We start from the raw sequence: 71,268 nt of genomic DNA on the forward strand, positions 1-71,268 counted from the left end.
CCCTCCCGGAGAAGCTTTTGCTTCTCTCAAGCCTCATTTGCAGCTTGCCCGGGAGAAGCAGCGTTTACAGTGCGCAGGGAAATGCAGTGGGCAAGCTGTTCTGCACCGGGGGATGCCGGTGTGTTAAGATCCCAGTCAGAGATGGCCCTGGAAAGGAAGAAACGTTACGTATAGCCTTACATCCCTTGGGATGCTGGAGACCTCCACTGTGCGGCCGGGGTCACTGCAGGAGCCGGCGCTGCGACCCCGCGTTGCAGAGCCGCCTCCTGCCGCCAGGTGACGCGCTCCTCCCCCGCCAAGGCTCCAGCCCCCGTCGGCGCCCCCGCCCCACCCACGCTGCGCCGCTCAGCCAATCGCAGCGGGGCCCCGTCTTCCCCTCGTCTTCCGGTGCCTGCTCCGTGTTTGTTTTTGCCGCGGGAAGGGAAGAGGCCGCGTGATGGGCACTTGCGTGGCCCAATGGGGGGGCGGCCTGCTCAGGGAGGGGGACGGACGGGCGGGCCGGGCAAGCGGCGTGCGGCGCGGGCGGCGCGAGCCGTGAGGCCTTTTCGTTCCCCGGCCCCCGGCCGCCTCCCCGCCGCATCGCCGGCTCCTTCCCTTGGGCCCTTCCCCCGGTCCCCGCTCGGTGCCACGGGGGCCCTCTGGTGCCTCTCCCGCCTCCTCTCCCCTCGGAGACCTGTTCGCCGGGACTAGCCGAGCAGCCGGCCTCCCCGCTTCCCGCTTCCCGCCCGCGGGCCCCTGTCGGCACCGATGGCCGGCGTGATCCGGCGGCTGGATGAAGCCGTGGTGAACCGCATCGCGGCCGGGGAGGTCATCCAGCGGCCGGCGAACGCCATCAAGGAGATGATAGAAAACTGGTAACGCGGGGGCCGAGGGAGCCGGGGCGGGGGCCGGGGGGGCTGAGAGGGGCGGGCCGAGGTGCCGGCAGCTCCCGGTGGGGTCCGGGGGTGCGTTGGGCGCTGAGGGGCGGGCAGAGCGCGCCCGGGGCCGCCCGCCGTCACGGAGGCTGCCTGGGGTTGCGCTGGGTTGGTTCTGCAGTTTGACGGGCCTCATTTGCTTTCAGTGTCGAGTGATCATTGGGTTATTTGTTTTGAAGATGAAGCCTGGGATTAAAATTGCTGCCGTTTCACTAGTAGCGACCTGTCGTCAGCTGCGTGAAACCCTGCGGCAGTCTGCAGCAGGTTTCGGTAACGGGAGGGAAGGCCAATTTACTTGTCGGACTGGACACCTACCTAATTGTTAAATTTCTGAAAGTTCTTCATAATTGTTATGGATGGCAGATTTAGAATATCACCGTAGTTAAAAGAAAAGGGAAGGAGACAGTAAAAGCTAATTTGAAACAGAATGGATTCCAGTATCGGTGATGAGTTGAGTAGAAACAATTTATCGCTTGTGTGAGGAAGAACTTTAAATCAGTTGTGTCGTCCTTTATTCTCTAGAATTGTTGTTCTCTAGAATGCTTTCTTTGTTTCTGCAGTTTGGATGCGAAAGCTACGAGTATCCAGGTAGTAGTTAAGGAAGGTGGTCTGAAGCTCATCCAGGTCCAAGATAATGGCTGTGGTATCAGAGTGAGTAAACAAAGCTGACAGCTGTATGCTGATGTTTAATGCTACCTTTTAAAAATGTTTCTGTTCTTGAAAAATGTTGGAAACAGAAAGTGACTATTACTTGTCCCTTTCACATAGAAAGAAGATCTGGACATTGTGTGTGAGAGATTTACTACAAGTAAACTGCAAAAATTTGAAGACTTGGCTAGTATTTCTACGTATGGTTTTAGGGGTGAGGTAAGCCCTTCATCAGGGTTTTGAAAATGTGCGTTGCTTGTTGTTACCCTGTTGTAGAGGAGTTTGCATACTGTCTCCTTCCCAATACTCTTTTCAGAAACTTCTGTTTTCTGAAAGAGCTTGCCATGTAAATACAGGTCAAAATACATTCCTATGTCTTTCAAGATTAGGAAGAGGTATATATTCTTTTTGCTTTCTGGAGGAAGTTTATTTCTTTTTTTAAAGTAAAACAAGGCCTGTCTTCTCAAATGCTGCTTAAGGAACCTACAGGTAAAAGACAAAGATTTTAGTGGAAAGTGAATCTTTGATGTCAGACGTTTGTCTAAATACCGTACTTAAAACTAAATGTTTGAAATGCACATTTGTTTTCCTTTGCTTTTGCTTTTAGTCAAGAGTTAGTATCTCTGACCCCTCAGATAGAGCCTGTGAGAACATGGAGAACTACTGTATGTAAGCTTGTCTGAAAGAACAGTCTAGGATGAGTTCTACTTTGCCCTCCAGATGGACAGCAAGATATATAAGTACGTTGCCTGTGCTCAGGTACATAGAGCCTTGCATTACTCCACAGAGTAGACCGAGGCCTCTCCTCGCACACTTTCAATTTAATCAGCTCCATGGCCAGTGGAGTTTGGTCCCGAGGATGGTTTCAGTAGGCATTGAGTTTTCCATGAAAAACATTGTGACCTAACTTTGTAAGAGAAGAACTTGGGCAGGGATGAGAAAGTAATGTCTAAAACTTTCCAGCTGCTTTTTGTTAATGTGAAAGAAAGAAAAAGGCACAGGTGTAATAGATTTGCAAATTTCTTTTAGTTAATGTTACATGGTTAGCTGCTTGCATTGTCAGAGATAATGAAGTGTTAGAAAAGCTAAAAGATGATCCTGAATAGAAGTCAGTGTTATAGGTACTAAAATTTATTAAAGCTTTATTGACCTGCAGTTTTCTTGTGAGGGTTTTTTTTACTTGCAAGTGCTCTATCAAAATTTAGTGATGCTTTTTAAAGTGTGGACACTCCTCAGTGGTCTCCAGAGCAAGGTTTACAAAGATGCTTTCTCTTTCTCTAGGCATTGGCTAGCATCAGTCATGTTGCCCATGTTACAGTAACGACTAAAACAGCTGACGGGAAGTGTGCATACAGGTATGCAGCCTGTTATCCAAGTGACTTCTGCTGCATGTAATAATGAACAGATGTATTTAATGCTCTTTGCTGTGCTCTTATTAAGGAGGAGGGTGGGGTAAGGAGTTAAGTGTTTCTGGGGTAGTTAACAAGAATGACCCAGAATGTAAGAAAACATAGTTGGAATGATTTTTAATTCCAGATTGTAAAGGTAAGCTTTAGCTAAACAATGTGTTTTAGAAGTTGGGGGGAGGGGAATGGGGAATCTTAAAGGGAATTCTACTTCCAACAGCCAGTGTAGGATAAACTTTTGCCTTTTTCTCCATTTCAGGATAAAATGATGTATGTACACAGCCAGCATGTCTTGCAAATTTTGTAAGACTCTTGAGCACAGGAACTTAGAACTTTGTTTGCTTTCTGCATGGTTCCTAATCTTATGCAAAAAAGGTTTTGAATATTCTTCTGAAAACTTAAAACTTTAAATATAAGCAAGCCTATCCATTAAATTTCTCCACTACTTTTAAGAGAAAGGGGGAGGGAAGAAGCTTTGCATCTTGGTTTTTCCAAAGACTCTATGAATATGGTCTATCTTGCATTAATTATGTGGGCTATGTGAGAGGGCAAAAAACGTATGCCCTTTGAAATTATGCATCTGTGTAACTTGCTGAAAGACCTACGTGGGTCAGAAATCTCTTATGCTCAAAATCTTGTTACAATCAAAAAGGAAACGCCTTACATGTAAAGTCATTAATTTCTTGCTAGTATAACTGAAGCATAAAGTCTAGTGGAAGAATGATTATCAGTCTAGGTCTAGCTATTAAAGAAAGGTAAAATACAATAATGCAGCCTTTACAGGAAATGTCTCAGTAATACAGTTTCAAAACACATATCCTGTTGTTTTTCCCCGTTTTCTCTGCTGTTATTCCCACTCTCCCATTGCCCCTCTGGGTCCTAGGGTCAGTTAAGGCAGTTTTCCTCTAGTAGAAAGGTCGTGTGTGTGTGTTGCAGCTAGTTGTCAGTGTTCCAGGTTCTTTGTTGGGAGGAATGTGGTGATGATACGGAATTGCTTTTGTCTCCTCCCTTTTGTCATCATCTGTCTGTCTGCACCCCTGTAAATCTAGATATCTAGTAACTTTTTTATTTTCTGCCTAGAGCTACTTACAGTGATGGAAAAATTAAAGCCCCTCCTAAACCCTGTGCTGGAAACCAAGGAACTCAGATCACGGTAGGTTTTTGTGCTTGTTCTCTCTTGTCCCTTTTCTGTTCCCTGGTCGTTATGCTCGCACCACTTATTGATGTGTATTAACATTGTAAGGTACATGACAGTATCACCTTGTAGAATATATTCCAAACGATGATGATGTGTGGGTTTGTTGGCTTCTTTTGTTGGTTGAGTGTGGTTTTTTTCCCTTCCTTCTGAGGATAGCACAGTCATTTACTATCAGAAATATTTCAGAATCCTTTTGGACTGCGGAAGGTATCAATGGACAGGATTACAAGAAGCTCAGAATATGGAGGAGTGGTCTACACTATAGGAGCTAGAGTGGGAGGATGAGGCCTGGCACAGGAAACTGCAGAACTGCTGTTTGTTTTTCAGTCATATCTTTTATATATCATACCAAGATTCAGATCTGGGTTGGGATTGGGACTGGCATTAGGATTATGAAGAATAAGGAGCTCACAGTGGGAAGGCGTGTGCATGTTGCACAGTGTAGGATGGAAAGTGGAAGCCTGGCCTAGGAGGCTGCAGGTGTGCGTTTGTCTTGCTGTGGGAGCATACACCCTGCAAGCTTCCCATGTCGGTGTTTAAGATAATGTGTCCTAAAAAAGAAGCTGAACTTTAAATTTCTGCCTTTCTCAATATAACAGAAAAATAATTTGCATATTGTTTAAATAGTGAAAATGAAGTTTAAGATGCCGTTTTAATTACATTAACAGCCTTGATTGCAGCAACTGGTTTAACGTTTATTTGCTTTGCATTCAAACAGTGTAATCGGCGAATCCACTGTCATCTGCAGTGGAAGGTACATAACTTGCACTGAAAAGTGAGCTGTAGAGTTTTTGTTATTATTGGTAAAAATACTGATGTAAAATTATTGGTAAAAATACCAATTTTTACCTATTGGTAAAAATACTGGTACTTGAAAACACACATTTCTCTGGAGTTCAATTTGTTAGGTGAACCTAAGCAGGTAAAGAATAAATTGAATGTTGATCTTTCATAAGCTAAAGTATTCTCAGAAATTTTTGTAGTACCTATTAAGATGCATTTAGATTAACTATATAGTAAGAGGAGATTTTAAAAATTACTTTTAATTTTGAACCTTTTCTCTATAGGTTGAAGATCTCTTTTACAATGTAAACACAAGGAGGAAAGCTTTAAAAAATCCAAATGAAGAATATGCAAAAATACTAGAAGTCGTTAGCAGGTAGACTGAAATAGGAGGCTCCAATTTCTTATACTGCCATGAGGATTACTGTTTTTTTTCAGAGCAACCGGCATGTGTGTGTTTGGTGTCATTCTTTTTGTTATTGCTTTTGGGTTTTTTAACTATTTGTCAGTGTACTGACAAATCATTTGTCCAGCTTGATAAGGAAAATCCAGAGGGGAAACAGTGTATTCAGTCTGACAACTATTAGTAAGAATTGCAGCAAACAAATGCTGATAGACTTGAATGAGTAAACTCTCAATGCACTTGGGCTGGATGGAATCAAAGTAAAAACTGTGCAGGAGCATTGAGATTTGGCTGAATATGAAAAAGCTGAATAGTGATTTCAAGTCCTTGGGAGGGGGAAATAAATCCCTTTAGTTACCAGATGTTCCCTTCCAGGATCCCTTTGTTGCATCTTGTGCGATGTGCAGAGCCTTTGCAAGCAGGATCTACACAGTTTAACCAAAATAACTGCTTTACGCTTTCAGTAAACACAAAAACTAGCAAAGAGTAGCAAGACTGTATGCTAAGTGTTAGTCTGCCCCCAAAACGAGCTACTTAAGGGTCTTTACTGGCCAAGCAGACTTCAGCCAGGACGTGAAGGGTCAGGTCCCCCTGCTCTGTGGAACAGGCTGATCCAAAGTCTCAACAAGTTACAGGCTTCCAACACTGGTGTTTGGTTAAACGGCATTAGGATTTTACATATTTTCATTTTGGTTCTTTTTCTTCTTGAATTTTTGAGTTACTAACCGTCCTGGCTACAACAGTCTAACCTCTCTGCATTTTCAAGTTTCTCATCTTGCAAGGTTCTATGGTACGTTCTTTCTCACAACTTAGCAACTTCCCTAGAAGTTTGAGCCAAGATTAAGCAGCTGTAGTGTATCAAACATGGTGCTGGGATCACAGACAGCTGAGCTGTCTGCGCAGGGGGAGTTAAAAGGGAGAGCCAGCTGTTCTTCCGATCCTTCCCCACAGTAGTTGAGACTTTATTCTGTTACACTGAGGAGGTTTTGCTCTTGTTCTAGTTAAACCTATGCAGTGACACAGAACTAACCAGGTCTGCAGAAGCTGATCAGTTGTGGATTTTTTTGAGAAATAAGCTAAGCTGATCCTTGAATTTCATATGGTTACAGGCAAGTTATAAATAGAAATCACTTATTTTTATAGCTGTTTAGTCTACAAAAGCCCAATTTGGCTCAAATCATGTTTTTGTGTAATAGGAAATGAAATTGTTTGCCCCTGTTACTAGCTGCTTTTCAGCATTCAGGGAAAGTAACCTTTTCTTTTACATACTGCAGCCGTATATTTACCTGTTTTTCAGGTATGCCATCCATAATTCAGGCATCAGCTTTTCAGTTAAAAAGGTATGTAAATAAAATTTTTATAACTTCACTGTGTGTCTATATATGTGTGTGTGTATATAATGTGTGTATCTGCAAATGCCAGACGACTTGCGCTGCGCTTTCTGCAGTGGGAATAGTGTATACAGCCTTCCATTGTACTGAAATGTTGAAGGGTACGTTGATGCAGTTTGGACAGAAAACATATTACTTAAAAGTGAGCAAGACAAAAATATATTTGTCGGGAGTTTGGAGTTTTCTGTGGGGTCAATGTTTTATTTTGTTCTAGCTTTATGAGCTGTTGCAGCTTCTTTTGGGAGTCTGGTTACTGCATGAAGGAGGACGGGATAGACCACCTTCGTTCTCTGGCATTCTTGAAAATTTATTGAACTACTTACGTTCCTTACTTTCAAAGATGGATTTACTAGCCTGAATGGGTCTAACGTGATTAGCAAATCTTGTAATCCTGTGCCATTTACTATCTATTGTTTTTCTGAACACAAATAAGTAAATAATAATACAAAACACTGTAATGCTGTTATGTCCCATGCCTTTGTGTTAGAAACGTTAAGCTGAACGTATTGCTAACATTTCAGCCAGAACTGTGAATTGATGAATACTCCTTTCTGCTCTCTTTAGCAAGGTGACACAGTGTCAGATGTTAGAACCTTATCAAATGCCTCAACGGTGGACAACATTAGGTCCATCTTTGGAAATGCTGTTAGCAGGTAGGTTGATGTCAGTTTCCCGTTGACAGGAAGTTTTCCAGTAAATCTCCCTCCCCTTTCTCTTTTAAAGAACACAGGCTGTGCTAACTTTTCCTGCTTCCTTCAAGGTGAATTACAGGGAAGAGGGAGTGTTGCAATAATAGAGCTGTCCCTTGTCTTGCAGAATGTGTGACTTTTTTTTAATATATCAAAGGAAAGAGGGAAGTTGCAGAGCTGTTCCTTTAATGCACTAAAAGGGAACGATCTGCTTGTAACTTTCTCTGTGCTCATTTAAATAGAGCAAGCTGTACCTGTGTTCTCCACGAGTTCCTAGCCTCTTCCTATGGCGTGAAAATCTACCACTTCTTACTGCAGTCTGCTGTCTGATACATTTCGAAGTCTCCTCAAATTCATTTTTCTAAAATCTTATGGTTTAGTATCTGGACAAAAGCTGCGTTAGTTGAGGCTGAGTAAACCAGGCAGGAAAGTTAAACGCAAATAAAACCAATCATTTTTTGAAAATGATCTGCCACTTATAGGAAAAATCTGTCATAAGACATTCAGCTGTAAAGAACTCATTGAATGGAATTGTGAAATGGGTTTGCCCCACCAGTACTTGGGTGTCAATTTGATTCTGTTACTAAAGTCACACTTCACATGTAAGGAGTGTAACTTTTAATACATGGAAACACCTTTATGAATCACAGCGAACTACAGAGGCTTTTTAGTGATAAGGTTTGCAGTCATGTTTGTATTTCTGTAACGCGTTTGGTTTTGTCCACTACTATGCTTGTTTGGTGTTTTTTCCATTGTACAGTTCTGAATAAATTGTCCATTTCAACCTAAATGCTCTGATCATGTTTTTAAGCAAAACTTTTTTTTACCCAATTTAAGATGGTGGTTAGTCTAGCTTGTTATTTTGACTTAAAAAATTAACACAAATAAAAATGGCATTCAGTATATATTGAGGTTGAATTGGAAATAAATAGCCTATAAGCCTTTTCGATGTTAACTTTAGTTGGTGCAATGCCTTGCTAGAGAGCTGTGCTCACAAACTACCAGAGCAGGTTTCCTTGACTAATGGATCATGAAAGTTGTAAAAACTATTACGAAAATTGTTAATCTTAGGATCTGTATGAGTGATCAAAAATTTTTTATATATTTTTATGACTTCATGATAGCCCACCAGTAAATATTAGACTGCAAAAATGGACAGAGTAGTTCAAGAAAAAGAATGTTCATCCCTAGATGCTGACAATTTTGAAGTGTCCTTGTCTATCACCATCAATGACTTAGTGAATGTGTATTAGAATTATCAATAGATGTTTATAATATTATGCATAGTGTGATATGTTAAGGTACTAAAAAGATAATCGTATTATTAGTTTATGCTTACTCAGAAGAAACAATGCAATTCAGGATAAAGAATTTTGTGGTTCAGCAATGAATATTTGAACTCTTAAATAATTCTGATGTTTTAATTAACTGTGTTATAAATAGAACATAGAATAGTATATTGCTACTCGTGGGTACTGTTTGGAATTTGTGTCAACAGAAGAATTCATTTTTTCTCTGTGTTTCTGTCAAACTGTCAATAGGGAACTCATAGAAGTGGGCTGTGAAGAAGCAAGTCTGGCTTTTAAAATGAAAGGCTACATCACAAATGCAAACTACTCTGTGAAGAAATGTATATTTTTACTCTTCATAAACCGTAAGTTTTTTTTTAAAAAGCAGCATTTTGTACAGTCATGTGTTGCTTACATAATCAGAAGAACAGAACTTTCTGAAGAATTAAAAAATGTGTCAGTGTTCTTAAATACATTGAAGAATAAGTATTAAAGTTAATTGTAGAACTTTAAGGTGGTTTTCTATTTGTAATGTGCATTATGCTTTGCACTCTAAATAGTGGAAAGCAGCCAAGACTGGGCCTAAAGAAACTGAACTTGTGCAGCATCAAGGTTGTGATTGTGTCCTGCCAACTTACAGACTGGTCTCTCCATTCTGTAGCAATGTTGGCAACAGACCTTGAGCAGATGAAATAAAGAAAAGTAGTCTAGTTATTTCAGTATCTGTAGAAAAAAATACTTCTAAATACAAAACACACTCTGAAGATATTGCCTGTTCCTGGTTTTATATGGAGAACGAATAGGTCTCGGGGAGGCGGGGTGGGAAACAGGTCTAACAGGTGCCCTTTGAAGATACGAAGCATGAAGGTGTTGGTCTGGAGGAGGAGTTGGGCACTGTGCAGTGTATTCCAGTGGGGCTCTGAAAATTGCGTTTTGTTCTGTTTCAGATCGATTGGTAGAGTCAGCCGCTTTGCGGAAAGCCATAGAAACTGTGTATGCTGCTTATTTGCCAAAAAGTACGCATCCATTCCTATACTTAAGGTAAAGTAATAGGAAGAAGTAGCCTTTTAATACTATCTTGTAGAAAATAGCTAGGGTGAGTAGGTTCAGAAGGACATTTGTGTTCCTTATAGTAGTGTTAAGCATTGCACTGAGGTAATTAATTTCCAGACGGTAGAATTCTTAAGACAGGCCTTATTTTCAGAAGTAGTGAGTGTCTATAATTTCAGCTTAAGTCCTTTCATGTGAACTCAGGAGACACTGCAAGTAAAAGATATTTCTAAAACCTGGTTTCTGTAGTAGTACAGTGGAGCGGTTGGTTTATGTTTATCTATGTAAGCTCATTTTGGCAAGTTTGTAATAGAGTTCTTCAGATGATTTTTTTTTTTTTAATACACCAAACAAATACCAAACCAAAAATAGCAGGTTTCAGGACCATTTGGACTTCTTTGCGTAAAGTAATGGCCCCGAGCCTGACAAATTTTGAACTGAATCAATTTGTGCCTTCTCTTCCATCCCTGGGAAATTTCAGGTTAAATTCTAAATTTTTTTCCAGCCTGGAAATAGCCCCTGAGAACGTAGATGTGAATGTGCACCCTACAAAACATGAGGTCCACTTCCTTCATGAAGACAGTATTCTAGAGCGTGTGCAACAACACATAGAGAGCAAGTTACTGGGCTCCAATTCTTCAAGGATGTATTTCACTCAGGTGAGAACATGTTTGAAGTGACGGCAGCATTTTAACTGTTGTGGATATGTTTACTCCATTCAGTAGTACAATCTGTGCCGTGATGAATAGTCATCGGTGTGTCGCTGGTAGCTTGATCTTTGCTTTATGTTTCAGGGATGAAATTGCTTTAATATGCCAATGTTAACAATGTGGCAAAAGAGACAAAAAGTGTATTGAAGACATTTTAAATACAGTTCTGTCGAGTATCTGATTAGCCTTTTTTGATTTTATAAATATGTTAGCCTTCACACATGGTAAATGTTTTTTTATTCTGCCCCAGTTTATGTGATTGAGGAAACTGTTCTATTTCAGACAACACTCTGGATTTAATCTAACCAGAAAGAGAATCAAGAAGACTTCCTAATCTCTTTTATGTAGAGCATAATGTAAGAATTATAACTAAAAAAAATCTTTAAAAAAACCCCCAAACCCCACGTTTTGTGATTTTTAATTTTTACATTAAAGATTTCCCCTTTGAAACAAAGGAATGCTAAGTAATGATTTTGTTAAGTGCCAAGATGATGACATGGGTGCTATTTGGATAGCAAGTGCAAAGCTGTTTAAGTAGTTGATGCTGTGTTTGTGGAGCTTGAAAATGACTTGCCTCTGAGCAGTAAGATGCTGTGAGAAGTGTGACTGATCTTTGTTTTCTCGCTGAATCTCTTCTCTTTGCTTCCCTACATCTGAATGAAGACATTGCTGCCAGGAGCCGACTGTTCTTCCAATGAGGTGGTAAAATCAGCAGCAAACCCTTCTGTGGCTACCAAAGGAACTGGTGATAAAGTTTATGCGCACCAGATGGTCCGCACTGATTCCCGAGAGCAGAAACTGGATGCTTTTCTTCAGCCAGTGAACAACCGCCCAAGTACAGGCCCCACTGAAGCTGCGACAGAGGTTAACGCAGGACCTGCGGTGGCTGTGGTCAGGTCACAGGATGCTGAAATGGAAGATGTCAGTGATCTAGTTGAAATGGCTGATGTTCAGGAGGGTGCAGCGCTGTGGGGGGGGCCAAGTGAGAGCGGCCATTTGTCTCCCAAGGCAGCGCGTCCTCGGTAAGACTCATCTTTCCTACGGTCATGCAAAGCTACCTATGTATTTCATGGCATGGCCCTGCAACTGAAGATTTTTCAGATCTCTTCTGACTTCCGCTTTTTCAGAAGGAAAAACTTTCCTAGAATAACCTTCCATGGCATTTTTTTGAGAAACTAATTTCGTCTGTGAACTGTATATTACATAACTTGTGGTAAACTGTGTAACTGGAATGGGATTTCCATGCATACTGAAAGGCAGGCAGCAGTATGAAAAATTACATTAGCTTTAGTTTTGGGAGGTCAGGCTGATTTGCCTCTTTGGAGGCCCTCCTTTTGTGGGGGGATAGAAACTACATCACTGAAGTTTGCAGGCATTATGCTGCTAAAGAGAAAAGTGCTATAATCTTTTTATAGCTCCTGCAGGAGCCATTATTAGAGGCCAAAGCCTTCTGAATCCTACCCCCACCCCCTCACCTCCTGCCCAGTATTACAGAAAAAATGGTTATGAAAAAAATACTTAGAAATATCAACATTTTTTGTTGTGTCCTTTACAGCCCGTTGCTTGGTGCTTAAACAACAGATGTCTGATGTGATCGGTATTAGGGAGTTGTAAGTTCTCTTATGAACTACCTTTTCCTAACAAATTAGGCTTCTAGAAGTCAAATAAAACAGCCTGTCTTTCTAGGAAGTTTTGGGAAACTTTCTACATTTCCTGTGTTAACATACAGCATGTGAACTGAGCATCCCATCTGTTGGTGTGTTTTGCCCAAGTATCGAATTTAACGTAATTTCTTTTGGTTTGGTACCGCAGAAAGAGACCACGGGAAGATGCGGACATAGACATGGAGAAGGATGACACCAGGAAGGACATGACTGCTGCCTGCACCCCTAGAAGAAGAATTATCAACTTGACCAGTGTATTGACTCTCCAGGAGGAAATCAGTAACCAGGCCCATGCAAGTAAGCAAGCCTTTTGCTTCTTGAGATTGTTGTTACTCCACCAACTAAATATGATTGTTTGAACTGCTGAGGAAAAAGTGAATTAAAAGGTGGCCCAGTCACAGACACCTCACTGTGCTGTTAAGCGAGTTTTTAACAGAAACATTTGTTAAGTGTCAAGGGCCAAACTTTGACTGGGCAGCTCCTGTACTGAGCCACACTGGAGGACTGTTTTAAACACTTTCCTGTACCTTGTGACTTGATCAACGTTTTATGCATCCTAAATCTCTTGCAAACCTTAACTTGCATCATAATTAATAACATATAAAATCACAGCTTGAAAAGCTACATTATTTTCTAATTTTCAAACAAAAATGGCAGCTACGATGTGGTCATTACAGAAACCTTGCTTAGTCACACGACTGCAAAGTAGACTGGGATAGGCTTGACGGTCATAGTTTTTATTTACTACTTTTGCTTTTCATTTCCATTTCTGTCTGTCCCACTTCACGAAATGATGATGAGCCTGGTAAAATACAATTTTCTCTTCTGGTAAGAGTTGTTTTAGAAAAAGATAAAAGGCTTGCAATTTTTCCTAGGGTTGCTTCCTTCTTAACTTGTATAGTCGACTTTAGTCATACTGAGTCACATGAATTATTCAGTTAGTCTAAATGTTGGGAACCTTGTGTTCTGGGGGTTTTGTTGAATTTATTTCTGTTTTTCTGGTAGTAAGAATTGGGGATGCTCCACAGCTAAAAAGGCTAGAGTAACAGACATCTGTAATAAATAACTTTTATCAATTACTAAAAATCTTGATCTTTAAAAAACATGTGCTTACACTTTACTTGTGCTGCACAAAACGTCCTGCATTAGACTGTTAATTCTGTATCTGACTGTCACCATTTAAATACTAAAATCAGTTGTCCCTGAGCCATAAAATGTCCAAATGTGCCTCAAAAGACACAGTAGAACTTGTGCAGCAGCTTGAGGTTGTGTCTTGTCTTCACGTGTGTAAGAATAAGAAATACATACAAGAGACCTCTGCAAGAAAGAAAAGACTTTTCTCGCGATACTGTGTTCCTTTGGGAAAGGTAACAGTGGAATTTGGGTAGTGTAGTGCTTTGTACGTGTGGTGACTGCAGCTCCAAGCTCCTGTTAAGGAAGCTGCTCCCAAGGACTGCAGCTAGTGACTTTTGTTGTGGAGTGTCTAAAACGAACTCTGATTTTGGAACCTGACTTCCCATACTTTTTAATATACGTAAGTGAGAAAGCCAGAAACTTAGTTTGGGAGAGAAATAAATTACAGGCCTGTTCTATCCCACTTCCAGAATTTAGTCTGACAGTGCTGGGTTTTGGTGCAAAGTTGTTTTACATCTGCAGTTTTCTTTGAAGTGTGTCTGTGCTCCCTTACTAATCTCCTGTGGCTGGAAATGAATTCTGAAAGGCTATTGAGGTCAAAATAGAGGTGACTGTTTGGGTTTGTTTGTTTTTTTTTTTCATTGTTTGCATTTTAACTGTTACATAACTATTCTCACTTCTGGTTTGATATATCTGTATGTGAGCACACAAATGATTGGCATTTCAAAATGTGGGTAAGGAGCAGCATCGGTGTAGTAGTGACTGAACAATAATCTGAGACTTTGATGCTGAAAAGACACAAACCATTCGACTAAATAAATTAGGGCAGGCTTGCAGATATGAAATTATATCCTTCTGTTTCTTCCCCACCCCTTCAATTGTTCCAGATCTTCAGGAGATGCTACGTGATCACTCTTTTGTTGGCTGTGTCAGTCCTCAGTGGGCTCTGGTCCAGTATCAGACAAAACTCTATCTTCTCAATACCACAAAACTCAGGTAAAGCAGCTGTTAAACTTGTTGGCAGTTGAAGTAAGTATCAATTACCAAGCTAATTAGAAGAAGGAAAGAAATGACAGGAAAACCAACATCGGTTCTAGTCACCTGTTTGAGTAGTCATGAGGCTAAAGATGAAGCAATCGGTTCAGAACAGCAGAAACAAGCCTGGCACGCTTGGGCAGAGTCCTAGGGAATCACTGTAATTAAAATGCCAGCGACTGTATTGTGGGCTGGCAGGCTGGGGGAAGGGAAGGGAGAGGTTTATTTGCTTCCCGATTGTCTACAGCAGCAGCACAGGGTATAAAGATGAGCAAGCAGCCCCTTCCAAAAAGTTCCATAAAACGCTGTATCCAGTTAAGAGAAGCTGCAGGACATGGTTGTAACACAAAGTGTCTGGTTTTGCATAGGTGGACTTACAGGACCAGCCACATAAATTTTGTAACAAGTAAGAGAATATACGCGAGGTAGACATATTGTATCAATTCCCAGGCTCCTGGGCACCTCCTGCAGTGCTGCAAAGGAGTGAAGAGCTTATCTGGGAATAAACTGATAGCAGCTGCAGGCTTGAGCGTGTAACATTTCTGCACCCATGTGGCTGATGATGTCAGAAACCAAGAAATAGACTTAATTGTAAACATCTAGATAGTGCATGTGAATCTTAAACTGTTTAGTTAAAGACCTTTGCTAATACGGATATGTATGCCTGACGTTTCCAAGATAAGCCTTACTTACCCCTCTGAAATTACTGTAACTTGGAGATACATGATCCTGTCCATATAACTAATTTTTGTACTTCAATTTAGCCAAGAACTCTTCTACCAAATACTTATTTATGACTTTGCAAACTTTGGAGTCTTAAGGTTGTCTGTAAGTATAATTTTACATTATATCCTCTACAAAAAGTGGTTTTTTAAATTTATTTACAATAAGCCTGTCCTTTCAGACAAATGCATAGTTGTACAGGTTGGGTTTTGTCCACTGCAAAAGTGGTGTTTCATTTCTTTTACAGTGAGAATAGAACGTACAAAACTGTTAGTAATTTTGTAGTTGCTACTCTAAGTTGTCCTCCTGACTACTTGTTAGTCGTGTCACTTCTAGATATTCACCAAGCTTTGCTGTGGCTTTTTACATTGGGACAGATAATTCATTTGAATACAGAATTTATCAGTAATAGTGTTGATTGCTACATTTATCTTGTGAATATCACAGTACTTTGCAGGGATGTAATCCTGTGCAGTTCACATCAGAAAGAAATTCATACTTTTTAGACTGTGATAAGCAGAACTGTTTGCTCTACAGGCCAGAAACAGTCTATTACAATTAGTTCATACGTGAAGGAAGAAGCTATAGATTTTCAGTAGTGTGTTGATCATTAACAACAGTTTTGCCGCCTCCGTTTCTAGGAGCCAGCTCCTTTGTATGAGCTCTCAATGCTTGCTTTAGAGGATCCTGAAAGTGGCTGGACAGAAGAAGATGGCCCAAAAGAAGGGCTTGCTGAGTACATCGTGGAGTTCCTGAAAAAGAAGACTGAAATGCTGAAAGATTATTTTTCTTTTGAAATTGATGAGGTGACTGCTGCTGTTACTTCTGACAGTAAATGACTGGTGGACTTAGGTTATGGTTGGACTTGACCTTAAGGTCTTTTCAGACCTAAATGATTCCACATTTTGGTAACAGATAACTGTAGTACTCTGCTTACAGTGCTGACTATCACCAAGAACTAGCTCCAGTAAGATTTAGGTGGCTTACCCCGTTCATTAAAAATGCTCAGGACTTACGCTGTTTTAGAAGGCATAATTCAGGCATTGCTTCCAGAACTAGAGTGCAGATCTCTTATCCAACAAGATGCAGCTTAACCAGCTCTCTGGAGCAGCACCATTGTTCTCCATGTCTGGGGTTGGTTTTGTGTGGCCCGACGAATCCCTTAATCTATACAAAACCAAACAGCTTCAAGTGTCATAGAACCCAGACAGCTGACTCTGATCTTTTCTTGTGAAGTGGGATCGGAGTGGTCAGTGGCTGGAGGTAGAGGAGGCAGCTGAATTCAGGTCTTTGAGCTGAGCGGCTTAAATCCAGGCCTCGCCACCACTAACCCTCTTCCTGCAATGTCTGCCTGGCATCAGGCTTTAAAAACTTTTAACTTCAGGTACTCCAAAGGCTCACTATGTTTGGCAAGAATCGGTCGTACAATAAGTAACAGTTTTGGTGCATTTACTGCCACAAAGAACATGCTGGGTTTTGTTTTGTTGTGTTTTGTTTGTGTGTGGTGTGGTTTTTTATGTTGTTTTTTTTTACTGAAGCAGCAGCATTGCCTTGCAGGAAGGAAACCTTATGGGGTTACCGCTGCTTATAGACAACTATGTTCCGCTGCTGGAAGGACTGCCTATGTTCATCCTTCGTTTGGCCACAGAGGTATAGTCTCTGAATGATTTTTATTAATTCACAAATGACTCTGTTTAGGAAAGAATGAGGTGAATCAAATTATTCATCAGAAGCTGCAAAGCAAAGGCTGGATTTGGTTAAATGCACTGCTACATGCTCTGGCCACTTTTGCTGTGGTGGCTGATTAGTGCTTTGCCTCTGCATTCATAACTGCTGACTGAATGAATGTGTATTTTGATTTGAAAGCCTGCATTTCTACTGTGGTCGTGGTTGTTCTGTGCCTTTACCTTATCAGCACAAAACCAGCCAAGACCTTATTTATTATGATTTTTCCATATTAAGAATCTCTGTCAAGTCTCTGCCTTCTCTTTCTTCTAACAGGTAAACTGGGATGAAGAAAAGGAATGCTTTGAAAGCCTGAGTAAAGAATTAGCTATGTTCTACTCCATTAGAAAGCAATATATAATAGATGAAGCCAACCCAACAAACTCTCAGGTACAAGAACATCTGACTAATCACATGAACAAACAACTAACATCACTTAGGAAACTTCTTTCAACTACAGACTTCTAGTCCCAGCTCTGCTTTCAGTGAGTCAAAGTAGCAGCGTGGCAAGATTCTGAAAGAACGCGGCTTAAGTTTTCTGAAGTTTATATGTACTAAGAGAAGCTTTTAACTTTGGGTATCATGGTGTTCTGAATATTACAACAGTCCTCGGCCTCTGAGTTTGGGATGTATTTTTTTAACCTGCTGAGTTAGGACAGATAGCTGTAGAAGAACAGGGATGCGTGTAAATTAAAACAGTTTGCTTAATCATTCAGTTAAGGTAGCCCATTCTGTAAGTGACTTCCCAGAGCTTAAAATTAGCTTGACTGTATAGAACAGCCATCTCTAATACTAGCAGCATTTTAGTATCACTGCAGTCTTACATAATAAAGTTTCTTAAGGCACACTCTCCTCCAGTAAAAGAGAATGTCAGTTTAATTTTGTCCTTTTGTTCCCCACCCCGCTCTGTATTTCAGAATGAAGATTCTGACTCCGGTTCATCAACATGGAAATGGACTGTGGAACATGTACTTTACAAAGCTTTCAGGACTCATCTTCTACCTCCTAAACATTTCACAGAAGATGGGAACATTTTGCAGCTTGCTAACCTGCCTGACCTGTATAAAGTTTTTGAGAGATGTTGAGCAAGTAGTTATTACAGACTGGTGCATATTTGAAAAAACATTCATGCTACGTTCTGTTTTACTTAGCAGAGGATAAAGCTGGAATCTTGACGGAGCAAAGAAAAAGAGGGTATTTAATGTCACACTAACATGACAGCAAATGGTCTATTTTCCTTGTTGATCAAAGAATAAAAAAAAATTGGTTTAGCTATTTTACCCACATATGAAACAGGGCATCTCATTTACCTCGATATACAGAGAACCTAAAGCATGCACCACAGAAAGAAAACATGCAGGTTTAGGAGAGGCTTGCAAAATTTTTACCTTACATTTGCTATATTCATGGTTGCTATAACAAAACATACCTACCTGCCCCACCAAGGATTGGCTGTCACTAGTGCAGGTGGTTCGTTGTGCTTTATAGCTCATGGTTTTGGATTAATTCCCCTTTCCTAATTTTTCTGAGTACTGAACTGCAAGAGGAAGAGGTGGCATTTCTTAGATTTCCAGAGGAACTCCATGTTGCAGCTGGAGGAAGGTGTTCAAATCAAGTCTGAACTCGGATCATCCCAGTTGTGTTTTTCTCATTGAGTTTAATATTTGGTTAGGCACATTCCAGCACTGTTAAATGACAGTTTGTTCTAATGATTTATTCTTACCTGCATAGTCTGAAACAGGTCTTGAATATTCTGAAGTAATGTAAGTGGTAGACTTGATTTTGGCTTATTTTTTTCATCTAGCAGCCACAGAAGAGAATTTTAAAAATAGCAGGCTAGAGGCAATGTAACCACTTGCTGCCTTTGCTGTCTATTGGTCTTTGATGGAGAGTACCTTATCTTTTAGTCATACACTTACTTACAGAACGTTCCTTGGAGCAAAAGGTAGGTGATTTTACTGTAAGGCTTGATAGCAACTGAAGTGAAATAAGATAGCTAGTGCCAGAACATCTTGCAGACTTCAACAGTAGCACTTTCACCTCCCTCTCCTCCTCTCCCTTCCCTTTGTACTGCCCCCTGAAGGGTCTTTATTCAGTACTGCAGCCTCTGCTCCAACAGGACAACTGCAACTGCGCAGGACCCTGTCCGTGACAAGCCTGCTTTTAATAAACGATCTCCCAGCCCACCTGCAGCGTCTCATACCCAAAGCTGAAGAGAGAAAGAAATCCTGCACGGAGCCCTAAGCAGTGCTGAACAGCGGCATCCAGCTGCAGCTTCTGGGGCACACCAAGGTCACAGCTGTGCGTTTGGCAGCTGCAGGGGCTTCCGAGCCCTGCACGTAGCTGATAGATTTGTTGCAACCAAGTAAGGGGAGCCAATGCATGGCTTAATGGTTTGTGCTTTTAGTGGAAGCATCCTGTATGTTGCAACGGGCACGACTACTTCAAGGAGAAGCTGCAACTGGAAGAGAGCACAACCCATCCTATCTCCTACGCAGCGTGCTTCTGTTCCACAGCACTGGGAGCATCGCAGAGCCGCACAGCACCCATGTGTGAGTTAACACTTGAAGAATACGCTGGTACTCAGGATTTGCTCTGTGGGTTGCTAATAAAACCTATTGGCTATATAAGGAAAGGGACAACACTTGCATTCCTCTTTAGGTAGGAATTAGGTGTTACACTAAAACTTTTTTGATCAAGCATTGGTTAACACTTAAGATCTCTACCTGAGAATACATATCTTATACTTGCACACGTAAATTGAATGACTGACTGCCTTCCTTTCACTACAGGGGTAATACTGGGGTTTGCAAAGGCTTGCTCCCATTTCCTCCTTGAACCTGAAGAACATCCACCACCAGTACAGGAGTGGGAACTAAGTTACTTAATTTCAGAAATTTCATCCTTTTGATCCCACGTATGCAACAAAGAAATGATGTTCTGCTGCATTGCTGCAGGCAGCCACACAGTACTACACCACATGCTGCACAAAATCTGTGCAAACTGGAATCTTTGCTGCCCCAAAGTGGTACATGCGTATTTCCAGCTGAAAAAGCAACAACATCCTATAATGCATTACCCATATTTTAACATTTTTATTTTAGAAAGTGAACATATCCATTACAAAAGAAAATGCATGGAGTTAAAAAAGTAAACGTAAAACTAACGACAAATTTGCAATAACATAAAATAATTTTTCCTAGTGAGTCCCAACAATCATTAAATATACTTCCACCACAGAGAAGTTTTACTTCATTATATTATCAATCTCTTGATTAGGTACACAAAACAACACTTCCCAGTAATTATCTAGTCATTAGAAGATCAACTTCAGGAATCACTGAATAATAAAATACATTATGGACAAATATTTTCATACCACCTGGGAGGCAACCTAATATACATATGTGAACAAGGTACATCTTTGTGAGGTATTACAGTACGTGGGAACTGTTCCCTTTGCTTTCTAGCGACTAAACTCTCCTGTCAGCAGCTCCACCAGCAAGTCAGCCACAGACTCTGTTGCCAGTTTCCAAACCCCAACAACTCCCCTCAGAGATTTTCTTTCTGTAACAGATTACACGAGTCAGGATGCATCAAGGTGTGAGTCAAGAAAACAGATACTGAAAACAGGAGGCAGAAAAGAAAAGCTCACCGACCCTTCCAGACTAGCGCTAGAAGACTTCAAATCTGAAGCTTCAGCTTCTCAAGAACATTTAATACCCCCCATAGCTTGAGCTTTGCCCGGTGTGGTGAAGTGAAAGCATAGGGCAAGATAATTCCTAAAGTAAATCAAGTAATTTCCAAAATAAGGAAATAATCTCTTATATTTAACCAAAATACATTACGAAAATGTTTAAGACGCAGTGGCTCCACTGTAACCTATTTGTAGTACTAACCAGACTGAGGAGGGGAAGTACCGAAGTAGTTTTGCCCATGCAGTCTTCGAGATGTGTCTACTTGTCCTAGACCTAAACTACAGGAACATCTCTTCCTAGCACTCCTGCCCTGCCATCTCCAAAGGAATAATGCTCCTTTTTTCAGAAGCGAGGAGAGATTACACAACTGGCCCGCCACTCCCCTTTCCGGGACAGCCAACAAATACATGCTGGAGGTGTTATGTTCCCAGGCTGCAGCCTCTCCCGCTGCACTCCAAAACAGCGCACTCAGCCCCCTGGGCTCTGGTTAGGCAGAGCTGGGGAGCAGAGGACCCCAACTACAGGCTCTCGACAGCCTGGCAGGATTTCCTGCCGCAAGGTTGCTAAGGCAGACATGCTGCATTCAAAGATGGTGAGCTCCTAAGAGTTAGCCCACCATTCAAATTAGTTGGGAAGGAACGAAGAAGAAAAAAGTATTTTTAGAAATATTCAGGTGCTGTGCAAAGGAACTTACCTGCTTTTTTGTATTTGCTATACGACGGGTTTTTCACTGTCTTGTTTTTCTTCTGAGTCTTCATCGGATCCTGAAAAGGAAGACAAGAATGCCATTAGATCAGTTGAGAGAAGAATAGAAGAAAAAAAAAACAAACCACAAAGCAGCACACCACCGCTATAACAGCTTATCAAAAGGCAATTCAAAGCAACTATTTCCTGTAAAAATATTTACTTTTTATTTTAAATTTCTTATCTTTTTAGATGTTTCACACTGAAGGGTTGTTTTTTTTAAACAGTTACCAAACCCAAACCCCAGCACTGGGATCATTCTTGAATACCTACCCTGTCAAGGAATTCAGGTAGCAAGTGCTTCAAGTTGTCACTACAACACACTCTGGACAATCAACTCCACATTTGCTCCCTGACAAACAGATTTTCCCACTTGCCACATCCTGCTCTTTAGAAAACAACTTCAGAAGACACTTCCAAAGCAGCCAGAAATACAGACATCAATTTGTAAACCAGCATCTAGTGTTCTGGCAAGACACTGTCTCACTAAGCCAGAAACCTAACAGCTCCCTCTGCCTCCCGCTGCCCAGTTCTCTTCTCCTCATCCCCTGCCTGCTCTCAGCTCTCCACCTTGCCGAAGCCCTGGAAGACCCCAAAAAAGACCCAGCTGGTCACAGGGCTGCGACCCTGGAGCAGCTCCTGCCGGAGGCAGCTCCTGCTGGAGGCACTGCTTGGCAGGAAAGTGGCTTAATGGAGCAGTTGTTTCAGAGAGAGCACGAAGATACCAAGCAAACAGGGTGATCAGTGCTGAGCCGCAGTTCGGGAGACCCAGCCCAAGCCACAGATGCCTCTGCCCACACCCGAGGCAGCTGTCAGTCCCTGCAGCAGTCAGCCCTTGTCAGGGACCGCTGAAGAAATTACCAGTCCGTGCACTTTGCCATACTGGTCTTGGGAAGTTTAAATGAAACTCGCACACAGGGGAAAAAAAAAACAGGTGAGTACATGTCTTGGGTTTTTGCCATCAATTTAGGGCTGAACTATGGATGCACGTTCTCTTTGACAAGGAAGTAAAAAAAGAAAGAAGTGTTAATCCTTTTTTTTGGCCAAACTACTCTAAAGTCTTCTCTTCTTGGAATAGCATACCTGCCTTTCATCTTGAAGCTTATATTGTACAGAAACTGAAGAAATCTCTTTCCAGACTGGTTTTCCGCTTGCTACCTCCTACTTGGCAACCAAGTCTAATGTTGAAGGTGAAGGGGTCAACCTCTATAAAGAAGTGGATGGAAAAGGGTATGACAGTGGACACGTGCACCTTCAAGGAAGACAAAAAGATAAATACGCTGAAAATTCCAGCAGAGCCTGTTTTAAAGGTCACCTCCTGACAGCAAAGACTTGTTTTTGGACATGTTGCCATGTCTGCAGAGGGTTTATTCCCTTCTGCACGGTCATGTGGAATAGTTTATCTCTAAACATTTTCCCAATCAATATGTCAGGCAAACTGACCAAAAATTGTTCTATTAGAACAATCCATAGTTGTGTTGTCTGAAAGAAATGCAGAATTTTGCAGCACATATTTTTAATGGTGAGCATATTATTTAATGGTGAGCACAACATTAACAGTTTCAGAATACTCTATGACTACCAGTGTGTGCGTTTTAGTTCAGATATATTCACTTGACTGTTTCTTTTGTTTCTCATACCCATAAAGGGTGCTTAAATTTACTCGGCAGTTAGGGCAGACTAGGAGAACGAACGTGCACTGTTACTGAAACCCAGGTTACATGCAGCCATTCCCTGCAGCCACCACCCACGTGCTGAGGCACGATAGCTCACACTGACCTAGCCAAACTACCAAGGAAAACCTGCGAGCTCCACTGACACTTCCTCTCACACTGTATATGCTATTGCCAAAAAAATCCCAGGCTGAATCCAGTATACTACTTCCAACCGTCATTCCTCAAGATAGACTCACTGCTTTAACTAAAATGTATTTTCACTTTGAATCGTTATTTATACTTGACATTGTCTTAATGCTTTGTCAGCCCTAGATGGAGCTCTAAGACATTCATTACGCCAAGATGCTCGGCAACCACAGAGACAGCCATTAAACTGAAAAATATCAGCAACATGTGTAACTCTATAATGCACGACAGGCAAACATAGTTGTAGCAACTAGCAGATATTAATATTTGAAATATATTGCATAACACAGCATAGCTTTACATAAGAGATTTACATTTTAGTGTAAAAAGCCTGACATAGGATTTGGGGGTTCACACCGAGTCCTCAAGTAACTTAAATTTACTCAACCCATGAAGAAATTACTCATTTCCTTGAAATGCCTGCAAACACATTTGGAAGTCCTGCAGTATTTACTACTTTTTTTTTTTTTTTTTTTGATTACTTGGCTCATACCTCAAGCCGAACAAAGAACATGATATGCGCAGGTAAAGTGTAATTAACACTTACCCCCAAGTTAATACACCTACACCGTTAGCCTTTTTAGACAGAGAGGGCTTTTTCTTTTAGTTACGCGAAAAGAAAAGAGCCTCTGACCGACATTGCAGTTTGCTTTAGAGCAGCTTCAGGTCCCCTATCCCAAGATACTATAAAGCTCCAAATTTAGGCTGGATTAAATAGTGCATTCCTGCATAAACACTACTGCTAGCAAATAAAAGATCACAGAATATCTCAAGTTGGAAGGGACCCACAAAAATCATCAATGGCAGAAACAAACAATAACCGCCTCCTTTCAGCAGCGGTACCATTTTCTTTAAGATTTACCTTGTTTTTAACAACTTTAGGTCATGTCAGAAGTTCCATTAACTACACGTATTGTAATTCAGCTGATAGGTAGTAACTAAACTGAATGACTAAATAAAAAAGAATCTGTCATTTTAGGACTGCAAAGTACGCTTTTCATTTAAAAAGGAAATTAATTTTTTTCCCTTCACCCTTGCCCTGCCTTACCCACTGAAGGGGTGAAATATGCAGGACTTTAATGTCAATACCAAAAAGACATTCGCTATGCAAACGTAATTACCTGCCACAGATTCAGGAGGAGAATAGAACTGCCCGTCAGAGAGGACTCCTGGGTGAAGAAGAGCTGCTCGTTCAGAAGCATCCTGTGCTATCAAAAATCCTAAAAGGGAAACACAAAACAAATCAAAAAACAATCCTCAGTGCTATCACACAGCATTTTAAAGATCAAGTACCAACGAAGAATCTTGTATAACTTCAGGCAGATAAGGAGACACACTAGCAAAAACCAGAGATACTGTACACACGAATTAAGGAACCCTTCCTTCTGCTATGTGCAACTGTATGATTAGCATGCCATATGTAAATTCATCAATATTCACTGGGTAACTAAAACTCTAGAATACATTTTTAATGATCAGTGAGCTGCCATGCAAAACCAAATAAACTATTTTCTCACTTTGCCACTGTAAGACTCCTCATTAATGACCTGCTTTCACCTGCCCGTCTCAACATACCTAGTTACTTCAAGCTCCAACTCATTTTGGCTCAATTTCATCTAACATCAGGAAAATTACTTGGAAATAACACAGGGCTATTCTAGTGTTTAACGACAAAGACAAAAAACAAAAGAGGTTGGAAGAGAACTAATTAATCTCATCCTTACTGCCATCAACAAATCTTCTAATAATAACAGGCCAAGATGGCATTTCAGGTCAACCTAAGGCTACTGAGCATCCTTTGCTCTTTGCCACATGAAGACGGATGGGGGAAAAAAGAGCCCCAAACCTTGATGTTTACCTGAATCAGGACAGCTATCTGAGGTAGCAGCAGTTATTTAAAAATAAAAAACCAAACCTCTTTTCAACTCAAGCTACTATTTTTACATACCAATTTATCTTATTGACCAGTTCAAAGTCTCCAAAGGAGACATCTCTTTTACTTATATATCCACCCTGTCCAAAAGATGAAGGTTAGTCTCCATACTTAATAATGAGTCACAGGATACTAGAAGACACATACTGGTTGGATTTTAGCTTTAAATCCTGATCACAGAAGGAAACTTTTAGAGCTTGAAGTCTCCTCCAGTGGAAAGACAGTTTTGCCCTTTTTTCTTTGTCTTTCTTTTTTATTATTATTTTTATAGTTACAGGCAAAACCTCTCCAAATTATGAGCACTGTTGCATGGGGCAAAAAAATTGCTGTGGTGGGTTTTCTTTGTTTGGTCGGGTTTTTTTTAATAAAACAGAACAGTAAGGTGGAAAAAAGTCAGCTTTCACTCCCATCAGACACAGGAGAGAAAACCCACCTGTTCAAAAAGCAAAACCTATTAAAATCTGTTTTCATTGTCTGTCTCATTTAAAAGCAAATATGGCACTATATAAGTATCACCATGCAACCCAATTCAAACATACCTATCATTTGTCTGACTTAATTGCTTGAAATCAGCATTTTCCAGTATAACCGCACCTTTTTTGGGAAATATGCAGAGTTTAACTAAAAAGCATGTCTTTCTAAATACACACCATCTATTTCAAGCTCAGTAGAAATGAAGAAAGCGTCACTAAATCACACCCACAAGGATTTAGCAATAATATCTCGATTTCACGAATATAATCATCAGGTATTTACACGTGTATGTATCAAAATATGAATATGTATTCTAAAAAATGCACAAGTCTCTGAACCAGATTTCTTATCTATTGAGACAGAAGTGTGATGCAGCTGTATTTCCACACACCCCTCAAAAGAGAGGGGAGGATAAAAAGTTACCCTAGGTTTCCATTTCTCTAGGAAAAAAAACCACTTAACCAACTTCTTCTTTCTTGGAGTGGTGGAAAAGAGGGAAGGGATCAAAGTAGAAAGATTGCATTTCAGAGCACTAAAAAAAATGGAGGCATCTATGCCCATGTACAGTTTTCCTTTTTACCTAATAACAGGCAAACATGCCCTTCCAACAGTGTTTCGTCCTGTTTTTCAGGTAATGATGCACAAACAACAGGTTCACTGTACAGTTACTCTCCTGCTCACAACAGGTTAACTGTACAATTACTGTCCTGCTGTTGAAACTCACAAAACATCTGTAGCAGAAATCTATGCTTTCTTTTCCTCACCACTCAAGCAATACTCTCTTTCAACTAAATCAATGGGATTCCCGCATTTAGTTGAACACAGCGAGTGTCAGATGACCCGCTGCCTCATCTCAAAGAGGCTGAAATTCACATTTGCTCTGGTCTCATTCTGTCTGTGCATGAAGCAGACACTCCACAATACTTCTCTGCTTCCCCTTTTCCACCTCAAAAGAAGTTAGTGACATTGAGTTAGTTATTGTGTCTACTCTTCCTAAAAGATACCTACTCAATGCATTACCCAGAAAATAAATTTTTACAAGCTCCAGACAGTTAAATCTTCTTAAATATCTTAAGCATACAGAATATGTACGTTCCCAAGTGCCTGACAATTTGCTGATCTGGCCCTTGCAACTTTCAACTTTGCCTCCCTCAATTAATTAAACCTCCACTTCTCTGAAGGCGTATGTTCCTTTCCAGAAAAGGAATTACTATTTAATTTTTCCCACAGCCTTTCAGATTTTGAGAAGCTGAAAGCAGCATTCTTCAGCCAGATAACATAGGATTGAATGTTGCCAACTGCTGCAGCGGCTGAGGGGAAATATCAAAAGCTTACTGTTTTCTTCTTCAGCTTCTTGCGGTAACACTTTAAAGTCCAAGAACCAAGTTTCAATCCAGGCAAGTATGAAGGATATGATGGGCAGCACATAGCCAAATGCACCCTGTGAGAACAGCTTGAAGGAAACAAAACCACACAACATTACAGAAATTACCCTGAAGAATCTTGGTTTCAAGAAAACAACAAAGTAAAACAAACATTTGATTAGAATATATACCTGTGAAATAATTACTTTTGCTAATAAAAAGGCACTGGTCACTGCTGTTGTAAACTGAAAGAGATAGGGTAAGAATAGTTAAGACTAATAAATGGATTTACTTTCTTATTTCTGCCATTATCTATCAGTTGTAACTTTAAATATTTACCAAATTTACCAACAACAGCAAGATCATAGATTAATAAAAAAAAAAATGTAACAAGTATGGTACACTTAAAAGTGTTATTAAAATAACCCCCATATAAAAGTAACTTTTAATACAGACATCTCCAAATCCTGATTTCCATACAGCAAATAGGCGGTTTAGATGCTACACATATGCTCAGTTATATAAACTGTGATCTTGCTGTATAATGAAGATCCAGTATTGCATTCTCCAAGTCCCTTAAAAAAAATAATAAATCTATCTATGTGTTTGGGAAAAAGCAAACAAATTGCTCCAAATGCCTTTCACTGCCATACAAATAAAAGATTCATTTCAAATGCCAAATCATCTTTGTAGAAGTAAATTTGAATTAATATTTTAATTCACACACTGATATTGTGAAAAATTAATCACTTTGAAGACCTGATACTCCCTGACATATTTTAAAAAAATGGAAGGCTGCATAAAATGTCTGAAAAAAAACCCAGAAAAAAAGCAGGGGAGAGTACTGTTCACTTAAGGAAGGCTCCCACATCTAGTAGCGCATTCAAGTCCAGCAATTCTTTAAATAATAGCAGAACCTAACTAGCTTCTGGTAAGCACAGGTGGGATTTTAAGATTAACGGCTTCTGCAAAACCTTCAGTGAAGCTTTATATATCTAATTGCTTACTACCACGATGGCTTCAGTCTCACCACCTCACAAACAACTGCATCAAGTTGGAGGATGTCATTGGAAGAAAGACTCTAAAGCTACACAGCTAAGAGTAAGGGATTTCGCAAGGCACGCACTTAAAAACCCCACTATCAAAACAGCAGTTACTATTATGTATGTGTTTGTGCCATGCTAATACCGCCATTTAAAAAGCAATCATGGCGTGTGATTGCACATGAACACGTTCCACATGCACCTACCACAGTCTAAGGGAAAAAGTCCAAGATTTATAGCACAGTAAGCCAGCAATACACCCACTGTATTCTAATCTATAGTACTGACTGGTGGAAGTACGAACATCATCAGGTTTGGCTTCTTTCTCATCCACACAGTACAGCTGCATTACAGGTATTTTCTCAAAGCCACTGTGATTGCCTACAGTTCTCAATAATTTTATGAAGCAATACAGGTGCTAGTGCTCAACGGCTGGCACCTAAGCATGTGGGAGTTAACGGACAGCTGGTTCTCTGGTACAGTAACGCTAATTCTTTTTGAATACTGTTCACTATCTCAAATGCAAATATATTTCAAATATTCATTAACAAGTCAGAGGTAACAAGCAGATAAGACTAGCCATCCATACTGGATTCAAAATAAGTCTTCAATTTGTATTAACATGATACCTAATAAGGACCACACCCACTGTGCTATTAACTTCTTGTCTTTAGGCTGAAAATCTTCCAGAACAGAAGTTTTTCATCTGTTACTGTACAGTGAATTTTTATGTATAGCATCAAGATGATTCTTAACATACAAGCGTTAAGAGGCATCTAAAATTTTGTGTTTGATCCATTCTAGTTAAAACTCCGTTATGCTTGGCTACTACTCACAGCTATTGCCCACCAATGGCGCAGTCTGCACATTGCATATGCAAGTATTAACACCTTAAATCGAAAGACTGCCAGTAGCTATAGAGAAAGGAAAAAAATATTTGTTGGTTAATTCAGAACATAGAAGAACCACAAGATTCTCAGCTCACTGAACATAGTAACTGCTTACAAAACAACTTAAACAGGACAATCAGAGTTCTGTTATCAAGAAACAAATTTGAGTGTGTGCTTATAAAACACACATAGAATGTAATTTCCCACTTGTAAAGCAAACAGCACCACTCACATGCCTACACAGGCTCAAATGTGCAAGTATGTGCAATTCCAAAAATAAGTTAAAAATGTAAGAAAGCTAAACAAAGTAAGTGCATGATCACTTTAACTAACTGGAATCTACGCATCTATAAATCTAGATGTAGTTAATCCAGCAAATTCCTTGAGCATCACGGTGAATCTCACTGATCTTACTAGCGTGCTAATGTGCAAGAATATCATTAAAACCTATAAAGATTTCACAAACATCTTTTTTTGACACAAAATGGGAATAATTTTGAAAACCAATTTTCTACGTACTACATTTTTTTTATTTATTGAAATATTAACTTTGCAGCAATCAATTATTCTTTATGGACATGTCTGCAATAGCAGGCCGGTCCAAATATTTTGCAGTAAAGTTACACAATTTCTAGGCCAGAAAATTAAATCAATAGCAGACAGATGAGATTTCTGAATCAGGGACCCTAACCCTCAATTCCCCTGTTTATTTTTTGATATAGATTGCCTCCAACTTGTTTTAAAAGGTGTGTTCAGAATCTAAGAAATGTGAAACAAATGCATAAAAATTAAGAGAAGTCAAGGACGGACATGGCCAGAGGTATAATGAACTCATTTAATCTTACACAAATATAGATGTTTCAGAAACAGAAGAAAACCTGTATAAACCCACAAATTATTTTGCAGAATTCAATGACCTAGTCCCTTCCCAGGAAATAAAAGTCTATTATTATACATTACACGTTTTTAACCTTTGGTTCAACTACAGGGCAAAATGATTTGCAAAGCATCAACATTTACAGGTAACACTTTTTTGCTTTCTGCAGTAAGGTATATCATGGAGAACCTGCCAGCAAAATAATGAGAGAGAAAGGGAGAAGTAGCTTAGTTTGCTAGCTTAAGAAATTTTTGTAGCTGGTACCTCATTCTATTTGATACAGCAAATGGTCCGGTCCAATGCAGAAGCAAGGATGGGGTTTTTTTATCATTTCTGAATATAGTCATCACTATAAAATGACTGATACCAAACCAACTCATCTCTGCCAGGCAAGACATGGTAAAATTAATGATCTTGCAAAAACATGGAGCCCTTTAGAAGAACTGTAAAGAAACAGCTTTTACTTTGAGATCAGTAACTTGGCCCATGCAGTGCAAAATGCATTGCAACTACAGAGCTACAGCGCTGCTGAAAGACACTCTCCTCACTGCAACTGACATTTCTCTCCATGGACAAAAACATCGATTTAAACAAAATGATGTTACAGCTGGAGGACTACTGGTCTTGTTCCCTTAACAAACTATCTTTATGCCACATCAATCTCCCATTCTGGACTGAGTTTTTCATCTCCTCTTCCGTGACCCCAAAGCAGAAGATGCAATTTAAGTGTCCCTAAGCATCTCTATCCACAGGCTCCATGAGCCTGCTGCCAAAACAGGACTGGGCAATCCCTAGGTGGGTGAAATTTGGCACAAGTCCTTCTGGTTTAAATTATCAAGAAAAAAATCAAGCCTTTCACAAGACTCAAACTAGGGAATATCTGTGGAAGGAAGAACATGGGAAAACTACACTTTCGCTGCTTTTTTTCTTTTTTTAAAGAACACTTACAAATATATCAAAATATGAAGAAGAGTAGTCATACTGTAGGACTTCTTTCTCTAAGGTAGTCTCAATGCCTCCTTTCACCTACAAAGACACAACAACACACACACAGCTTTAGAACAGAAGTTACTGAAGGCAAAATACACACAAATCTGATAGGCGAAATTAACAGCTCCCCACTGATGTACAAGAAGATCACTAAACTAAGTACAGAGGTCATATATGCTAAAATTGTCAATTTCAAGATTAGTCCTTATTTGGTTTTCATGATTATATACAATTTTCAAAGTGAAAACACCTAGGACTATGACCTGGCCTATGCAAGCTACATTTCAGACTGTCCCAAAATAAAAGCAAACAAGTTGTTGAGGGAAGAAGAAATTATTAACTGTAAGGTATTAAACAAAATTCACAGAGCATTTTATGCCTCGTAAGTAGGATCCAAACAGCTGATCAAAAAGCCACCTAGAAACTACCTCCAAGTTAGTCACATTAGCAAACAGAAAATAAAAGTAACTGAATTCATACTGCAGATCATCTCCTCTCAGCATACATCTATTTGTTTAAAGAGAGCTGAGAAAAAAATCCCGCTGTAAAAAACACAGAAGCTACAACTGTTAGACCATTCTGCCACAAATAACTAACACCCAAGTTTAATTCTTTCATTGCTTGAGAAGATTCAAAACTACATCTTTAGCCAGTGTTTCCTTCCAGTGGAAAGATTTATCACTTTTCTGTTCAAACTGGGTCAGTAAGAAAATAATTACGGATGTACTGGGTCAGAGGGTGAGAGGAGTATGTATCTTAGTTGGGAGTGAAAAACCTTAGTGTTCACATCCCATTGTTTTCAATATTAAATTCAGTAATTAAGCACTGCATGAAATAGTTCTGTAAAGCACTGGGAAACTATGAGCAGAAGGCTTTAGTATTGAATTTGACTACTGTCATCCTTTTAAAGAAAGGAGCTACCAAAGCATGCCAACAACATACGCTCACCATCTCAAAGCACTACAGTCTAGACACTTGCACACTTTTTCCAACGATACTGCTGGACAGTGTTTTTCTGAGACTAATTCCAACTCCAAATTTCCTCTATTTCTTCTCCTCTCCCTCCTCTCTATGGCTACCTGACAAATAACTTTCTAAATATAGCTTCCCCTTGGTCGCTTTACTGCATCAGATGTGATCATCTGTTTCCAGCATAAATAAGGAAAACCAACACACCCCCCTCCAAGCTGTTCACTGCGTGGCTGCATGCGCACCATGTTAACATAAAGATGAACAGAAATCCATCACAGCCTTGAGTTAGGGTTTGCTCAAACTACCATGGAGCTAATCCCTGAAGAGTTTAAAAAACAAATTACACCTAAGCACACTGGATAAGAGTGACAAAGGGAAAACAATACTTACAGGAACTCTGGCAGCAGTTCTGGTCCCATTACTTATGCAGCAGTGATGAACAGCCCTAATGCAGTGCTATTTGACTTCCCAATGAACAAAACAATTCAAAAAACAGAGCAAAACACCCCTAACCTGTGTCAGATCCCAGGTATCAAAAGATAGCTTCTAATATGACTTCTGAAGACAAAAAAACCACCTGTTTTTCATCCCTGCTGACATTTGGCAGTACAGGACTCCAGTTCTTATTATGTTCTCCTTAAAACAAAGCTTTTCACAAAGAAAACTGCTAGAATCTTGAAGTCCCTTAATGCTGTGGCATTCAAAACGGAACATCATGAGCTGGTAGCATTTTCTATACATATATATTCATATATATTCTATAAATATACTGAGAGCACTAATATGAAAATCTGTACTCTGAATCCTCGACAAGAGATACAAACCCAGACTCTGCTCCTCTTAGTCGAACAAGCTGTTGAGAAACTGGCCAAAAAAAAAAAAAAAGAAATGCATCAGAACACTATGCTGCTTTTCTGAGACAGGCTAACTTTATGCACTGGATACAACAGTCTTTCCACCTAGAGGGGCAACAGTCACAAAATTACAGCATTCAGGCAAGCACAGTGTGCTTTCTCAAATTAAACTGGAAAGTGTATTTTTCACTACAGCAGTGAACTACTTGAACAGTCAGCTCCCAAAACTTTGCAATGTCAGATCAATAACCAAGGTTATTTATCTTGTAAAGGAATGCTGACAAAAAATGTTTACTCAAGATCTTTCTTGTCTAGGAAACTTCATTCCTCCAATTTTTCCTGTATGCCCTTTCTTAAATGAATACCTGAGATTATAGCTTAAAACCCATCTCAAGAACTGGGATGCTACTTATGAAATAATGACAAATCAGCTATCCTACTGCTTTCTGGAAATTTCAGGAAAACCGCCTTGTTTTGAAAATTACAAATGCTGGAGTTTAAAGGTGGCAACTGTGGGAGTTTATGTTGTTTAAATGCACACAGCCATACATGACACAATGTATAGTATACTAATTTTACCTCAAAGAAAATACATCACAGCAAAAGAAAGGGTCTGGCCATTAGAAGTCTTTCCAGGGACTAACACCTCAGTGAAATATCGCTGACTTTGAGTTACTCAGAAAGCAAACTCTTGAATACTGTTAACATTCACACATATTGCCAAATTCAGACACACAGTACTTGCTGCTTGAAAAGTTCACTGGATTTCTAATGATTTCTTCAGCACAGGTCATAGACTACAGGAACATCAAAATGTTTAATGATAAGAAGATAATAAATCATGTATCCTAATGACTAAAAGTAGATGCAGTTGAGTCAATCATATGTTATTGAAAGCTTAACAGTAAGAAGCTGCTTTAATTTAAATAGATTCATGGCATATAATTTGGGATAGAAAAGAGCAACTTAATAACCACTCCTGAAGTGAACAAATAAATTGAAATCTAAGGGTACTGAAAAGACAACTCACATTTAATTCTATTATCCACAGCAAGGTTATGAATAAGAGATCAAATGTAACAAACAAACAGAAAGTCCTTCTGACATCCGATATGCCTTTCTTCTCTCTGCCTTCATATGACTCAATCCTTGCCATCAGCTGCGCTGGGTTGATGGAGTGGACATCCCGCAAGGAAGGACAGGATTCCACATGGCTACTGTGAGCATTTTCTGCATCACCTGGCACCCGATTCATCCTGGGTTTGCTTAGAGTGGTGGTCTTCCAGTTTCACCATCACTAGAAGGCTGATCCATACAGGAAGAATTTCTAAATAAAGAAAGAAAAGCAAAACACATTAGTTACCAAACCCCCCAGAATTCCAGCAGGTATTTTCATCTTACTATGGCAGTTCTCTTTTTGCTAAACTGATGACAAGTAGGTTTTACAAATTGTTTCTAAAATAGGATCTATCTAGGCTCTCTTCATGTCTCGGAGGATTTATGAAACAAGAGGATTAATGTTCAATTAGACTGGTGGGAATAAGGGAGCGCTGTCCAGATTTAGAAGGCTCCATTCTCCACATTGTTAGAGTGAGACCATTAAACATGAATGAATACAGAGCATGATGCTGTGCATCTTCAAGGTTTCCAATTCTGATTTAAATGCTCTCAACAGGAAGCTAACTTAGAGGAAGTTCCACACACCATTCCTGAAAAATGGCAGTGTTAGCTCCCAGCACAACCAAAGCTGACACAACCGAAAGATTAAAAGTACATTAAACCCCCTGTATACTATATTAATCATTCTATAAAGCAAATACACTGCTATTTGCTCTATAGATAAATTCAGCTGCTATGACAAGTTACATTGTCAGATGGGGTGTCACTGAAAAATCTGTATGCAACCCAGTGGTTAAAGGTAATGCAATTATCATAAGACTGTTCTGACTACAAGGCTTTTAAAAAAACCCAAAAAACAACACAGGTTAAATTTCTTATAAAACTGGAGCAGTTTGATGTGTGATTCACTCCATTACTCCATGAGAACCTTTTTTCCAATTAAAGCTTCTAGAAAGAGTTGACTAAGAAGGTCACAAAAGCTTCAAGGAAACATAAAGAAAAAAATAATTTTATGTAAAATACTCAAAAGATTAAGCTATACATCCCACAACACAGATCACATCAGACAACCTCCAGTAACACTGAGGGAATAGCTTTTTGAAATTCAAGACCAAAAGTTTGTCTCTTGCTGTGTGGGCTGTCTTTCAGTAAACTGCAGAAAAAAAAGAGGAACCTTTGCCTCTTCTATTCCAACAGTGTTTCAGATCCACGTCTGCAAGAACAGTCAGTCGAAGCACAACAGGAAAAGCAGACAGGGCATCTGTAACACACCACTAAGCAAACGCAAGGACACAGGGGGAAAAGAAAGGTGGAGCAGGGAGCAGGGAGCTGCCAGTGCACACTCATCACAGCCAAGGAAGAGGCAGGCCAGCCAGGGACACCCAATGTCCTGGTCAAGTCACACATAACAGCCTTTAGGTAGTTCAAAGTCTGCTTTTCGTAGGCTGTGTCATGAGAATGGTAACAAACCCGCACCGAAACTGAAACGACCTTGCCTGCATAAACAAGCATTCAGAGGCACACCAAGCCAGTTATCCATCACCATCGCACTGTGGTAGCTGGCTGTGGGTCAAACCAAGCACAAGGCCAAGCGCAAGCACAGGCAGGCTACTGCCACTCTGCTCCTGCCCGGCAGTCAGCCCCAGGATGCTCCTGCCCATGGCTTTCCAAAGCCAACCCGAGGTGTATGTCTTGTGGTTCTCAGCCATAAATCACGGGACCAGGAAAGCTGACAGGCCTTTCACTGGACCTATCTCCTTTAAAGAGGTATGAGCAGAGCACATGACAACAGAAATTAGGAAGTGGGAATATGAGACTGAGATAATCAGTTTCATCATTAATCAGAAGAAAATAAAGACAGAAATTGTTGTATGGCACTCACTCCTGTTTCAAGATCTTTTCAAGCAGATTTACAACTGACCAACTCCATTATTTCTCATTGCCGTCCTCTTGTTTACCTGACTTCAGGATTTGTGCAATGACTTTTCCCAGTAAGTACTAGCCTCAGCTCTGTTAACACATGCTCCCTCCCTTCCCCCAAGTCATGCACAAATTAGAATTTATAAACACCGTTAGGCAAGTGGACAAACTTTGAAGCTAAACAGAACTTGTATCAGGTTTCTACCTTAAAAAAAAAAACAACAAACCACACAAAAACACCCTAACAAAACTAACCACACTTGTACAGTTATAGTACTGAAAGGACCAAGTTTTACAGTACAAACATGAATGCAGATTTACTCCACATTAAGAATTCCAGTGAACCTGCTTCTCTCCAACTATCCCATGTTAATATACATTTTAAGTCAGAAATTGTTCTGCAATTATTCTATACCTCTGTTTCAAATACCAGCCACCAAACCTTATTCTACAAATCACGTTTATCTGTTATTTTGATATTATTCACGTTATCTCAAACACCTGTCTACTCAAAAGAGAACATATCATTTAACTATTTACTATGCAAAAACATATTTCAGTACAGTACACAATAAAGTTGAGTAGAAACATGGTTATCTCATAATGTTCCCTAGTACAACTAGTCCATACCCAAGGATTCATGTTGCTTGACAGAAAAAACATTTTGAAAAGTAAGTAAAACTTCTGAAGAACTACCATTTATGCTGCCCTATCTTCCCCTGAACACAAAACACCATTAATTTCATTAGTACCATCAGACTCACAATTCTATAGAATACAAAAGAAAATGAAATGGTTCAGTTCAGCTGAAAGGGACCCACAATGATCACCTGGTCCAAGTACCTGACTGCTTCAGGGCTGACCAGAAGCTAAATCATGGTTTTAAGGGCATTGTCCAAATGCCTCTTAAACACTGACAGGTTTGGGGCATTGACCTCCTCTCCAGGAAGCCTTGATGGGAAAAGGCTTTAACTTTGAACAGAACAGAGCTATAAATAACCAGTATTTTCTTAGAAGATCTCAAAGTGAAGCTCACATGGTACTGCACACCAGAAAACAAGATGATGCTGTGCCTGCCACAGGACCCTCATAGGGCTCTACATGGAGCCAACATTTCACTTTCTGTCTGCAAATGTTATTTAGCTTTATGCTTGCAGCAGAGGAGGTAAATCCTAAATGAAAGGAGACGTCCTAATTTTGGAGTATTGTTTAGGTTTGTGTTGTTACGCATCCTGGCACCAGGTAGCTGCAGGGCACCAGATTCCAATGGCAAAGGAGATCACTGACACTGTTATATTCCTAATGAGAGAAGACACATAACCATCTTTGGCTGCCCTTCTCAGCCTGTTTTATGGGTTTGTAGAAAAGACACGGGGGACCAAATCCAGGTGTAAAGGTTCCTAAACACCCACATTTCTTCTCAGGCAATGCAAATCCCTGAAACACCTGCCCAGCCTGACTCGGTACCCGTGGGGTTTGCTCATGCAGGCGCTGCTCACTCGGAGCCCAACAGCCCCGTGGAGACCAGCCTCCATCTCCTCCGTGGCAAGGAGGCCTTGGGTAGATTTGACCTTTCAGGCTCACTTCAAGGAAGCACCGGACATTTGCACCTCCTGCTGAAGCGGCCAGATTGAGCACAAAACCATCTCTAGGTGCTGGAAATCAACAGTCAGCGCTTATGACCCTGTCCTCTCCTTTCCAAGAAAAGTTTCTTAGTTAACTGAGCTGCTGAATTTGGACAGGGAAAGCGCCTAACTCCCTTCCATTTAATTTCCACCTTGTGCTAGCGCACGCTGCCAAAATGATATTGCCCTTAGGATTATTTCTTCCAACAGTCTCACTCCTACAGATGTGGATGAAAAGGACAGATGGTCCCCGTGGGAGACATTAGCAGAAATCATCAGAGGGAGAAGGCCAGAACAAAGCAAGGCAGGACATGTTCCCGTGCACCTGCTGCCTCTCCCATCGCACCAGCCACCCGAGCTGGACTTGTGAAACGGGCAATGGCAACAACTAAGCCACGGGAAGGCAAAGTGCTGTTGTGCTTCAAAGAGTGGCGCCAGTATGGCCCGTGTTAGAGCAGCGCTCTTATGATGCCAGGCGCTGCTTGCAAATGAAATCTGCCTCCCCGGAGGATCTTTTCTAAGAGCAGAAGGAAATGTTGGATGTTGCCTCCCTGCAAGTCATGTCCCAGGCAGCCAAAAGCACCAGGCAAGGCTGGCCAAGCACAATACATCTTTCAAGCTTCCTCCTTTATTTCTACAGCAGCTGCTTGAAACACAGCTGTCAAAGGGCTTTCTTTACAGCAGGAAGACGTATGTGGCATGTGTTTGGTCAGGTGTCTCAAGCACTACAATGAACTTTGGGCCACCTGAACCCGAGGGTGTGAGCACAATCCCCACACTCGAGCGCTGTAAACAGCACTTGCTTTGTACCGATAACGCTCGCGCTCAAGTGCCCTGCTGCGTAACAGCGGTTCATAGGAAACTGTTTGGGATGAGATATGAACCCAAGATGTGGCCGACAGTGGCCACAGTTAAAACAGAAAAGCCAAGAAACTGTGAACAAACGAGAAAAGCCAAGTAACACCTGCACTTCCAAAAAAATTTCCATCTACATTGGCTAAAAGGAGTGACCTTTGGTTTTTTGATGTGGCAGTCAGTGCCAATTATATAGGAAATTGTTACTTCCAGTCTGGATTGTTGCTAGATACAGCACAGTACAGGAATGCAATTAGTACAGCTAGAGCTAATTCTTTTGGGATGTGCTCCTTCAGCATCCCTTTGCCCCACAGGGCCCTCTGAAAAGAGGAAGCATGGTCTTAGAATGCACTGGCTACTGGTTAATTTTCCAGCATCACTCAAAACATTGCGTTTAGCTTTAAAAGTCCATATAGTCTGAATTCCTTCCTACTGACAGTCTGCCTTTTGCCTCAGAGCTGTCTGGACAGGGGGCTCTCGCGGCAAGGGAATTAATCTCCAGCCTCCCTCTGATGGCTGATCCATCAGACACCCATCTGGACACATGCGAGGGCCTCTCGTCACACTGAGCTGTCACCAAAATGTTGAGATCCTTTAACAGAATAAACATAGCCTGGCAGCTTTCTGCACACTGATTAGCACCACAAAATGTGTGTTAGAAGACTGTTTTCCATAGTGTCTTTCATTAATTACAAAACCAGTATTAAGTACGTTCCTTTGTAACCAAGTAACATAATCAGTCATTTAATCACACCAGCATTCTCAGGTGGTTTCAGGCAGGTGTATAAAAAGCAAAATCTTCAGTCCTTCTTTGCAGCTATCTTACAGGTGCGGAGAGGCGCTGGCCTTTTAGTGTTGGATGGCCAGCTAGCCAGCCACCTCCATACCCATCTCAGCATGACCAGCAACAACCTTCCTCTTCACTAAATCACTGCAGGATTCATTTAAAAAATCATCAGCCACCTTTATGCACACAGCTGGAGAGTAAAGCATATCCTTGCAGACAGCTGTGCCACTAACTGCATCACACTGACCCACCAGTGCTTGAACTCTTGTCGCTTTTCCACTCTCGGGGCTGATGGGGCGCTTTCTCCAATGGAACTTCCACAGGGGAAGCTCCGTTAACATCAGCTGTGGCTATTTTCTTCCCTAAGAAGCAGACATCCGTTTGGAAAGTGACTGGACTGACACCACCAGCTCCACGTCCAGAGCCCACCCACACAGCCCGTCTGCTGCTCAGCCGGCAGGTGCAGGGCTGGATCTGCTGGTCATGGCTGCATGGAGCTGGACACCACCAGGCTACTGATGGGTGAAAGCCCCCTTAACACAGCTCTCAGGCTCCACCATTCATGCCTGGACATCATCAGATCTATGAAACAGCGAGGTTCATGCTCAAGTCTTTCAAATTTAGATTGCAGAAAAACATCATTCAGGATCGGTAGGCTTCCTGCCTTCTCCAAAGATACGTTTATTGCACACATCCTAGTCTCCATTTCATGCCACCCACAAACCAGAACAAGATGTACCTCACGGTAGAGTTCTGCAGCCCCCACCCTTGCTACCGGCTGAAGCTCGCGCGGAAGAGATACCCCCTACATCAACCCACCACGCATGAAGGACTGCGGGGCAGGAACAGGTAACACAACGTCAGGTGGAGCACCGTCGGTTTCTGCTACAATTTGAAAAGACAGGAGTAGGCAAATGTTCCTGGAGGCACAAGTAAGTCACAGGGTGACTATAAGCCACAGATGTGATCCTGGCAAACGCATTCTTGTGTGACAGGCAAGGTATCTGTATCGGAAGGACAAGCATTGTGCAAAGCCCTGGGGAGCACCCACCTGCACCACTATGGACATTTCTCATTCCTTGGGCTCAAGAAAGGTATGTTCCATCTGGGATGAAGGCAGGCAAAGACAAAGGCAGTTGATTAGGAGCATGGAGGACCTACAGGAGATGACAACTACAAGAAGCCAGACAAAGGCTGAAAGGGCTGCCATCGCTCCCAAGAAAGGTATCAAGGAGGAAGCCTAAAGCAGGAAAAGAGCTACTGAAAAAGAACACAAAGCAACCCAGGACTTCTTTCCCAGACGAAGACCTCACCATAACAAGTGTTGTAACACATGGCATTTTGTGCATTGGTAAGGAATGATGAGGAAGTCATGCATGCCGTCTGTCTCTGCAAAATTTACACAGAGGGAACAACCCCCCTTTCTTCCGTCTCCGGCATCATGACAACCAAAGAAATGTATATGGTATAAAACCGACTCCCCCTTTGGGTTTTTTATATAACCTCAATGTACATATGACTTCTGGCACACACGTACAAAACAAGAACAAAGTACTTGTGTTAATCCTTCAGTACTCAAAATACTAAATCGTAAAGGAAAAGGAGATTTGCCAGGGGTTTAGGTAAGCTCTGAACATCTTCTCACAAATCAAGGTATGTAAACAGCGCTCATAAAGGTGGAAGTCACAAATGAACTATGGAAGTTTTACCCCAAAAATGAAGCATATTTTGTACCCCATATAACCACGGCCAGCTGCGTAGCTTGGATTCAGTGGGAGAAGATGTGATGGCAATAGCAGCAATGGGCTATACTTGCTGTTAGAAAGAGTTGTCTGGCTGTGCTTTGGGCATGGACCCAAATGTTCTAGGTCTGAAAATGACCAGCCTTTCCGCCACACCAGCAAAACCTCTGCTCACTTGGTTTTCTAAGCCTGTGCCATTTCCATGGCTTCTGTGGCACCGACCATCCCTGCCTACAGCTCTGGCTACGCTTTTGGCTTTGCTCCAGGCTGCAGCTACCAACACCATCCTGTCATCCCCTCGCAAAAGAGTTTGTGTCCCTGGTCCTCCTTGTTGTGTGGCCTCATGGACATCAGCTCTGGCGCAGAGAGGGGATGGTGACAGGGCTGGGCTCTGGGCTGCAGGGACGGTCCCTGCCACAGCCTGAGAGAGGAGGAACAGCCCGGGGTTTGTCCTCGGGAGCTGAGTGGCAGAGGAGGCGTCAGGGACACCCATCAGCTGTGCCCCGTGCATGGCCACCAAGGGCAGGGACAGCCCCCTGGGCCCTTCCTCCCAAGGGTGCTGGGCGGGGGTGGGGCTGCGCATGGGGCAATGTGTCACCCCCGTGTTACCCCATGTCACAGTGCCGTCACCCGGCAACGCGCTGTCACAGTGCCCTGGGGGAGTATAAAAGGGGCATCGTCCCGTGTCGCCCTGCCAGAGCTGGCCTGGCACCGGCCTGAAGACACCCGAGAGGGAGCCCTCGAGGGAATCATGGAATTCCCTGGGGGCTGAGGGAGGGAGCCTGGAGCCTGGACGAGGCTGCTGGAGCTTCTCCGCTGCAAGGGCAGCTCCCGGCAGGGCCACGGCCAAAGCCCATCTGATGGGTGGAGATGTTGTTTCAGCCTTCGGGGAACAGACACCAGCCCCTCAGGAGAGGAGAACCACCCACCCCTGGGGGTGCCCGAGGCTGTCGGGCCTTCTCAGCTGGACAGCGGTGGCAGCACCACGGGAACGCCTTCTTGAGGAGCGCCGCAGGGCTCGCCGTCCTCATCCCCGTGGAGCCAGGGGCAACAGCCGTAAGAAACAAGATGCAGAGGTATTGCCAGGGGTCCCGGAGCTTTGGAGCACCCACTGGTGTCCCATCAGGTGCCAGCAGGAGTCTTGCCCCCTAAGTAGATCAGGCTGGGGGCATTTGGTCACTCTTGGAAGCCCCTGCGATGGCTCCAGGTCAGAGGGAGAGGCTTGGCATCTCCCGGGAGGCGTGCCCAGCCCGTGGGACGAGGAAGCAGGTCCCGCTCACATGCTCAGGGAACAGCCGATCGCCAGCGCTGCCTGGGGTCAGGAAGGAATTTTCCCCCGGGGCACATTGGCACTGGCCCCCGGGGGTTTTTCGCCTTCCTCTGCAGCACTGAGCGCGACCACTTGTCAGGGCTCCTCGGGTCCCTCGGGCCAGGTCACCACCTGCTGCTCGTGCACCACGAAGGTGGCCTCTTGTGCCCTGCAGCTGGGGGGAGGAAGGCTTTTTTTCCCCCCCGCGGTGGGCTACCAAGCATCCCGCCCCGGGGGGTTTTTTGCCTTTCTCTGCAGCACCGCGCAGGGCCCCTGGCCAGGGCTCCTTTGGGCCATTCTGGCTGGGTGCCCGCTGCTCGTGCTCCACGAAGGTGGCCCTCGTGCCCCACACCCGGGGGGAGGAAGCTTTCGAGGCTCCTGGGGGGGCCCCAGTCTGGCCCCCGCAGGTTGCTTCTTGTCCTCTGTCGCACCGAGCACAGCCCCTTGTCAGGGCTCCTCCGAGCCCTTTCGGCCAGGTTCTCGCCTGCTGCTCTCGCACCCCCAAGGCACCGCTCGTGCCCCGGCTCTCTCGGACTCTCTCGCCCATTGCCGCCTTGTACCATGGGCCAGCTCTGCTCTGCCCTTGGCACTATCTCCCCAAGGGTTCTCGCTTGTGCAAAACAGCCTCTGCTTGGCAGGGCTCCAGGCTCATTGCCCCATCAGGACCTGCCACTTTCCAGCTCTCCCTGTGTGCAGTGGAAGCACACGGCAGGCACAAGAGCGCTTTCCATGCACCCCTGGCCAAGAAGCACAGCGAAGCAAGTTTCTGAAGGCAGAAGAGTATACCTGTCATCACTGCGTGCCATGCTTTTGGAAATACCATGCACTTCATCCTCACTCTCCAGGAAACAGCGGCTGCTTGGCCTCTATTCATGCTGCCATATTATCCAAGCTTTGGCATCCTCAGTGATTCAGGACATTAGATATAGTCCTTTCTTGTCAAAAGCTAAAAGAACAATTTAGAAATCAAAGAGAATCTAATTACAAACTAGGTGTGGGATTCTTTGGGATTTGGATTTCTTCAAGCTAAAATACATGTCAAAGAATTTTACTACAAAAGAAGAGAGAAAATGACATTCTTGCTGTTTCTGAGCTCTTTCCTGAAAGAGCTGTCTTGTGCAACAGTTATCTGCTTTCCTCTTTCTGCCAAAGGTGAGTATTTTATACTTATTTTCTGTTTTTTCAGTATCAGATATATATTGTCAGGACTGTTGTATCAGCTGCGGGTTGACACAGTGCCTGCCCCTGATTTGAAGGAGGCTGGGTTCAGCTGGCACCCTTTCTTTTGGCTCCAGGCAGTCCCATTGTCTGGGGTCTTCTCTAGGTCAGGCTTCAGCAAGGATGTGTGGTCAAAAGAGCATCCTAGGAAGGAATGATGTTTACAGACCGGCAAGTTCATTCCCTGCTGCTCCTGGATGAAGGACATTCACCAGGAAGATAAAACAGCCTGTCATTCATGACACTGCAAGAAACTCCGTGTGAAAACTTGCCTGGAGAGGTGGAGATCCTAGCAACTGTGCTGGGTACCAGCTGTGCTGTTAACTCCTCCTCACAAGAGACATGGGAGCGAGACAGAAATCGGTATTCCCCAGGCAGCCTCAAGAGCACACGGCTCTCCACAAGGCATAGGGCATTCGTGCCTTTCTATAGCTCTCTGACTTTCCTTTGCCAGACTTCATGTGATGATTTTTCAAGCTAAAGCGAGGATTGCATCAGCCTGCTCCTGGCTACACTTGTGCATTTTGTTAATGCTTGTGAACATCGGCCCTGAAACACAGTCAGAGAACAAAAATCCTGTTTCCACTTGCATCCATTGTGTTATGTGTCCTTGAAAGTGGTTCTGTAGCTGAAAAACCCTGGCATTTCAGGTAAACAGCAGTCTCATTGTTATTCGACTCATCACGAGTGCAGGAGAAGAGAATCGAATAGTTCAGGTGGATGAGACCTATAATCACCTGGTCCAAATGCCTGACTGCTTCAGGGCTGACCAAAAGTTAAAGCATGGTATTAAGAGCATTGCCCAAATAAATGCCTCTTCAACACTGACAGGTACAGGGGGGCATCGACCACCTCTCCGGGGAGCCTGTCCCAGGGTCTGACCACCCTCATGCCAAGTCCAAAGCTCCCCTGGCAGACGCAGCTTTGAGCTGCTCCCACACGCCCTGGCACTGGGTTCCAGGGAGCAGAGCTCAGCTCATCCCTCTCCACCTCCTCAGGCAGCTGTAGAGAGCAGCGAGGTCGCCCCTCAGCCTCCTTCCCTCCAAACTAGACAAACCCCGTGTCCTCAGCTGCCCCTCAGCCACCACGCCTCCCAGCCCCTTCACCAGCTTGGTTGCCCTCCTCTGGATGCAGCCAAGGACCTTCACAGCCTTTTTAAGTGGTGGGGCCCAGAAGTGCACACAGTGCTCCTGCGCATTAACAGGAATAGCATGAGCAGACTAAAAAGAGAAACTCATATCTGGCCGACACAAAACAGGTACAGAGTTATAGAAAATTGAGAGAACGAAAACTCAGTAATTTGTGTCACCAGAGAAATGTTGGTTGGAAGAGATCTTTGGAGGTCATGTAGTCCAAGCTCCTCCTCAAAGCAGGACCAGCACTGGACTTGACCAGTGCTAACACTTCATCAGTTGAGGCTCTCAACAGCTGAGTCTTGAAAACCTCTAACAGTTTCTCTGGTGAACATTAGTAGAGAATTTTTTCTACGGTTCTACCCAAGTCTCCCAAGCTGCCCCTTGTTAGATGCTACCTGCTGTGACTGAGATGAGTTTATCAGTCACTGCTTTAAAACTCAAGCTCAGCTGCATGTGTTGGTTAGCCAAAATTCAGGCATGAGAGGAAGCCATTAAAAATAAAATAAAATACTCGCCATAGCAAAAATTAACCTGTAACAATTTTAAGGCAACTCCTGCCTTTCCTGAACTTTCAGAACACTAGTTAAGCCTTGTTGGGAGATGTTACTATAACTCCGATATCCAGCAATACTCAGAGGTTTATAGGACCACCTAAAAACACCTGCCCTACACATAGTAGTAGCCTTTATAGTAATGAGAATTTGCCTAATGAGTGATGCATCATGTAATTTATAACCCTTACCTCTTGACATGTTAGATCAGAGACACAGCATCTGAATCTTGAATCAAATGAAACAAAAATATTTCTTATTCAAATTCTTATTCTGTACTTATTCGAATCGACCCAATTGATCTGTTTTCCTATTAGTTACTTCACAGCATATCTGGGAATTTTAAGACTAGTCTGCATCCTTTCTCTACAGATGTTCTTATTCCAGTTAAAGCACAAAGTACACAAGAATACTTTGGTTTTACAATCTCTAGTTTTAAAATAGGGAGGCAGAAATTCTTAACTATATAAATAGGTACACCATGGCACATGCCTATTCAGAACTAAAATCTACTATTTTAGACTACTGTAGGGGACTACAAAATAACCAACTACAAGCTAAAAGAACAGCAGTTAACATTTGGAAAGGAGACTTAAAATAGTAAAGATATGTCATTTCCATTGGCATGTGACATTCTACTTAGCATTCCAGTCACATAATATCATCAAAAGGCCCAAACGCAGAGCCACCATCTACAGAATTAAAAGCAATTGCTTCAAATCAATATTAAGTGTCTAAGGAGCAGGCAGAACTTACAACTCATGGCTGCACACTGCATGAAGAGGTCCAGGCTCTCAACAGTGAGCCTGAGTAGTATGAACCAGCATGAAGGTATTACAGACCACCTGAAAAAGCCCAATGCTAAAAAAAACCCCCAAAATACATGGTACCACAGATACCACTTCCCATAACTGTTCAGTGCAAACGAAGTTTTCCCTCAATCAAAACATCTGTCCTTTGCTGTTCCTGACTTACATGGGATTGTATTTCCTTTACATTTTTGTCTTCTGCGGCTCCCTTCCTCTTCAGCTTTATTCTAATGAAATTCCTGCAAACTAGTAAAGCATACCTTCCTACTCTGCCTGTAGGATATGGTACATCAGCTCCACACATACAGCCTACTCCAACATTCACAACGACAGAGGCTTCATCTAGTTCCATAGTTAAAGATAGACCTTATCTTACAGTCTAACCTCTAGACTGAGTCGCCAGCTAGTTATTTGCTGAAAAAAAACATTTAGACAGTGTTGCATTCAACAGGCACTAGAGACTTTAATCAAAATAACACTGGAAAATTCAAACTGATGCACGCCCACAAAATTCCCTGCATAGAATAAGCACAAGATACTCTGTGTAACTTTTTGGCAATACTCTAGATTTTCAATTAAGCAACACAGCAGGAATTACAAGTTACAAATATGCAACCCATTTAAAGGCTGGGAAGACTTCCCGCCAGAGGGGCAGGGCAAGACTTACCAGCATACAGAACAGAACTCCTTACAAAGAGTTTGGCTTTATCTGAGCATTCAGAATTCCAGTAGCTCTGCTTAACCCTGAAGCAGCAGCTCTCACCTCAGGCCAAAAGAACATTTTTCATCCAACACGTGAGATGAATACTCAAAATATACTTGAGTATAGCTTATATGGCATACATATCACTCCTGTTTATCATGCACATCTGGTTTCATACCAGTGAGCCCTGAAACTTACCACCTAGATTTTGAAAGACAGATCACCAGGCAGATGGCTAGATGTCAGACTAAAAGAAAGCAAGGGCAGCAATTAACTTGTCTTGATTAGAAAGTGAGTAGAAACACAAGTATTTGTGCCTTTGCTAGCAAATTTATGTTATTTTGTCTTGTCTACTTCCCATTAATTCTTTCACATGGGGTTTAAGTCTTATTCTTTACAAAACAATTACATAACATAATTCTAAAGGTGTGCTATTCACTTGACTAAAAATTTTATCTGAAAAAAAAAAAAAATATCTCCCTGTAAAGGAAACAACCCACCACTTGGGTTTTTTTTATTTAAGTTTCCCTGTGAAAGGTGTTTCTCCAATTTCCTATGCTCTAATGGTGACCTAACAGAAGAAACAAGGCAGCTGCACACATCCCACATTTGTGCTGAACAATTATTTTTCTTAGAACACTGGAAGAAAGTGCTGAAGAGTGCAGGACACAGTTTGCAGGCTAAAATGAGAAAGAAAAAAAGTCAAATCTTTTGGGTCAGCAGGACATCTGAGGAAACAGCAACGTCACCTCCTCCCATCCCAAGAGTGGGACTCACAGATTTAGAAAGTCAAATCAAAGTGCTCCAACCTTGGACTAATTTTTCCCCGCAACTGAAGAAGCCCTGCTACTGAGCAGTGTCCTGCACAACACTACTGTCCTTTCACAATGACTTCACTTCTTGTTCGACAAGAGCTGAGAAAATGGCAGTAAACAGTTTGTAAATTTGGTATTGGCATTGCCTTAATTTCTATTGCTGCTTTCCCCTCTGGGTTCCTTCTTAACAGCATATCCCAGATGTTTTACTTCTAAAACGAGCAAGTGAGACTTAGTGCCTGCATACAAGTATGCTCAAACCAGATGTGGGAAACGGCATATGAAAAACAGTTCCTCAGCACCAAAGTGACTGTGAAAGTATACTCCATGCTGAATTTATGACACACTTGAAAACACCCTTGCGAGAACTCAAAATGTGCAGTTTAGCATTTGCGAAGATTGAGTGTGATCTTAAATATGCAACTATAATTCATTTTAAGAAAAATACAAAAAACTAAAATACAAAAAGGGTGCATGATAACACATCCTAGAGAGCCTCAGCTTTCATCTGTACCCAACACATTTAACCACTGCAAACTACAAAACTGAAGTGTGTATTTTATCACTGTTACATCCTTAGAGCATACAAAGAACAAGTGTTTCTGTTACAGAATTGATGAGACATCATCCCATTTGAAACCAGTATGTTCTGATTAATAGTATCCCCTTCATTAATTACCAAAACTAAGTTACTGTTTTCTTAAAAATAAAACTTCACCCATTTTAGACTAGTCTTGCCAAAGACCTGAAACCATACCAGGATTTTAGAGGTTAAATCCAATCAGCTCCCCAAAGTTATATTAATATATAAAACATACAAAAATACAGTATACATACATATATATACACACAGACCAGCAACATGCAGTAGCTGCATGCAATTAAAAAAAAAAAAAAAGAGGGAAAAAAAGAAAAAAGCATACACTGATTTCTTACAAAAGCAGGGAGAGGGGAGAAGTGGGCATAAAGGGGAAGTGGTACAAAGAGAAAACACAAAAACGTCTGGCAAATCTGGTCTTAACTCTTCTTCACATATATTACCTGCTCTCTGAAGCCGACTTGGTAGCCCACCCAAGATCAGCTCACAAAAAGCTTTCACTGCAAATTGTACTCCACTAAGCACTGAACACTAAGCAACAAGGGCTTATAACCCACCTGGTTTCCCAGAGTTAAAACAACTGTAGGCCAAATAAATATGGCTTTGATACCCAAAAGATTTATTTTATCATGACAGCATCTCTCAATACAAAATACAATTCTTTAAAGAGACCAAACATCTTACTGATTGCCTCCAACATCAAGCATGATACTGGTTTATTACATAGAATACTCGCATTGTTTTGTTTCTTGTCTTCTCCAATTCAACAAACATGTGCCCCAAGACTGCTAGCCTGATACTACTTGGACAAGAAAAGCTCTTCTTTTGCTAGCACAGAACTGCACAACTCTTACTGAAATACGTCAATCATTTTACATATTAGTGGGAAACACTCAGGATCTTGCCAGCCCCTCAAAAACTATTCAACAAAATGGTGCAAAAGTTTTCTTCAGGCAAACTCAAGCCCTGGAAATTCCTTAGAGCTCTTAAGAAATACAGTACTTTAGGAAACTGACATCCATTTTAGAATATGGGATAAACTTCTGTAAGCTTTTTCACTCTTAACTCCTATTTTAGAACTCCTGGAGATGCTTCAAAACAAAAGTATCAGTTTTTACTTGTTATTGCCATTTTTCTCCCTACATGGCTTAAAGGACATTAAGGAAATAATGACCAAGTCCAAGCAGCAGCAAATTCTAGCAAACATCTACATCTGAACCTTCGGTATAAAATACTTATTCTAACACACTTCCACAAAATTCTTCAAGTTTTTCTGTCAGTGCTAGAGAGAAATTAACTCCTGATGTGTGAAGTGATGCTCTTTCAGGGCTTCAGCTGATGACTGAGTAGCTGATCTAAATATGAAAAGCGTGATGTCATTACAAGATATTTGTTTGGTTCTTTACCAAGATTATTTTTTTTCAACTGCCCATTTTTAATCTTAATCCTAGCTGAATTTAACACAGTGAGGCAGAAAGGTAATACACAATTTATCTTTTAACACGATCACTAAAGATTTAAAATTAGGAACAGATTTTTAGCAGATACAGTTAAATTACATAACATTTAACAAGCAATACATCTGTGATCCTTTAAAGTGACTCAGCTGAGCTGCCAGATGCTGCTGGCTAACCATGCAAAATCACAGTTTCTGCTATCACAAGTGTGATTTACCATCACCATGTCACCGATCTTTTCTGCAAAAGCACTGGCAATATTGTGTAGGCTGACATCATTCACCAAGTTATACCCATTAATCCTCCTTACTAGAAATCAGGTTTCAAATACAGTTATTAAAACACATGTCTAACCAGGATGGTCTGATGAATTTTAAAATGTTACTGCCTAAATACATTCTTTTGCATGAAGGAAGGCAGAGAACAATTGTGCTAAACTCATTTTGAAAAACCCATGGCTAAATATTTGAGAATTTATGAAAATTAGAATGTCTCATGTCAAGAAAACCACATTTTGGCCTGAATGCACCAAAAAGAATGTCTAATCCATCTGAACTGAGTTTAGTAATTCACAAATCTCAGCATCATTTCAAAGGTCAAGTATTTCTTTCTCAACATACCATGTCTATAAAGAACAACATTTATCCTGAAAAAAGTCTAATATGCAAATAATGGTAAAATACTTAAGGATCTGTGTCATAACAAGAGGACCACTGCTGCATTTTATCTGAAATGTCTGGCCCCGAACACTATCAACAGACTGACAAAAACCCAAACACTCTGCATCTGGCCTACTTCAACTGCAAAGCTGATGAAAAAAATCTACTAAAAATAAAAATAACCCTATTATCTTATAAATAGAAATGAGCCTTCTTGCTATGTTGGATTGACTAACAATCCCCCAAAAAATTAGCATTTGCAGAACAAACTGACAGCTCTCATGGCAATTAATGCTTAACACAACCCTACATCACATTATAAAAGCCAAGATGACAAACAACGCATAATAAAACGTACTGACAATGCTGTGCTAAAATACTGCTATGGCCTTATACCTCCAAACCAGGCAACTCCTCCTTCACGTTTAGTATTTTGTGGTGAATATTTTCCATGCTGAAGTCAATCAGTGTATCTACTTGCACCTGACTAGCACGACATTGGGAACTGACTCAGTGTTAGCACTTCATCAAGGAGTAACTTTAACTGCTAATGCAGATCCAACTGCTGTAAGATTCAACAGTTTGCCCTGCAGATGTACCAGTGTCACCCTTCACACAGATGCAAAACGTCACATTTCAAGAATGAATAACTCGCTTTTCATTCGCATGCTGAAATCGGGCAGTGCCTCTTCCCAACGTTGCCTAAATTCAGTACGACGCTAAAATTAAGCCTCAGCTTCCCACCTGCCCGTGATGGAACCCAGGCGGTTCACACCGTTATCAGCAGGACAAGCGGGTCACCGTTCCGCCGGTGAAGGTGCATTGGCTGAACCGGGATCTCAGGGAGAGGGACAAAGCCACCCTCCCGCAGCCTCCGGGGCCGCCGGCCGCAGCAGAGGTGCGGGGCGTGCGGGAGGCCGGCCCGCAGGGCAGGCTGTACGCAGCCGCCGCAGCGCCCCCCTCCCAGGAGGGAGGACCCCCGCCCCGCCACCGCCTCCCGGCACATGACCTCCTTCCTCCTCCCCCGCCCGCCCCGGCCCTGCGCCGTTCCCACCGCCGCCGCCCCCGCAGGACAGCGGGCGCCGCACCAGCAGGACAAAGCCGCCCTGACGCAGCGGGCCGCCCCTTCCCCAGGGAGGGCGGCGGCACCGGCGGGGCGAGGCTGCGAGGGAGGTCGGCCGAGGTGGAGGCCGCATACGGCGGCGGCACCGCGCGCTGGCCCCCGCCCGCGCCGCCCTCGCGCCTCTCCCCTCAGCCGCGGCCTCCCCGCCGGAGCGCCGGCTCCCGCCGGAGGCGCGGCCGGGCCACCCCCCAGCCACCGACAGCCCCGTGTCCCCCTCGGCACTTTCCCTCCCCTCGCCCCTTCCCCCCGCCCCCCCGCTGCTGGCCGAGGGACGGCAGCGACACTTACCCCCGACGCGCCGCTCCGGCCCGAGGGAAAAGGAGAGGTCCCGCAACGCGGCCCGGTACCGCCGCAGGCCCTGGGGACGACAGGGGCGGGGCTCGGCGCGGAAGGGGGCGGGGCGGGCGCCGGAGGGGGCGGGGCTCAGCTCACTGCACGCGCGGGGCCGCGGCGGCGCCTCAGTTTGAATTTCATCGAGGGCCTCCTGCCCCCCGGCGCCGCGGCTCCCGGTCCCCGGCACCCGCAACCTCCTGCCCCTACGACTCCTGGCTCCCGGCCTCCCCGGGCCCGCGGCTCCTGGCCCCCGCGACCCCTGGCTCTCTGCCCTCCCGGCCCCCGGCCGTGGTGCGAGGGCTCGGGGGACAAGCGGCGCTGGGGACAGAGGCCGGGCAGAGCGCAGCGGGCCCACGCGTGGCCCAGGGTGGGGGCCCTGCCCTTGATACTTGGACGCCCCCAAGCTGTCACGGTGAGACCGATTATCTGCCGTTGGCCTGAATCCCGCTTAAGCTCCTGCGTCCCCGGCATAGCGCAGCGCTTACATCTGCAGGGATGAGCAGCAGAACATCCCAGCGTGATGGGCAGCTGCTGTGAACACACGGCAGAAACTCCGCCAAGCAGCCATTCCAGAAAGCCGCCCTTTCCTTTCGGGAAGCATGCTCTCGATCCTTACCAAAGCCCAAAGCTTGTCAAATGCTTGCGTATGTCATAAGGTTTGTCCGCGGTTCAGTGTCACCGGCTAGAGCCACGTTACATCTCTCCTAACAGAAGTACGGAGGTGATGTGCTCTGCCTACGTATCCGGTCATCCAGAGAAAAGAAGAGCAAAATAAAATTCATCAGCTATTGCATGACAGCAGGGAAGTGCAGGAAGAAGGATTTAAGGAGAGGTTTAGGAAAAAAGGCTGCATGTCTCCAGCTAGTGGTTGCCCACCTGGTGCTGCCTGGCTCTGCCAGGCCCCACATGTCTGCAGGGAGAGCAATGCCCAGCAGCTGTGGCCAGGCAATGGTGGCTGCTGGCAGGAGCCAGAACACATCTGGAAGCAAGTCCCCTAAGCATTTACGATAAAGAACATTATGGTGAATGATAGCTGAGGTGAATCACTTCATCCTTCCACAAACCCAGAACTTGCAATAAAATGCCCTGTCCACTACTGCCTCTTGCTCATGGGAAGGGAGAGGGGTTCCTTTAGCTGAGAGGAAAATCTTGCAAGATCTTTTTTTGCTAATCATTTTTTCTTAAAGCCTGTAAACACACAGCCATTGCATGCACTTTTATGCTTTTTACCCATTAGTTTAATTTGATCATCTATCTTTTTTTTTTTTTCCTCCCAGAGTTACCGTACTAAAAAATCACCTCAGGCTTTCAGGCAAGTAGCTGTATTTAGGCATTATTTTTATTTTTCACACAAATGCCAAGATTAAGACTTTTGAACCTCAGTGGCAGCATGTATTTGAATGACCTGTCACAAAACAGTTTTGATGCAAGTTGTTTAACACATTGCGAAAGAAAAGCAGCAGTCTGCTGTCACTGCGTACATTGAAATAAGTGTATCTTGAAATAAAGTGTGCTTGACATCTAGCTGCCCAGATTAGGAGCATAATTTGTGAAAATGCGTTATCCAGGCCTCATGAGCAGTTACCACATGATAAAAAATCCCAGTGTTACATCTTGAAAATATAGCCAAGCTCAATAAGTAGAGGCTAGCTTTCAGCTAAGTAAAGCCTATGTAAGGCTGTATGTAACCATTAACATCACAAATAAAGCAAAACTCTCAGTCTTCCTGTACATTCCTGATGGAATGAATTGTCACATAGCAATAAAGAAATATGGGAGTTACAAGCAGCTGAGACTCAGGCCTGATAGCCGCACATGTTCACAGCACCACCCAGCCCGCTAGTTAATGGTATGAAGGAGATTTGGCTGCAAGTAAAGGATTAAGTAGAAGCTGTAGCTTCTGGATTGTAGCTCTAGAACAGCTCTTCTCTTTTGTAGTTAAACTCAATATAGGATTAGAAGAATAGGAAAAAAATGCAAACCTAAATTCCTGAAAATGTAGAAGAAATGTAAAGTAGCACTGAGATCAATAGAGAAAACGTCTTTTTTAAAATATTCGTATCAGCTAGTAAGACGTGTCTCTTTCCTCAAGCTTCTTGTTCTGTTGACAGCTCTTCTAGAGTACTAGTGAGAACTGGGAGATGTTAAGCTATAGAGAGGTGGAGAGCTAGAGAAAGGGGTTGCTTGCTTTAAGGGAAAGGTATGAGGCAACTATGGAAGGGAAGGGAAAAGGAGATCCTGCATCAGATCTGGGGCCTTAAGGTAACCACTTGACATCTGAATACCTGTTGGATTAATGTTTGAGTCTCTTCCTCCTTCTGGGTGGCCTATCTCCTCTCTTCTGCTAGCTTTGTCAAAATACTACCTTACAGAATCTCACTGGGGGGCTGGTGGGGGTGGAAACAGTGTTTGCTCTGCTTTTCCTGTTCTCCAGGGTGCGTGGGGGGATCCTGATGGGTGAAGAGCTGTATCAGTTCCTACTGCAAGGAGTCAATGACATCACACCTTGCATTATTAAAGGAAATTCAAGTAAGGTTTGTTGAGAAGACTTTACTAAGCTTTACCAAAAGAGTTAGTAATTAGAGTGCTTAGCACAGTATGTTATGGCTATATTTTCAAATCTGCTTAAATTCTGAGAACCAAAGTACCTTCTTGTGTATCACACACGGTATTATTACTGGATGCCTTAATTTCAGATCATCTTAGTGAGCTAAATGATACCTTAATTTTGGGACCTGATAATCAACTTCTGCTTTTGGATAAGTAATTGAGAGATTTACGAATTTGCATTCAGTACATAACTTTAGACAGATTAAATGACATAGAAGTTGGCTTTGAAAGTCCTTATGAAGAAATTTAACCAAGCAATCTTGTGAATGCAATGCTGTCCAAAGAGAGGACAATTAGCAGTGCAGATGTGGAAAAATGAGCTGAGCATGGGCTAATGGGCTAGGTTTTCCAGCTTGTGCAGAAGTAATTTTCTAACCTTTGGTGGATCTGAACATAGAGAAGGACAGACAGCACTAGATCACGTAAGGAAAGACACTGCGGTTTCTTCAATACTGCTTTACTAAGAGGTCTGTCTCTCTGTCCTGACACTGGAGTTTGCATGTGAGCAACTGAATTTTGTGTGCAGATAATGGAATGCCTGTTCCACCTTCCAAAGGAGTGGAGCAGGTTGTACATAGATCTCAGGCAGCATTCCACTTAAATTGTTAGCTTGGTTTGTGTTTGTGTGTGCCTATTACAGGGTATGAAAGAAAGAGTGTCTGTAATCTTCTGGAGCAAGGGAAATCGAAAGAGCAGCACAGGGTCAGGATGCATAATTTACATCCTAAAGCCTTCCTCATTTGGTTTTCCTCTGCTTCTATTTAAGTTCCTATTTTCAGTCTTTAGGTGTGCTCCCACTGTAAAAAGTTTGTGGTAATAATAGGTTCTTTGACAGAACAAGTAACCAGTTACCAGGACAGGTTAATATTTATATGTTGTTCTCAATATGCTTGTTCTCAGCTTTATATTCTTTCATTCTGGGGAAAGACCATCAGGGTTCAGTAGTTCTTTGAGGTCTGAAGAAATCCTAATGACATATTCAAAAGTGCTATCGCTACTTGACAGCTAATAGGTAAAACCTGATTAAAGCCACTGGCTGTAAATTGCTTTCTAAAGATTCCTCAGCCTTCATCTGTGGCAGGGGTAGGGCAAGAGGGACGCCAATGGAGGCAAATATGCCCAAGCTTTTCCTGATGCTGCTCTTCAGCAAGAGGATACGTCAGTCTGCAATACTGGTGGAGGGGAGTTTGGGAGGGAGCAAGAAGGCCTTCTTGTCACTTGGCTTTCCCAGCGGGTGGGCTGCGGTATGGAGCTTCCTAGCCTATGCTGGAACTGAAATATGGGTTGTCATTTCAGCATGATCCCTCACCCAGGGCAATTAGCAGGTCTAAAGGCAGAGTGTCTCAGTTAGGGCAGGACACCGCTGCCCACGCTGGCTTTGGGATTTCAGTTAATTGCTCTCGCAACAGCCAATGCTCTAAGGTGAAGTCTGCGTGCTGGAACAGTTATCTCTAATATGCCTTATTACATCAAGCAGATGGATGTAAGGTGAGCCACTTCCTGATGGAAAAGTCTCAAGTATTTCTTCCTGCTCTTTCATGCTGTGGTTAACAGCCAAAATGAGGCAGTTGGTTCCCGCAACAAAATGTACACAAGTAAACCTGTAGTTAAACGTAGTGTCTGAAGATAGACACTGAGATGTACAAAGTCATTACACCCCCAAATCTCTTTTGAAATCGAAGGAACTGATCGGCTTAAGTACATTTAAGGATGTGACGGGAGGTTCATATTGCTGTGCGTGACTGCTTCTCAAACCGCAAGCCCACCACCAAAGACATCACTGGCTAGCTGAGTTAACACCTCTGCTTCTCTAGCTGGTGAGCTCTTCACGTCTGTTTCTCCTTCAAGAAAAGTATGTTGCATCAGAGGTGATCAGATCGCCTCCCAAACAGATAATACAGGTAGGATGTGATTGAGTATTTCTACAACAGAGCAGGAAGAAAAAAATTTCCCAAGACATTCCAAAGCGAGTATGGAGTTACACAACTTAGATAACTCATATAACTTATCTATTACACTTCAATGTTAAAGCTATATTAATAAAGATATTAATGCTTTCTTCCATGATGTAGTTCAGTTTAAGTGAATGAACTGCCCAGTGTAGGAACTACAAGAAAATGACTAAGTGAAACCAAGAGCCAAACTCCAACCATTTGTCAGGCACTGAATTAAAACAAGTTCTTTTTTAGATCTTCTTTTTCAGGATGACGTGATGATACTAGTACAAGCAGTAATTGCTGCTTAATATTCAGTGCAGTAGCTGAGAAGCACTGTTCAGCGTATTTCGTAACAATGCCATATGAAAAGGCTGACATGCCACTTCTGCAGGCACATTTTGCATGCCATGAAATGAGAGAACTCCCACCTACACTTGTTTTCTCAAATGCTCAAATGCTAAGACCCCCCAGATTTCTAACATGCACATTAAACTTCATAACCCTGTGCTCTGAAGAGAACGTCTCCTTCCCTGGAAAAAAAACAACCCAAACATCCTGCTGTCTCTAACGTCAGTGGGAACTTTATGAGACTGAAACCCACAGCAGTTTGCTAGTCAGCTCAGTGACAGAAATGTTCTCTGAGTTCTTGCCTGTCATCAAAGCAAGACAAATCCTAGCTTAAAGATAAGAGCTCACTCACTTGGGTGAAAGAAAGAAATAATTGTACTTTCCTTTTAAACAAAAGATAATTTTGAATTTCTCTTGTCTTTTGGAAAGTGCTTTGAGCATGCAGAATGGCGCCGGGCCATTTCATAACTGATTTCTCATTTTTTGGCCATGCACACTCATGTTCTATCTCTCTGCAAACACTTTGTCTTTTCTACTTCTACTGACTTATCTTTCTAATGTGTATTGTTACTTTCTATTACTTTTCCCTCATAAATTCCTCTCTGTTCCATCTATAGACGCCCTGTTCCTATAAATGACTTTTTCAGATTGTGCTTCCTTTTTCTTTCATATCGAGGTCCTCTGCCCCAGAAAAGTGCGTTTACCCACAGTTAGGATTTATGGGTTTGACGAGAGCAAAGATGAGCCGTTTCAAATATAAAACGATCTTGTTATCTTTATCAAAAAGCTTCTATATGCAAACCTTATATACAGCAATAATTATCCCAATTTTAGCTATGTTTCTGTGCATAAACTACTATATATACACCTGCCTTTCAATCTGCTTAATGTTCTTTTATCATTTTTTATGTATTTCTGGATTCAACTGTCCATGGCTTCCCCCTAAACAAGTTTCCTTATGCATAGAAACATATGTAGTAATATTAACCTTAGGAATATGTGTATATGCTTGTAGAACCAAATAAGCATATGGTAGTTTCATGAAACTTTAAAAGAAAGGCATTCTTTTTGTCATTCTTGTGGCCAGACTTACTGAAACTAAAGCATTTAGGTGAAAAATGAGAAGTAAAAATTAGAAAAACAAACAAACCCCCCCACCACCACCACCAGGGCCAGAGATTTCAAGTGTGACCCTTTGATACATTTTCTTCTGTTAAAAGAGGAAGTATTTCTGGATTACTGTACAGAAACTGCCTTGTAAGCAGTCAGGGGTTTTCACCAAACTGAACTTTACCCAAGAAGTATTTATAATGCTTATTCTGTAAAGCCTGAGACAGCAGACCAACAGAGTTAAGTGCAGTTGCAGCCATCAATAAACAAATTTACAGTTACTGTGTTATCAGTATGACTACCATAACCTCAGCAGACAGTCAATACCCCTCAGATTTTAGACTTACGTGGTTCACAATCTAGTACTAACAAGACAGTAATTGCTTCCCGAATAATCTGGACGTGTGCAAAGTCCTTTGCCCCCAGTTATGTTCAATGTTATTTTCTGAACGTGACGATACTGAATTCCAAGGAAATAATGTATATTTAAAGCACCATCAGTTTTAGAAAGGTTGAAAATGCTGATGTTTCTTCAGCAAAAGAGTCACTTAAAAGGATGTTTTGACAAAAGCTGCTCAAAATCATTTGAATGGGGTGCTGAAATAGCTACTGTCCCATTTTTTCATCTTAAATCACTGTAGAGTTACTAGGTTCCTCCAGTCCTTGCTTCCTCCTGCCTCTTCCTCCTCTCTGTTTTGCTCTAAGGATGTTCTAAGAACACCACCAACATCCAATACATTGTTCCTGTTTGAATGACAAATATTTTTCCAAGCAAAACAATTGTGGGGAATTCTGAGCAAGTGGATGAAAAAGTACTACATCATGCAAATAAAAAATGAGAAAAGCACAATTATGCAAGTGGCAAGGAAACTTGAAAAACTGAAATTACTTATACTTCGGGGTTTTTTTTCTCCATGCTTTAACATGAACACATAAGTGGTCATCAGATTTTAATATGCCTGCAGTCCTTTCTCCCAAAATAATACACACAAAACCAGCAGAATAAATTGAGGAACCCATCTTTTAATTTTCTGTAATCAAATTTAATGAAGCTTGTGTATTCTGTTCTCACTCCTAGATGAAAGATGCCATCCATCTCTTTCACTGCTCCCACAACTGCAGTTTTGTGTGAAACTCCCATGCAGTTTAGGTTTGTTTTCTTCAACAATATACATGGACCTCATGCAACGTCCTGGGTGTGTTTTCTGTTGACTCTAATTAGGTGAGTCATTTCAGACTGAGATGCTCTTTTTGAAGCTGTTGGTCAGGACCCATGCTGGCATGGCATATCATTCCTCATGTTAGTGCCTTGCAAAGCCCGTTTTGGCTTGAGGGGGATGCCAAGCCCATCAGAGCCACACTCAGGGTGCGCAGTAAGGATCTTCCAAGACGCTCAGCACCTTGGTGTTCTCTCTGCCTGTATGGGTACCACCGGCACCCTGCTCCTTTGCAGTTGTCCTACCCACAAACTTGGGGGCGATGCTTTGCTTTTTTTGGTTTGGTTTTTTTTTGTTTGTTTGTTTGTTTTGTTTTTCTTTCTTTTTTTCGTGGCTGTCAGCCAACTTCTGGAGAGGGCAGCCCAGAGACCGGTGATGGGCAGGGGGTGGTGGGAGCCTGACAACGGGTGCCGGAGGGTGCCGGGGAGTGCAGGGGGTGTGCGGCTGGTGGCGGGGCTCCCGGCGTCGCAGTGCTTTGGGGCGGAATGGCAGCCTCCCATCCTGGGCAGCCAGCATGCTGCACCGCTGCTGCAGCCAGCACAGCCCAGCAGGGCCGGCTGGGGGTCTGTTGGGCCCCAGGCCACGGCTTTGCCCGTGTTTGGTCTCCCTGCAGGGTGACATTACTCTCATCCGTGGCTGGAAGGGACCACAAAAGTCATCTGTGGCTCAGCACAGCAATAAACACTATCTTGCAAGAAAAATCAGCCTCTCTCATCAAGCAAAAGCCTGGAAAGGATGAATGTCAGACATGCAGCCCTGAAAATATAGAAGCTGGATGCTGGAGATGAGCTGAAGATGCCACAGAACCAACTGCATATGCTGAGAAAAGGCCTTTAGACGCCTGCAATAGCTTGTCAGTGCTCATTTGGTTGTCAGCCAAGCTCGAACACTGCACTGTTTTTGTCCTTAGAGCTCAGTCTAGCAACCCTGAACCACTGCATGATAAAAAGAAGGAAAAATAAATCAACTAAAGTTTTAAAAACAGCATCTGACACACTACGGCTGCATTTGACCCACCTCTTTTAGAGGCTTTAAAAAAGAACAAGAAACAGTATGTCCAGGTTTTTGTCCTGGCATGTTTCCTTCTTTACAGGAAATAATGTGCTGCAGGGGGAAAGTCCTTGGTTTGGGTAGCCGTGTTTTTATCAAAGGCACTTTTGTCATCTCTAGAGCAGTGGACTGCAGCTTCCATAAAACAGGGCTGGATGCAATAGGTCAAGTTCATGCGCATTACAGACATCAAAGGATTCTTCAGTTAGGAAAATATAGATACAGAGTGTATTGTGTTTCATAATAGTTTTTACCCATGTAGACTAATTTGGTTGAAGAAATTAATTCAGAAGGCATCGAGAGCATTATCTTTCTTCAGTTGCATATTAGAGAAAGGTACTTCATATGGAAAAGCAGAGACCACATTTCATTCCCTTTTGTGCTGAGGTTGCATTTGGCTGTAATTTATTTGCAATACATGGTTCTGTAGCTTCAAAATCATACAGATTTTTATAGCAACGTGTTTTGTATATTCTTATACTGGTACATATTGATACTAATGCAAGTGAGAGAACACTACTTATATAATAGGCACTATATACATAAGAGGAGGTAAGAAAATCAGCAGCTTCAAAAGCCTAACCTTAGCTTTATAAAATGAGTTTTTTCTATAGCTTAAGCAAATGTTGATAATAATTTGTATTTTTAACTAAGAATTCTTAAACCTGGTGAATAAAATTCCTAAAGGAAATTACTTTGAGTCTAAAGAGAGTGTAAACATGAAGTGTTGACACTTTGAGACACTTTATATTAAAACTAATAATTTCATTTGCAAAATTATGTGCTTGGTAGAGCTACTTAGAAAGGCAGAGAGGCTGCCATTCTAATTCTGTATTGAAGTCTGCCCTGCACTACAGAAATTGGGAAGGAAATGATCATGTTTTTTGGTCTGTGATACAGAAGCCTAAAACCATCCCTTGTTAGGGTGGGAAATCCCATCCATTATGCAGGGTGCATAGAGCGGTGCAGGCAGCTGTGGGCTGCAACCTCTGTCACCAACTCTGTGGGAGCTGGATTTGATTTTTGAGGTATGTTTTGACTGGTAGTCCATTTAGGTAACACAGCCAATTCCTTTTGCCTCACACAGGAGAAACTCTTGAATCGTCATCTCATGGCACTGAGCCCACAAAACTGTGTCCCCTGTGGGGACAGGCTTTGATTTTGAACTTGCACCTTATTAACGATTGGCGTTGTTGCCAGGGCTATGACTTCATTCACACCAGCTTCTTTTGCTCAGGAATACCTCATCGAACTTCTCTTAAAACCCTCCTGCCCTGGGCAGTGTTACGTCTTGCTGCACGCCATGAGGCCAGGGGCGATGTGGTAGGTGCGTCGCTCCCAGAGCGAGGGCTGATGGAAAAGATCGCTTCCTCCTGGCTCTGCTGACTTCTTTCCTTTTGTTTATGGTAGGATCATGCTGCAATTAGCATGCATTTCCCCAGTGCATTCATAGTTACGCATTGTTACTTCCTTGCTGGGAAATACTGTCTTGTTCTCTTTCTGTGATTGCCCTCGAGGGGGAGAAGCATGCACACAATTAATGGGTGGTTATTCTGCTCCAAGCCGGCACCTGTTGCTGCGCTATGGCATTGACAAGCTTAATCCTTTCCTACACTGGGCAGCAGCTCTGCCAAAAGCTGGTGTCTGACCACATGCGGCAGCAGATGCTGTCTGTAGGCATGGTGGGGTCGGCACCCGGGCACGTTACCATCAAGCCTTTGGGGTTCTGCAGATGCATTAAACAGCAAAGGGATACAGAGGGTCATTCATCCTGGGCTCATTTCAGGTCTTGGGAAGCTTTGGAAACCGTTTCCACCTCTGTTTCGTTAATCACTGTGTTGGCAGGGAACACTCCTAGGACCTTCTTCAGGGACACAGGATTTAAAAGCCTCTCTGTTGAGCCGTTAATGGTGCAGACAAAGTTATTGTTTTTGAGGATGGTAGCTAGATTTCACAGGGGCTGGAGTAGGGACTCTAAAAGAAAATTTTTCCTGGAATGACAATTTAGCAAGTGAGGCATCAGATGAAAAGCAGAATAAACTTACTTTTGTACCAAAAAAAATATTCAGTTTGAAGACTACCAATGAAGACTGCGAAGTTGATAGGTCACACTTTATACGGTTCTGGGACAGAGACTGAGAGGTGGGGGCAGAAAGGCAGTTCAAGGAGATTAATGCAAAAAGGGGGCTGGGGATTAGGCAAATTAATAGACCACAGGTCTGTATACAAATAGTAAGTAATACCTAGAGACCAAATTTTATTCCCTTTCATGCAGAAGCTGCATTCAGCTGTAATATATTTGCAATAAATAATACCGCAATTTTAAATATCTTACAGATTTTATAGTGAGGATGCATAAGGATCTGTGAATGGAGAGGTGCAGAGACACACATACTCCTCTACTCTAAATGCTTTCATAGATACCTGGAGATGTACTCCCATTCCAAAGGTGGCAAAAGAGCTCCAGGAAGCAGCAGGTTGTGTCCCAAGCACCAGCTTACAGCCTTCAAAGGGAAGATCTTGGCTATCAAAGGAGAAAGTCTTTCTCAGACAAATGTTTGTTTTAAAAGTATTATCTGCCTAAGCCTCTATGAAGAAGAACTAGGGTGAGTTGGTTTGTTTTCCTCCCAGCCTTTGGGATCTATGCCTAGATTTTTTTTTAGCATGGTACAGGGGATGGGAGCAGTTCTGCTGTTGTTAAAGCTAGTGTTTGCCTTTAGAAAGAGATTTCAAATGAAGCAAACGGTAACAATTGCTAAAATGAGTGGATGTATCAGGGCCAAAGTAAGCTTACTTAATGTCCCTGTGACCTAAGCCATAATTGCAACCAGAACTTTTCCTAATTTTTTGATAGCATAACTTGTGACCCATTTAGGGCTGATTAGAGAAATGTTTTAAGGTATTGCACTGGTGGTGAATTGTGAACTAGTTCCCTTGCATTTTGAATTATGTTAGTTAATTCTGAAAGTCAATGAGAAAAGCTCACTCAGCATGAACATGGTAATGCTATTGCTTTTTGAATGGGGATCAGATTGCATCAGGTGTGTGGCAACACACTTGGAAGAGGAGAACGGTAGCTATGAAATTTCAGGTGAGGTACAGAGTGTGGAAAAGAAGATGAATCTCAAAGAAGTGCTGCTACTGCAAGAGCAAGGTACTAAACCAATACCTCAAAATCAGTTCGTAACTGACTTACTGACTTGTGACTTGTATGCAGATCTTCCACAGATTATTGTTAGGATCATTCTGATACTAAGAATGAAAGCATCACAGCAATATGGCAAATTTGTTGTCTGTGCCCTAAATTCACAAGGTTAACAAATACAGCTGAGGGACTGTTTAGGGATGGCAAGTTGCCAGAAGAACAGATAACAAAGCAGAAAATCAGTGGAGAAAGAAATGATAGAATGGGTAAATGGAAGTGTGTCAGAAACTGTTTAATAGGTGCCTTTAGTAAAGAGGAATTCAGCTAAACATGTTTCATCAGACAGGTGCCATGCAAAAAGACAATTGGGAAAGGAAGCTTTAAAAGTGATGGCCAAGTCAGAAAAGTATGTTCTTTTTGTGTATTAGTAGTTTCTACTAACAAAGCACACTAAGTGAAGCAAACCATGTGTTGGTAGAATTATGTTGCTCTAGACTGTCCTGCTTACAACCTAAAAATAAAAGCAATAAGGACTCGAAAACAGTTGTTTTTACTGATTGAAGATCCTGTGTATTGGGCACTAGTGCAGAGTTACGGTAAGCCTGAACTTTTCACATCTCATTCACAAGTGATGGAGCAGGATAGAAAGCTGATGTTTCAGTTGTGGCTTGGTTCTACTCTATTGTATTTTATTATAATTACACTGGTTTGAGAGTGAAATTACTGATGAAGTGGCGCATGATTCCTATGTCAACATAAAACCTCTACAAACAAGGATTTGGTCTCTAAAATACACACATCACAACACACTATCCTATCATTTACATCTGACAAGACATATCCAGTGTTTTGGTTGGCCACCAAATGCAAGGGAATAGCCAAGTTTCCAATAGCTTCACTTTCCAAACTTTAAATGAGACTTCAAAAGCTGTAGAAAGTCAATATGGGACTATGTAGTCCTATACATACAACATCAAATCTTTTGAGAAGGAAGAACTGTGGGTGCAATTATTGTTATGCTAACTGACATAGTTTCTGGAAATTGCTTGGGATTTGTTGAAAAGACTTTAAAAATCTTTTCCATCTGTTCTTTCTCTGGGTTATTTTAGGGTGAATTTATAGAAATATATCCACAATAAATTGTGGCCACAATACACAGATAATACTTGAAATATGCATTTCCACTATAAAGCCATGTTTAAAGTAATATGAATACTGATTTCCCTAAAGAGGCATCCAAAGTAATGCTAAGGCTGAGAGTGACTGAAGGCTCAGACTGATAGTCTTGGCTCAATAATAGTCTGAGGAAAGAAAAATTCACTTGGTCATTAGTCTCAGAAGAGTGAACATTGTCTTCCTGTTCAGTGCAGATCTCAAGCCTGGGAAAGGACTGAGCTTTTCTTCACACGGGCATACTTCAGCAAAACAGGATCCAATGGACGGAAATACCCATCCTGCGAAAACTGATCATCTCTCCCGCAAAAATTAGGAGTCTGCACATCCTGTGGTAAGAACAGGATAGTTATTACAGGTTAGTTATTAGCCAGCCAAGATGCTGACACTATGCAAAACACTCTCACTGCAGTAAGTCTTCGGCTGTGGACCAGTTAAGTACATGTTTTCCTCATGCCAACTTGGTTATCTGAGAGATCAGACACATCACACTTTTTCTTCAGCTGCTTTTCAGGACAGAAGTGCTTATAATGCCAATATGTAAGTGAGATGTAGTGGTTCAAGTTGCAGATGAACGAAGTTCCCAGAGGACCAGGGCTCCAAGTCATGGTTTAGGCAGTAGGAGTGTGAGACACCTGGGCTGTAACCAGAGATGTTGTCTTTAAGTGGAAGCCGTAGACCTCCTTCTGGAACAGCTATTGCACGTTAGGCACTGAATTTTGCAAGCATTGCTAACCCCTTTGACAAAAACTGTACAGCAGGCTGAGGGCTGGTGCAGTCTCTAAAGTGCTATAGCCTTATCACCAGGAAATTAACTTTGTGAGCGAGCGGTGGAGGAGTCAAACACAGAGACACTCAGCTGACAACTCTGGATAGATTTGTTTGTTTGTTTGGATGCCATCCATAAACTACTGCTAAGTTTCCATCACAGAAGAGGGAAAAGCAGAGGAGCATGTAGCTGTTTGTTTTTTTCATGATTAACGTCATTTGTGCACTTCTGAAGAGAGAGAGGATTTTTTCCTCCTGGGTATGCCTAAAGTCTTAAAGAACGTTAATGTTCCCGTGCACTGCTGAAGCTCCTGCAGAGCCATGCTACCAAGAGACCATCTCCATACCCTCAAGAAATTTTCAGAGTAGGAGTAGCAAGTTGGCACAAATCTGCCTTAGTCTGTGGAGGATGAACACTGCTCCACCTGTCTGCAGGACTTCAACAGGCAAAGCAATCATAAAATATAATTAGAAGCTGGCAGGATCTTGAAAAAAATCACATTCTAGTCTATCATAGTTTGCTTTTACAAGGATGTGTATGCAAGGAAAAAATTGCATTCCCTGGCCCCTGCTCTTAGGCGCAGGACTAACATCTTCAAACTATGGGTAGGATGTGTGTGGCTACTCAGTTCCATGAAAATGGCTGAGTTTCTTAGCCTCAGCTTCTTCTTGTCCTCTGTCATCTCTGAACATAGAGTTGAAGCAAATTGTTATTTTTCTTTTTAGACACCAGATGCAAATCTCAGCATGCAGCCAACTTCATGTATCCTTGAACAGAAATAATAAGACAGACCTTCTGGGAAGCGCAAGCGAGGAGTTCAAAGGGCAGATATGCTTCCAGCTGCATTTATGTTATTCTTACACAAGCCTCAGCACCCACAGCAAAACTAACAAAACACTGAAAAGTAAAGTTAAGCCCAACTGCAGGTAGTTAGGGAGCAAACTGTTATCAATGAATTAATTTCCAAAGAAATCCCAGCAGCCATTATCTTTTGCTAGTCATGCTAATCACAGTGTTAAGTGCAGCATCACGTAGAGTAGATGGTGACATGTCATCCCCAGAGAGTGTGCAAGAAACATCCAGGCCTAGCAAATGCCCTTGGGCTGCTGAATTCACTCCACCCCAATAAACTGCGAGTAGAGGTGCCAGCCCCTCCGATTTCCCACTGCTAGCAATGTAGCACTGCCTGACACAGTCTGTCACCTTCGACAATCTCCCTCCGTGCAGGCTCAGCTGACGTGTCTCAGCAAGGTAGGGGGAAAATATATTTTTTTCCACTTTCTACACGGAGGACTTGATACGGGTTGTTCTTGTCATTGTCAGAAAGAAGGCCAAGTTTACATCAATGTGGTACCATCCATGTCCACCCATACACTGGACTGTTTGGTCTCTTACCATCTGGTGGTTACAGGCTATGAATCCTCCCCTTTTTTCTACTCTTTCTCCTTCTTGGTTGTCAGTTCCTTCCCTTAGCAGTGGTAGTATGCTTCAAAGTTGAATCTCACACTTGGGCTCCCTGACGCTTTGCAGTGGCAGTGCTTATTCTTTCAGATTACTGGGGTTTAGTAGGAGAACACTTTGAATAAAGGAAGCGCCTTCTGGCAGCAAAGAAAAGATGGCAAATTCACCGCGTGACATAAACACTGTATACCACGCTGCTGATTACAAGACTACCCAAGCAAGTTCGCAAACACCCTTTTCAAATTCCTTGTCAGCAAAGCTCTTTTGTCAGACCATTGGCTTGGAGGTCTGATTTCATGGAACCTCAGCAATCGCTTCCTTAGCAAATCACTCAGGATGGTCAAAGATGGCAAAGGCCAACATCCAGTCCACTGAACATACGTCATGAATAAGTATCAGATGAAGAGGCAAGGAAATAAGAGGTGAGCTTTATTTGCTCATGTGTAGGCTGAGAGGAAAAGCAGATTTCTACTCTCTCTGCCTGTAAGAGAAGCCCTGAGGGAGAGATGTGGACTAGAGACTGCTGCTACCAGCCTCTCTGAAGAAATGAAGTGCACAGAATTTTGTTAATAATTGCTGTTGATTTGAATTGCTGAAACCGATGATGATAAAAGTACTTTTTCTGAAGAATGTAGCAACCAAAATAAGGCTTTTCTTCTTTTTGTGCCAGTCTGGGAACTTTCTAGTGGAATTTCCTAATGCATTTCCTAATCCTTATTTATTTCTCCTTCTGGCACTTCTATCAGGGTAGTTGGTAGAATTTAGGGGTATCTGTGGGTGCTGAAGGGTTGAAGCAGATGTTCCTTGATGTGACTGTGACTGCTAACAAAGAAATGCTGAGAAAGAAAGGCTGGAAACCAAACTTTATCTCTACAGAGCTCTGGTATTGACAGCCCTCAGTGTTGCCTGTTGTCTGTTGCCTGAGCTGGAGTTGTGCTACAGTATAAGTCTGGATGGGTGGGAGCAAAGAACACGGATCTGCAGATGAATAAGGTGGTGACCAAACAGTTACGGAGTGCTGGATAGCAATGGGATAGTGACTGTATCTGCATGGTCAGTGACAGACTGAGAAGACAGTGTAGATACACAGTCACATGGGGGGTTTGACAAGCACCAAGTAGTGGCTTTTATAAGTGTTAGTATTAGTAGAGGGGTGCAGAGGTAGCTAAGTCCCCATTGCAACAGCAAAAGTGGTTTTGATAGTGATTTGAAAGAGCTTTTTGGTCCCCCCGTTGCTGACCCTTCTCACTGCACCAAAAGGAATAGTTCTGATGTTCTCCTGGCCCACACCTTTGCCAGCACTTTACTGGCTGATACATTCAGTTGGGCCTCAGAAGGGAAATACACTTGGAGGACCACAAAGAAATATAGCATATGCTACTGTCTGTGAGTCTGCTTAGTAGGAAGAGAAATGTCAACCAGTTGTGATGCACATGGAATTAAATGACTAGAACAACACCCAACAGCAATCTTGTTGTACACCAAACAGACACTTGCATCCTGCAGCATTGCTCTGCCCTACTCTGAAAGTAAAAGGATTATGAGTAGTGAGGCAATATTTGGCCACCAGAAAAAAAAGGTGACCTTTAGGGAAGTCAACTAGATTGATCAAACTTGTAGCAGCTTGTTTTGCACTATGAAAACCTCCATGATCACAAAACTATGTCTTTTAAGACTCTGAACCAAAGAATAACTTCATTGTTGCAATACCACTCTAAAAGCAAGGGTGTTGTTGTTGGTGTTCCATCCTGGAAGACCTACTGACACATAGCTGAATGACATCAGACAAAAAAACACAAACCCATGAGCAGTACTTATTCAATGTTAGATGTACACCAAGTGGTTGTCACTGAATACAGCACTTGCTTTGCCTCTATTTTATGAGCACAGAGTAAATATATTTAGGAGGGTCTGTTGACATAATTTAATTTGGATAGAATCTGTTGGGAAATTGAACCTCTCTTCATGATTACCCTTATTTATCATCATGGGAGTCAACTGTTCTTTAAGCATCCACACTATTACTGAGACTCATTTAAAGTAAGTGAAAACAAAATGATGTTCATTTGCACCGAAGGGTAACATTTACTGAAATGACACCTGTTAGATTATTTGATGTTTCTCACTTGCAAAGCTTTGATTGATGGATTGAACTCCAGACAGAATTTATATCTACAACTCAGTGAATCTGGTGAAGGTTTAGTGAATATGGATTGAACAAGGTGTGTTTAGGTTCACAAGCATGGTTGAGGCACCCCAAGGCTGACCACCCACTGTGGGGAGCAGATGGCTTTCTCTCTGTCTCTGGACAGGCTCCTCAGTCGCACAGAAAGAGAACAGACTTGCAAGAAGTGTTTTGTGCCTCCCCAGGTCCTGAGGTCTTCTGGATCTGTCTGAGGTTTGGCAACTCCTGCTGCCATTCAGTAAAAGGATTAGGGGGCAGAGCAAGGTTTCAGATTAGTAGCCTAAAAGGAGGTCACAAATATCAGTCTTTGTTTTTTGGAAGCCCAGGTCTGTAGCATCAGTTGTCCTTGATTGTTGTAAGGTTGTATTATGGGTTTCACTGACTGAATGGAGTAAGCCCATGAATGGTTTCAGGCTCAGTGAGTTTATTTTGACCCTCCATGTCCAATTTGAGAATATTTGTCCATAACATAAGCAACTGGACCAAAGAGTCCTCACTGGTGATGAATACTGAGGACTTTAATCCCTTCAAACCTTATTCTTCTTGTTACATCTCTGGGGCTGAAGGGGCTGAATAACGTATTTTTAGCAGCCACTACTGACTAGCCTTTAGAAACACACGGGTTCAGATTTGTCAGTATTTTGATGGCATGGTTGTCTTTAGGGAGTTCTGGCACCAATCCATTTCACAGAAGTTGATCAAACCATATCAGTTTTTTTCAGGCTCTTCTGTGCTTCAGATTCCTACATAAATTTTGGCAGGACTCAGATATATGAGATCTGAATTCTGATGTGGTGTTTTGATTTTGTCTCTAAATCTTGTCCAACCCTTTCACTGCTGAAGCTTTCAAGACAGTTCTCCAGATCTGGTTTTCTTTGTCCTTCGAGGCTAAGGGTGCTGAAGTTGTCCACTGCCTCCACAATTTGTTTGCTCTTTTGAATGTCTTACATCTTCATGGTTTGGTCAAGGAATCGGAGTTTTCCTCTTTGCTCAAGAAACCCATAGGGTAAGGACTACTGTAAGGTAAGGAAGCTTGTTGGTACTCTTTTGAGATTTGTCCTGGATGAAAAGGACTTAATCAGTTTTGTTATAAAAGTATTTTAGATGCAAATCTATTTTTAGTCTCTTTTTTTAAGGCATATGCTAAAGAACCTAAAATCGTTTCAATAATGGGAATGTAATGCACAGATTTATGTAAACATATGATAAAGTTGGGGACTATAACATGGGAAATGTTGCAATGAGACCAACAGGGGTTTTCCTTTAGCTTTTTAAATAAGGGGTTTGGGTTATGAATCTGAACTGTATGCTTATAACTTCCATGAAGTCTAATTAACCAGCCACTTGTAAACTTTAACCCTTTCTAAATTAACTGTGCTTCATTCCACCATTTGTTCTGGAGGAAACCAGAACAAAATGTCACAGTGTGGACATAGGGTCTTGTTACAATGATTAGGCATAAAATACATGTGTTTGTTTTCTAGTGGTTGAAGTGGGGCTTGAAACTTTATATTACTTGTGGCTGAAAAATATTTCTGAGAGGACTTTTGGTCACAAAGGGAGACTATGTACTCACAAGGTTGGTATGGCCTGTATATACAATAGAATGTGTAATAGAAGCTTTTCCCTAGCTTTTTCAAAATTCTCATGGATAAAACACGTTTTTTTATTTTGTTTCATAAAATTAAAAAAAAATATGTAACTAAGTATTACATAGTCATTTTCTTGTTAAAGGGCATAAAATGAATTATTTTAGTACCTTTTTTCTAAAAAAATGTATGCCAGTAATGAAATAATGTATTATGGAATTAATATAAAAGGGTTGTTTAACATTACAAAACCAATGAGAATCATTCAGATATTATGTTAAACTCTGTACAACAGGAATTATTGTATAATAAAATGCAGAAATAACAAAGGTCTTTAATGGATTTATAGATTATACCTGTGCAATTGACCCATTACAATCTGTGTTACGTTTGTTTGATAGACAGCAGTACCCCAGGCAGCTGCTCCCTTAGTTAGGCATAAATCAGTACACCAGACAATTGCAGGGGAATTTTCTGAAATGACTCACTGGGAGAGCAGGATGTTGAAGGATGAGGTGGGAAGAGACAGCAGAGACAACATTAAATTTTAAGCAAAAGGCAGATAAAAATCCATGAAACTGCTGGTCTTCAGAAATAGACCATAACCCAGACAATAGAATAATTTGTTCTAATTAAAATAGACAACTCCATTTCCCCTGGAATCAACAATATGAATTGTCAGGCCAGGAATTTAGACTGAATTTTGGCGTGAGCTGAAGGGAGACTTGAAACTCACTGAAGTAAAATTCTGTAGGCAAGCACAGCTAGAATGAAAATCCTGAAAAAATGAAAACATTAAAGTAACTAATTAGTTATGATTAACTTTAAAAAAATTTCTATATTGTGTGTCTTCAATGTACTGGATGTTGGCCTTTGCCATCTTTGACCATCCTGAGTGATTTGCTAAGGAAGCGATTGCTGAGGTTCCATGAAATCAGACCTCCAAGCCAATGGTCTGACAAAAGAGCTTTGCTGACAAGGAATTTGAAAAGGGTGTTTGCGAACTTGCTTGGGTAGTCTTGTAATCAGCAGCGTGGTATACAGTGTTTATGTCACGCGGTGAATTTGCCATCTTTTCTTTGCTGCCAGAAGGCGCTTCCTTTATTCAAAGTGTTCTCCTACTAAACCCCAGTAATCTGAAAGAATAAGCACTGCCACTGCAAAGTGTCAGGGAGCCCAAGTGTGAGATTCAACTTTGAAGTGACTGTCCTCCAGCAGGGTACATCCTGCCCTGTCTGTCATTCCCTCCAGTGAAGGTTGGTTGTTGAGCACATATGGCTGTAAAATGTTCTTTTTTTAACTCTAAGGTACTGCAGTGGGGCAGAAAGTGATCACACACCAGTAAGACCTGCTGATACTATGCTTTTCTATCGCAAAATTCCCTGCTGGCTACTGCCTTTCACCACAAATGCCCACTTTGCCTGTTAAGCACCTTTGCAGCTGGCTGGCTTG

The 71,268-nt window shown here is 42.1% G+C and overlaps 2 protein-coding genes across 8 annotated transcripts; one reads left to right on the top strand and one right to left on the bottom strand.

The window, feature by feature from the left end:
* The first annotated feature begins 452 nt into the window (after window positions 1-452).
* On the top strand, window positions 453-18,042 carry MLH1 (mutL homolog 1). Of its 3 annotated transcripts, XM_055804260.1 has the most exons (19): window positions 453-854; window positions 1,475-1,565; window positions 1,683-1,781; window positions 2,844-2,917; window positions 4,049-4,121; window positions 5,234-5,325; window positions 6,650-6,692; window positions 7,308-7,396; window positions 8,974-9,086; window positions 9,669-9,762; window positions 10,277-10,430; window positions 11,145-11,503; window positions 12,294-12,442; window positions 14,167-14,275; window positions 15,079-15,142; window positions 15,679-15,843; window positions 16,595-16,687; window positions 17,039-17,152; window positions 17,680-18,042. In XM_055804260.1, the coding sequence occupies exons 1-19, from the start codon at window positions 748-750 to the stop codon at window positions 17,845-17,847; spliced, it is 2,250 nt and encodes a 749-aa protein (XP_055660235.1). In that variant the 5' UTR covers window positions 453-747; the 3' UTR covers window positions 17,848-18,042. The 3 variants fall into 3 exon arrangements, with proteins under 3 accessions (XP_055660235.1, XP_013158583.2, XP_027649374.2); XM_013303129.3 differs by lacking the exons at window positions 453-854; window positions 1,475-1,565; window positions 5,234-5,325 and having other exon boundaries at window positions 1,716-1,781; XM_027793573.2 differs by lacking the exons at window positions 453-854; window positions 1,475-1,565; window positions 1,683-1,781; ... (3 more) ...; window positions 6,650-6,692; window positions 9,669-9,762.
* Window positions 18,043-21,154: 3,112 nt separating this feature from the next.
* On the bottom strand, window positions 21,155-51,415 carry STARD3NL (STARD3 N-terminal like). Of its 5 annotated transcripts, XM_055804261.1 has the most exons (9): window positions 51,178-51,412; window positions 42,607-42,766; window positions 33,494-33,790; window positions 30,596-30,673; window positions 28,717-28,794; window positions 27,029-27,082; window positions 26,809-26,926; window positions 24,188-24,286; window positions 21,155-21,224 (listed from the first exon to the last, which is right to left on the bottom strand). In XM_055804261.1, exons 3-9 carry the CDS (start codon window positions 33,716-33,718, stop codon window positions 21,172-21,174), a joined length of 705 nt encoding a protein of 234 aa, XP_055660236.1. In that variant the 5' UTR covers window positions 33,719-33,790; window positions 42,607-42,766; window positions 51,178-51,412; the 3' UTR covers window positions 21,155-21,171. The 5 variants fall into 5 exon arrangements, with proteins under 5 accessions (XP_055660236.1, XP_055660237.1, XP_055660238.1 ...); XM_055804262.1 differs by lacking the exon at window positions 42,607-42,766 and having other exon boundaries at window positions 51,178-51,415; XM_055804263.1 differs by lacking the exons at window positions 27,029-27,082; window positions 42,607-42,766 and having other exon boundaries at window positions 51,178-51,408.
* Window positions 51,416-71,268: the final 19,853 nt, after the last annotated feature.

Source organism: Falco peregrinus, chromosome 5, assembly GCF_023634155.1.
Source record: "Falco peregrinus isolate bFalPer1 chromosome 5, bFalPer1.pri, whole genome shotgun sequence".
In the NCBI taxonomy this organism is placed as follows: Eukaryota; Metazoa; Chordata; class Aves; order Falconiformes; family Falconidae; genus Falco; species Falco peregrinus.

What these genes read in the sequence shown, in the direction of transcription:
- MLH1 (XM_055804260.1), top strand. Translation starts at nt 748, where the DNA reads ATGGCCGGCGTGATCCGGCGGCTGGATGAAGCCGTGGTGAACCGCATC. An exon ending in ACCAAGGAACTCAGATCACG is followed by an intron (nt 4,122 to 5,233) that starts GTAGGTTTTTGT and finishes TTTTCTCTATAG; the next exon opens with GTTGAAGATCTCTTTTACAA. An exon ending in CAAGGATGTATTTCACTCAG is followed by an intron (nt 10,431 to 11,144) that starts GTGAGAACATGT and finishes ATCTGAATGAAG; the next exon opens with ACATTGCTGCCAGGAGCCGA.
- STARD3NL (XM_055804262.1), bottom strand. Translation starts at nt 33,718, where the DNA reads ATGAATCGGGTGCCAGGTGATGCAGAAAATGCTCACAGTAGCCATGTG. An exon ending in TGTGGATAATAGAATTAAAT is followed by an intron (nt 30,674 to 33,493) that starts GTGAGTTGTCTT and finishes GTGTCTTTGTAG; the next exon opens with GTGAAAGGAGGCATTGAGAC. An exon ending in TCCTCCTGAATCTGTGGCAG is followed by an intron (nt 21,225 to 24,187) that starts GTAATTACGTTT and finishes CTTCCTTTTCAG; the next exon opens with GATCCGATGAAGACTCAGAA.